We start from the raw sequence: 72,089 nt of genomic DNA, 5'->3' as shown, positions 1-72,089 counted from the left end.
CTATATCAGATCTCTCTATTACAATACTTCAGAGATTACCAAGAGCTTTCCTATGAATTGTCTCATAGAAAACTAACTCACAACCCTGACTATAATTAAATATAAGCATTATAAGCAACTGGTATCCTATTCTATGAACTTTGTTTAAGAGATTTATTTGCTTTCAGGTCAGATTTAGCCACTTACTAAGAGAAAATATTAAATTTAAACTTGTATTCAAAATTCTCTCTCATCTTATAAGGCCACAAACCTAAACGATGGCAAAATTTAACAAACTGGTGAAAGGAACATTTAGAGGCAAGAGGCTGTGCCTGAGAATTTCAGTATTCCAGCCATGAAGCTCCGGTCACGAGCATTCTTTCACAGTGAAAGACCCAGCTGGGCTGAGAATGAAGAATCGCAGCCTCTAATCTCGGCTTTGCTGAGAACTTGCAATGTGACTTTGAGTCAATCACTTGACCTTTCTGAGTTTCCGATTCCCTGTAGGTAATAATCCTGGCCTTATCTGCCTCATTGTTTCAAAAATAAGATGAGATGGATGATTTATGTGAAAGCACTTTGAATAGTAAAATGTGCTATATTATTATTCAAACAAGGCATTATCCTCTCAAACCTACTTAGAAGGCGGGTTGTCAATGAAATACTGCATATTAATGGGATTCTCTGGGCACCATTAGTGTGTCTGCTGGGTTTTCAGCACAGCATAAATTATGGGCTCCAAACAAGTCTTCAATACCCTTTGGAAGCCTGAGAGGCAAGCATGAGGCTGCTGAGTGCTCCCAAAATAGGTACTACTGAAGAGAAAGGAAGAGCATTTAAGAAAACAGTGGCTAGGCTCTGCCTGCCAAGTCTGTGCTCAGGCTGCACAGTTCCTTGTGTGCACGGGTGTTGAGAATAAAGGGAGCATGTCTAAAAACCCCGTCCAGGCAGGAATTTTTCATACCCTCTGGGTATTTTACCAAGTTGTCGTAATAGATGCATGTTCATGCATAAGTGTGAATATACACAAACATGACATTATAACAGCAGATGGCTTTGCCAGGTTATACACCCGATTCACAAAATGGCATCAGTTCCACAAACTTTCTTTGCTACTGTTATTGAGTCTTTTTGCAAGCATCTTTTGTATGGTTTGGGATCCTAGAGTTATTTACCCATTTTTTAGCCTTCTAGGTATTTGCAAAGGGCACTTTTCCCCCCTCATAATTGAATCTGTATACTGTATCTCAGAAATAATTATTTTTCTACTTAACAAGTCTCAGAAATCAGTTTTCGTAGTGTAGCGCTTATCACGTTCATCTCACAAATCTCAGAAATGCCTGAATGGTTTGTTATTGTCGTTGTTGTTTTTAAAATATTAGAACTTTGGAATGAGGCAATACTTGGAAAAATGTGGTCATGGATTTTCTCAATCTGGGGACCCTGATGCAATCTGGGAATTCTCACTGGCATTTTATTAGAACCACCAAGTCCATTTCATTACCTGTGAGGTTTCAGAGGAAGTAAATCCTTAGAACAAGGTTCCCCTTGTGTGTCCACGTGCACCTTGGACCTTATTCTCCCCACAAGTCCATAAAGGTAATAGCAACACACTCTGCTGGGCACACAGTAAAAAAAAAAAAAATCATTGCTGGTTGCCCGTGCCCCAGAGGCTGTCACTCTTCACTCCCAGTGGCTCCTGGTAGTCCTTATCATTGCAAAGAAAGTGTTTTCCCCCCCCCCCCATGCAATGTAGCTCAGTGGTGTAGGGTCAGCATTACAGAGATTGGAATTGACATCCCTGCTCAACCACTTAAGCAATGTTGGGGAAAATTTATTAACCTCTTTGATCCTAGTTCTTCATCTGGCAAAGGGACATACACGTTTCTAACAGAAAGAATCATGGTGAGGATTAAATGAAACAGTGCATAGAAAGGGCTTAGGATAGTACCAGGTATGTAATAAGCACTCAACCAATGACAGGTGGAAGCCACAGTAAAGTAGCAGCCATAGCAGGCATAGCTCACTACTGCCGCAGCAGGAACAGATTTTGCTATCATCAGGTCTAAGTCCATTAAAAGAGAAAACAACTTGTATTCTCTAAATTTGAAGGGAAGTGCCGAGACCGGTTTGGCTCAATGGATAGAGCGTCGGCTTGGGGACTGAAGGGTCCCGGGTTCGATTCCAGTGAGGGGCATGTACCTTGGTTGCAGGCATATCCCCAGTAGGGGGTGTGCAAAAGGCAGCTGATCAATGACTCTCTCATCGATGTTTCTAACTCTCTATCTCTCTCCCTTCCTCTCTGTACAAATCAATAAAATATATTTAAAAAAATAAATAAAATAAATTTGAAGGGAAGCAAGCTATACACATCAATTACTAAGAGTGCAACTACACAGAGAGCTTTGTTATCCATAAATCATGGGCCAAGCTACATAAAAATTGCTCAAGGAAATCATGAGGCAGGCCGAAGCCATTTGGCTCAGTGAATAGAGCATCGGTCTGCAGACTGAAAGGTCCCAGGTTCGATTCCAGTCAAGGGCATGTACCTTGGTTGCAGGCACATCCCCAGTAGGGGGTGTGCAAGAGGCAGCTGGTCGATGTTTCTAGCTCATCAATGTTTCTAGCTCTCTATCCCTCTCCTTTCCTCTCTTTAAAAAATCAATATAAAAATATATTTTATAAAAAATCATGAGGCAGGAGTCTCCAGTCTTGGATGACTCCTGAACTTCTCCACAGTCAAGCAAGAAAGGAAAAATAAACCTAAAATAATTGATGAATTTGAAGCACTTGCATAGGTAGCTTAATATGCACATGACATTACAAAACACTGTTGATCCCTATGTACACTGAGAATGATAAACTCTTGTTTGGAAGAACCAGTCTCTGCCCTTAGTATGACTGCATAGGCACAATCATTGTCTTTAGTTCCTACTTTCATCTTTTAAAGAAGGAATCATGCTTGTCTATGTGGTTCCTGTGGGCAGAGTGGTGACAGAGTTCTGTGGGCACAGCCTGATGTATAGCATTTGCCAATTTCTGTGACATAAATACTCCCACCATGAGGCTTCACGGGAAGCAAAGTTGTGAAGGGATGCATGTAGACAGCACCAGCCTGCTCCACTGCACCACTGTGTACGTGAAACAAGCACTGAGGCTGGGGTTGGATGTTATTAGGATGAAAATTTCAGCTTTATTGCCCAACCAGCATGTCTCAGTGGTTGAGCTTTAACCTATGAACCTGGAGGTCATGGTTAAATTCTGGTCAGGGCACATGGCCAGGTTGCAGGCTCAATCCCCAGTAGGGGACGTGCAGGAGACAGCCGATCAATGAATCTCATCACTGATGTTTCTATCTCTCTTTCCCTCTTCCTTCCTCTCTGAAATAAAAATACATTTAAAAGGAAAAGAAAAAGATTTCAGCTCTTTTAATCTCTCAACTCACTTCCATGCTAAAATATAATAGTTAGATTCTATTTCTGTTTTCAGGCTACATTATTTTTAATCCTTAAATTTTTCCCACTGATCTTACCTTCTTGTCCTTGGTTCCTCCTGTTACTTTGCTATGAATGATAAGCAATCTGCATCCTTCTGACTAAATATAATGAAGGAGAGATGTAATATGTCAGTCATTTGGGGATATAGGAAGACCTCGATTCCTGATAATGCTGTTACAAAATAAGCTTATTTTAAGTAAGGTTCATTAGAGCATGTGTCTAGAATAAATTGCTTACAATTGTAATTTTAGCCTATCTCATGTTAATATGCTTTATCAGTTTCTCTCTCCATCCAATCCAGCCAGCACACTTTTGCCAGAAACATCTTTCTGAAATAATGCTTGGATCACATTTCCTACTCGAAAATTCAAATGGTTTCTCAACTCCTTCAGAGAAAAGTGTAAACTCTTAGCCTTCAAGGCCTTTCCAAGACAGAACGCCAAAGGTTGGAGGCGCCCATGTCTGTCTTTCAGATCTCTTTACCCAGCCTACTTGCAGTCCTTTCTGCCCCTGAATTCCCATCTTCCTTTGTGTAGAGAATATTCAATGAATATTTGATTGCTAAATGCCTACCCCTTCTTCAGTTCCATGACTATTCTAACCACTCTGTGATTTGATCTTCTCTCTTCTGAACTAATTCAGCCATCTTTACCTCCCAAATTGCTCATATTCCCACTGTTTGGTGTTGAAGCTATTTGTTTACAGAACGTCCTCAAGTGAATTCCAGCAGGGAAAGCACCAGGACCACATCTTCAACTGCTCTGTCAGCTCTCTCCACCAGAACTCTCTGTGATGATCTAAAAGTTTTTAACCCACGCTGACTAGTATGGTAACAACTAGCTACAGGTGGCTAGCAAGCACATGAAATGTGGCCAGTGCAACTGAGAAACTGAACTTTAATGTTATTTCAATTCATTACAGTTTCGATGTAAACAGTCATGGGTGACTCTTAATTGTATACTGGACAGCACAGAAAGACCCACCATAGGACACAGCACAGTGTCACCTGTTCTGTAGCTACTCAACAACTATTTGTTAAGGAATCAGTGGAATTTTCTAATGTCACAATACAACCTCAAAACTGCCTTCTACTTCTAGCTCATCCCTCATTTCTAACTCCCTCTTACTATAGTCTCTGGACATGTTCTAATCCTCCAAAACCTTTCCGGTGACCTTACTGAAACAATCACCAGATGGAATTTAAATGGTCACAAGTACACAATCTGTTTTTATCACCCTAAGACACAGAGGTGACCACCAAACATGCCAAGAATGGAGCATTAGAGAACTAGCACACTAGTTCTTCCCACAGGCTCTTCTCCACCCTTACGGATAAATGTGCCCAAACCTGCATGGCTACTATATGGAGACTTTCTAGAATTTGTCCTGCCCCTTTGGGTCATTTTGCCATACTACTTAAATTTAGTAAGTCTAGATTTCAGCTTTTCATAACTGAAACATGATTAATTCTCATTTCAATTTACAACAAATAAGCTCATATGTTTTTGTGCCTTCGGTTGCACAGGTGGGATGACAGTTATTTTGCACTATTTTAAAATAATGTAAGCACCCTGTTTCAGCAATGTTTAAGAAAAAACTAGAAGATCATTTATCTCCATTTAAAAAATGCTAAAATTCATTGAGGAATAACTCCAAATAGAATTTTAAAGTGAAATGGACCTTAAACATCAATGAACTCAACACACTCACTTTACCATGAAATATGATTAAGTTCATATAGCATTGTTTTCATAAAACTATTAATAAATCTTTGCCTACAGCAGAGATAACCAGAAGTATATCTGATTTCTGTAGCACTTTCCACTAATTGACAGAATCCTAGTTTATAGAAATACTAAAATAGTTTTTATTTAAAATGAGCAAATTAAATTAGATAACTTCACTTTATAAACATCTATATATATAAAAGGCTAAGTGACTGGCCAATCAGCCAACTAGTCTACATGCCAGTAAGTATGACACACACTGATCACCAGGGGCAGATGCTCAATGCAGGAGCTGCTGAGTGACAGCAACTTTGCAGAGTGCCCTTTCTCACTCAGGGACTCCTCAGAGGATGTCAGACTGCTGGTTTCAGCTGGTTCCCCACAGGCCAGGCTGAGGGACCCCACTTGCTGGAGCAATCCCACTTACTCCCTCACTCAGCAGATGCCCTTCCAGCCCCAGCATTGCCCCAGGTGCGACTGGCCAGGGAGGGGCCTCAGAAGGTTGGCTCCAGGGTGTGTACGACCCCTCTCACCCAGTCCTGCCTCTCAGGACCCTTTCTAATTAATTTCCTTTTAATGTGCACAAATCCATGCACAGGGCCTCTAGTAAAAGATAAAACACTATTTTAGTCTTCACTCCATAGTATTTAGTAAAAGGTAATGTAATAACATCTGTCTCACACAAAAATTAATCTCTGTAAGAAAAAGAAACGTTTACTTATTTACTTTCTGTTTTTTATTACTTACTGAGATCTACAGATGTCACTTTTCATGAATAATTCACTCCAGAATTTGACCAAACTCCTTATGAGCTTCTCAGAAGATATCTAGAATTGCATACATTGCGACTTAGGACATTCTTACAAACAAACACATGCACACACAAAGGACTTAGTGCCAAATGCAATTAAGTATTTTGTAGTACAATATAAATCACAGAAGGTATTTTTATGAAGTTTATATCGCCCTATAAATACTCTTTAGAAGAATTAAAAAACATTTCTAGGCAGCTAGTCATTTTTGTACTTTGTTTTTTATTCCTAAAGGATCTTTGACTTCTAATTATACTGAATTATGGGACTTGTTGTGCTACACAATGGTTATATTGTTTTACTGAAAATTCTCAATTTTAATATCAAAAGGCGTACAATATAGGGATTCTAAAATGTATTCACTGTCATCTGGTGCGGCTCAGTGGTTGAGCATAAATCTATGAACCAAGAGGTTATGGCTAGATTCCCTGTCAGGACACATGCATGGGTTGTGAGCTTAATCCCCAGTATGGGGCAAGCAGAAGACAGCCAATCAATGATTCTTATCACTGATGTTTCTATCTCTCTCCCTCTCTGAAATCAATTTCATATATATATATATATATATATATATATATATATATATTTAAAATGTATTCATTATAATTGGCAATTTCTCTGACTCCAAATGTAAGAATTAGACTGTAAAAAGAGTAATGCATTTTTTCTGTCATTTCTGAAAACCCTGATTAATTATATAATATACTTAGTGAATGCAATGTTATCTTTGAATTCACCTAGTACTCAAACTAAGCCAAAAGATGTTACTAGAATATTTGATTAAATGGAGGTTATGTAGCACTTTATGATATAGAGAATAATGTTATATAATGTTATTAAATTAATATACATTGCATGTGGAGTGTCCTGATGAAGAGCTTATTAAGTTGCTTGTCTCAAAATTTCCCTACACTGATCCACACATTAATTTTCCTTACAAACATGTTTACAAGCCTACTTCTACACTTCTACATGACACAAAATGCTCCTTTTATTTTTTGTCTCAGCTTTATATTTATCTATATATATATGCCTAAGTGACTAAACAACCAAATGGACTGGAATGACCAGTTGCTATGATGTGCACTGACCACCAAGGGGCAGACACTCAACACAGAAGCTGCCCTCTGGTAGTCAATGAGCTCCCATAGTGGGAGTGCCACTCAGCTGAGACCCACCCCAGTGGCCCACGAGCCCAGCAGCAGCCACTCACTCCCTCAGTAGTCCCACAGGTCCAATCTCCAGAGAACAGGCCTTGGAGACCATGGCTGCTTCCTCTCGTTAGACACTCCACAAGGAAGAAACAATATAAAGGTGACTGCCAGGTGGCTCCCAACAACCAGCACAAATGTCAGTGGGAGAGATCCAGATCTCATTCTGGTAAGGGCATTCCACTGCCTGCCCAGAGGGCCAATCGTGTCCCAGCCCCCTACCCTCCCACCTCCTTCGAGATCCCACAGTGCATAAATTAGTGCACCAGGCCTCTAGTTATAAATAAGTGGCAACTATTTTCTTAGGATGTTGCATGTACTAGAAATATTTTGTTGTTGTTGTTTTTAAGTCTCACTTTTGTTTCTAGAAAAATCAATTTGGTCTGAGACATACAGATATTTCCCATTTGAGAAATGCCTTGTGTAACTTGTAACCTGTGAGACAGATGGGCTGAAGATTCTCTAAGGTTCCTGTACTGAGCACAACCTGTTCTACACACTCCAGGGACACTCACACTTCCAGACAGCATGTTCACAGTCCAAAAACTTTCTTCACTTCCAAGCACCCAGCATGAGATTTGTCCATATTATAAACAAATTAGCTTACATTATATTCAAGACGGCAGACATTAGAGTTGGTTAGTGTTTCCCAACAGTATTGAAACAATCTGAAGACAGATGTAAGTCTCTTTAGACACAGTCACAGCTGAGCTTAAGATTCAAAGCCAGGCTCAGGAATAATTCATTACTCAATTACATAGCCCAATAAAAACCATTTCTGGCGTTTAAAAAAGAGGAATTCCTAAAAACACTAAAGGTTGTTTTGGATATAATGAAAGAACATTCTGCTAAAAGAAGCCAAATGCTTTCTTCCCCATGAGGAATAAAAATTCTAATGCTTCATAAATTGAAAGATGTATTTAAAAAGTCAGTACAACTTAGCATTTAGAATAGAGAAAGAAAAATATTAAAAAGATGTCAACAATATTATTGTTCTTGAGTCAAAACAAAAAGAATCTGAAGAGTTAATAAAACATGATGTAATGTTGTTTTTTGTTTGTTTGTTTGTTTGTTTGTTTAAAGTATTACATATGCCTCCTTTTTCCCTGATTGACCCTCCCTCCAGGACAAGTCTCCACCGCCCCAGTGTCAGTGTCCATTGGTTGTCCTAATATGCATACATACAAGTCCTTTGGTTGATCTCTTATCCTGATGAACTCCTCCCTGCCTTCTCTCTGAGGTTGGACTATATGTTCAGTGTTTCTTTATCTCTGGATCTATTTTTGTTCATCAGTTTATGTTGTTCATTATATCCCACATATTAGTGAGATCATGTTATATTTATCTTTCTCTGAATGGCTTATTTCTCTTAGCATAATGCTCTCCAGCCCTACCCATGCTATTGCAAATGGTAAGAGTTCCTTCTTTTTTATAGAATAGTATTCCATTGTGTAGATGTACCACATTTTTTAATCCATTCATCTGCTGATGGGCACTTAGACTGTTTCCAATTCTTAGCTACTATAAATTGTTCTGCTATGAATATAGGGATGCATATGTCCTTTCTGATAGGTATTTCTGATTTCTTGATATATATTCCTAGAAGTGCAATTACTAGGTCCAATGGGAGATCCACTTTTAATTATGATATAATGTTTTTGAGAAACATAAATATACAGACCAAATTATATAAGGTGATTATCTTTAAGTAGTATAGTGATTATTTTTTTAAACTACCAGTGCTTTATAGCTTTTTCTGTAGTAAGTAGGTATTCATTTTGAAATTTAAAATAATTTATATTTTAATAAAAATAACAATTGCCTGGAGCTAATGTACACTCAGTAGTAATATCAACAATAGCAATAACCATAATGATAGCAAACATGTAATGTGTATTATGTGTCCAGATGTTAGATGCTTGTTTTAATTATGTGTGTTTTGTCATCTATAATAATAAAAGCATAATATGCAAATTGACCAAATGACCAAACAGCAGAATGACTGTCCAGATGACCTTCCAGACAACCATGCTATGACACCCACTGGCACCAGGCCAGCCAAGGTTGGTGCCATGGGATTGGTCGGGGGGGAGGGGGGAGAGGGGGGAGAAGATGCCAGTCCTAGGCTACTGGCTGGTGGGGCAATCTAATGGGGGGCTTCACAATCACCCCAAAGAGGGAGGCCCAGGCAACCCTCTACTGAGCAATCAATCTGGGGGGCTCCGTGGAACCGGGGAACTGGGATTGTGTGGCAGTAGATGCGGGCAGCGCCAAGCCAAGGCTGGTGCCAGCAGGGGATGGGGCCAGGGCTGCAAAGCCAGCAGCTGGGGGAAAGAAAGCCTACCTTTGCACGAATTTCATGCATCAGGCCTCCAGTAAATATATATTGCTCTAGAGCCCTATTCAATACTCACATTGGTTGAATATTTCATATTTACACAATCTGCATTGTCAAATTTAATATAAATGTCTCATTTTTGAAAGTAAGGTTTCGTACCACATTCGCTCCTATGGATAAATCAAATTAATATACACAAGTATTAGGCATAACACTCAATGGGATTTTCTTAAATTCTCAAGCGATGTCATAATGGAGTTCAAGGGAAAGAGAGTATCTCTATACCTTCGTTAACGCAATTCTATTGGTACACAGGCAGTCCTCAGTTACTTCGGACTCCATGTACATCATTCTGTGGTTACATCACCATCTTCCATTTATTTATATAAAAATATTCCGTCATTTTGATGTATGTACATAAGTGCATTATGTTTTTATTATTTATTTAACACAAGTAAAGGTTGAAAATTGTTATCTTTCTTTCTTTCTTTCTTTCTTTTTTTTTTTTTTTTTTTTTACTGTTTCACTTCATTACTGCTGTGTATGTACTCCATGTAGGTGAGTTCCGACTTACTGTGAAAATTGCTTTATATTGCACCGTAGGAATGGATCTCCAATGTAACCTGAGGACCTACTATAATTGGAACAGCCAGGATATTAAATCAATATATTTCCAGCGTAGGGAATTCTTACCTCCTAGTTATTCCATGATTCCTTATATAGAAAACCAAGCCTGGCCATCTCACATTTTAGAGTTTTTCCCCTGATACAGAGAGGATATCTCTGCCACCAAAAAAGACTAAGCCATGACTCCTATTGAAATAGATGTGGCCTAAGAAGTGCTTCAATCAGAAAGGAGGTGCAATGCAAAAATCTCTTTTTGAGCACGGTGCAGTGTAAAAAGAAGGGGCAGGCAATAGTGACAGAATCAGATTCGTAAGTGTCTAATTCCCCAAGGCCCCCTAACATCTTGTGAGATCCAATAACACTACAGCTAGTGACCTATTTTCTCTGGGCTAATTTGAGGGATAGAGAAGTTTTGTGTTTGTCCCTGTATCTCATCCAGCATGCCACCAGCATGATAATGCAGCAGCAAGAGTGACGCTCCTTAATAACCGACGTAGCACTTGCCAGTATGGAATGGGCCTAGATCCTGTCAGGCCCTGTGAGAAGGCACACAGAAGTGTTGGAAGTTGAAAGTTGGTGTTGGAAACAAGGGCCGCACAGCATGGAGCCTGAAGACGGAAGGCAAAAGGCTGGGCCCACAACCATCAGGTGTGGATACCAGCATGATCTCTCTAGAGGCCACATGGAGCCAGCCACATGTCAGCAGACCCCAGTGAGCCAAACAGATGAACTTCCTCACCACAGAGCTGGAGAACAGTGTACAGAACAAGGACCTGCATTCATAAAAGCCCCACTTGCCCACTGCCACAGGATTACATGATCTCCCCTGGCCCCCAACCCCGGGACATATGACACCATCCAGGGAAGGAGCAGGGAAACGGTTGAGAAAACTGAAAGACTGAACATTTACTCTAAAGAGACTGAGTCATCCAAGAGAAATGATCCAAACAGGAAGAGACAGAAATGCATTTAATTAGCAAGATTAAAGCGCCCCACCCCCCACCCCGATGCCACTAATAAGCAGAGTTAACAAGCTCAGGAGAAAAATTAAATCATTATCAAAAGAGTCCCCCCAAGCTTCTGAAAAGCCTGTGAGAGAGAATTATATGAAGGAGTAGTCACAGGGCAAATGTCATTTATCCTATTACCCTAACACCCAGCACGCATAAGCTGGTTCTTTGAAGCAAGGTGACCCTCACTCAGTTGACAACTTGGGCTGATTATGGTAAAAGAGAAGAGATCCTTCGTCAGTAGGTCTTTGATGTCAATATAACTTTTTTTTTTTTTAATCAGGTGCTTGCTGCTACTTGCCTTGCCCGGCAAAGTGAGTAGTCAGTGATGAGAGCTAGCACACATACTGGTTTCTCCTATGTTATTATTACCCCTGGACTCATATTCCCCAATTATTATGAGATGGATAATAGAAGAATATATATATATATATATATTCACAAATATATATATATTCACAAATATATATATATATTCACAAATATATATATATTCACAAATATATATATATTCACAAATATATATATATTCACAAATTTATATATATTCACAAATATATATATATATTCACAAATATATATATTCACAAATATATATATTCACAAATATATATATTCACAAATATATATATATTCACAAATATTATAAATATATTCACAAATATTATAAATATATTCACAAATATATTCACAAATTGGGAGAATGTCTTGGTAGAGTGTAAAAAAGCCAGGCTGGGAGACAGTAGATGGAGTGGCTGATAGTATTTTGTTGCTGTCTTTCCCCATTTCCACATAAGGTATATCATATAGGGGAAAAGAATGTTGTCAAATAAGTGTGCAGAATTAAGCAGACTTTTTCTCTGAAGACCTGCCTGTAACAAATCTGATGTGCACAGTGAAATTCTCAAAGGGCCAAGTATACACTTTCCCGATGTATTCCAGTGGCGTGCTGCAGCTGCCTGGTATCGGCTCCTGAGAGACTGTGGACTTCTCTTCACAGTTCTGAGATCCATGATGTAGGTATGAAATCAACCATGGTGGGAGTATTTATATCTTAGAAATTGGCAAACACTGATAGGGATTTTTTTTTTTTCCTTCTGGAAAGCTGGTTTTTAAATATTTACCAGCATACTATTGTTAATAAAATATGCCACAGCACTAGTGTATTAGCATATATTCTATTGCTGCTGCAACAGATTACTACAAAATTAGTAGTTTAATACAATACAATATTATCTTACAATGCTGTAAGTGTCTGGCACAGGTCTCACTGGGCTAAAATCAAGGTGTCAGCATTTCTGCCTAGAGGTTCTAGGACAAGTATATTTCCTTGCCTTGTTTGACTCCTAAAGCCATTTGCATTCTTTGACATAGGGCCCCCTTCCTTCATCATCAAAGCCACTGACACAGGTGGAGTCCTCACAATGCATGACTCTGACTTACTCTACCACCTCCCTCTTTTAAGTACATTTGTGGTTACAGTAGGTCCAGGATGACCTCTCTCTTTTTCTGTCAGCTGATTAGCACCCTTAATTCCAACTGCAACCATTTTACATTGCAAAGGTAACTATCCTTTGCAATGTAAAATAACACTCACAGACCCAGGGATTAGGATGTGGATATTTTTGAAGGGCCATTATGCTGGCTACCATCAAGGTGTTCTAGAATCTAAGGGACATGTTTTGGAAAGAGCCACAAAGCCCTTTAATGAAGAGTGCATTCACTACCTCTTTCCAATTTATCTCGTGGAAGTTACTTATCCTTTCGGAGCCTCAGAGAATTGCTCTATGAAATGAGGGAAATGTGTTCTTTATCTACTTTGCACAGTTGTTTGATCAATTAGGGTAACATAAGTGACAATGTCTTTAAAAGTAATGGGGTTCTCTTCCTACATGATATGTATTATTATTAAAAATAATTAATATAATACAAGGTTTTATTTAAAGTCAAAATAATTCTCATAATTTATAACTCAATCATTATCTACCTGCATGTTTTCAATTAGATAGGGCTGGCTCTGGTTCCTTGTCAGGAGGAGAATGTATAGGAATAAGAATGAAGACACATGCTCAAGCTTCAATTTCCAGCTAATTCTGGATTTTCACTTGAGCCTAGATTTAGATTTGATGTCACAGATTATTTGAAGGAGTAGAACTCCTGGGAAAATGCAAGAACTTCCAGGCCTTCAGGATTAGATATGGGCAAATTCCCCTTCATGGGCCATTATTTCCTCTCTCCTACCTCAACTTTGTCTATAGCATTTTAAACCATAACAGAAATAATTGGGTGCTGAAACCGGTTTGGCTCAGTCGATAGAGGATCGGCCTTTGGACTGAAGGGTCCCAGATTCAATTACGGTCAAGGGCTTGTACCTTGTTGTGGGCACAGTCCCAGTGGGGGGCGTGCAGGAAGCAGCTGATGGATGTTTCTCTCTCATGGATGTTTCTAACTATCTCTCTCCCTTCCTCTCTGTAAAAAAAAAAGAAAAAAAAAATCAATAAAATATATTAAAAGAAAAAAAAGAAATAAGTGGGCTTAGGTGGGGTAAAGAATGGGAATTATTTTTTCATGACTGCTCCCTTTTAGACACAACCTGAAACTCAGATCCTTTCTACAGGGTGTCATAGAATTAAATACTCTCAATCCTAGGTGTTGCTCGCTGAGCTGATGTCTCCCTTTACCTGAAATAAATAACTCAATTACTTACTGAAATGTTATTTTTAGTTTTTGCTGTCCATATATTAGGCACTTTGTTTCCTTTTGCCTATACAGTATGTGCTATTGCATTACTTAGAATCTGAATTCTGCTTGCTAATTCACCCATTTGTAGATTTTTCCACCCAACATTCCCAGTATTCTAAGAACCTTATTATTTTCTACACACTCTACCAGCCCTGACAAAGAGTAAATGCATGCCTGAAAAAGAGATTTGTAAGGAATGTATTTTTAGGTGAATTGTAGATTTTACATGGAAAATAAATCTTAATAAATGATTTGTTCATTTGACTGTGTAGAATTTAGGATCATTTTACTCTGTCTTACAAAGAAAAACAAGATATCTTCGGATGTTCTTGGCACAGACAAGTAGCTGCAAGTTGTTAGTTATCAGCAACTGATAAACCTGACACTACCCCAGGTTGGTTATACAATCCACCACTCCCTGGTCCCAGAGAGGGTTCCGCCTTTGGAATCTGTGTCACATTATGCTGCCATCAACAAAACCAGCCAGGCAGGATGGTGACCTGGGCAGAGTCAACATTATCAGAACAGGACCACTTTCTGTAATGTTTTGACTCAACTTTGAGGATTTTAAATGTCAGAGTTAGTATTCAGTGTTGGGACTTTCCTGATAATCCCAGGACCCAAACTAACCTGTCCTCCTGGGCTTTACTCCAAGACCAGCAGGGGATTGGAAACAGAGGCAACATCTTGACAAAAAGTGTGTTGGACCCACCATGGTTGCCAGTGAAGCTTCTGTGGGCTAGTACTGCCCGTAAACCATTGTGATGTGTAAGTTTTTATTCACTTTGCCTCCATGAGAATGACAGAAACCTTTGGATTAGAAATGTATCCACAAGCAAACCTAGAACTGTTTCCATGGGAAATGAGAAAAGAATAGGCTAAAAACAGAAATGTGGTAAGTGAAGAGAGGGATATAATAGGGCCTTTTTTGTAACGTCTTATGACAATTTTGAAAGTACACACACACACACACACACACACACACACACACACACACAAATGGCTTAGGCCCTGGGTTAATTCAACAAGAACTGAAATTATCAAAATATCATAAAGCAAAACAGTATAATAAGACTACTCTGTAAAAACAGCTGTGTAGTCTTCCCAAAGAACAGCGTGTTTTTATACAATGGCCTGAGATTATAAAGCGGATCTAAGAACATCTCCCCGGCAGTTCTCATAAGATGATAACTCACTGAAGGACAGAGATACTATCTTCTTCTTTCCCATGCCTTCTCATCTAACGAGGATTCTAATGTTAATATTTATCACAGAAGCATCAGTTTGAGACATTTTCCATCCTCTAGGTCCCAATTTATTGTGTTCTGAAGAAAGGGCAACTTTGAGAGAACCTCTGAGAGATTTTCTTCAGAGAGGTGCGCAGACACAGTTAGCAGGTTGCAGATATACAGTCTTTGAGGAAACTGAGGCAACTAAGTCAAGACCTCTCTAATATTTCATTGATTTCAGAAAGAATGACTGCCAAAGGGTTTTAAGAAGGTTTGGTTCCAAAATGGCTTAGGCAAGGACCATGGTGATATGAGCTGAATGGGGATAAATATGACACATATAATCAGTCAGGAATCAGCAAATATAGTTCTTCACATATAGTTCTTCTTCTCTCATTGTAGCTGAAGTGTCCATCACAGGTTGAGTTGGAAGAACTGCATGGAAATAGAGTCACTGAAGAAACAAGAAATAACCATTATGACTCTTATACACAATACCTAAGTAAGGCTGTTTCAGAAAAAGCTACACCCTGGAGCTGTTTGAAAGCATGGCCATAGTATTTGACACTCCTTCCATCAAGAGATGAGGACTGTTTTTCTCCCCTTCAATCTGGGTAAAGTTTAGGTTACAAAAGGCCATGTGGCTTCCATCTTTGTTTGTTTGTTTGTTTGTTTGTTGTGTTTTGTTTTTGTTAGCATATACATTTAAAAGCCCAGAGCCACCACCTCAGAAGTCCACCTATCCAGTGGTCACAAAGCTGTAAGTAAGCTCAAGTTCATGGAAGCCCATGTGTTAGAACTCTGGTCATTAGACCTACCTGAGCCAAGCTTTCATGTTATCTAGTTCCATGTGCCAGACATAAGTGAAGAAGTCTTCAGTTAATGTTGCCTCTAGTGACTTGATTTATACCAAATCTTCCTTAGTGATCCCAGACATGGTGAAGCAGAAATTGTGTGCCATCTGAATGCCTGACCCACAAAATACATGAACATAATAAAATGTTTGATGCTTCTCTTCTCTTTTGGGGAAGATTGAAAAGACAGGGCCATTAAGACTATGTCATTTTATTATCTAATCACCTCATTTTCATGATTCAGTAACAAATATTAAATTATATCCATCATCAGAAAAATGAAATCTAGTAAATGGCTTCAGATACCAGAAACCATAGTCTGTCTATTTTTCTAAGCACTAAAAGTGATTGTCTCTGGTTGGCAAGTTTATATTACTTGTTTCTTCTTTAACAGAACAAAAATCAGAGAGGTTCTATCTTTGGAAAACAAAGGAAATATAAGCATCCTCTCTCACAAACGCTCTGGTCTAAAGTAGAAATAAAGTACCAAACCCAGCTGTACTCAAGAGATCAGATGTCACAGTTCCTTCTCTTGAACAAATCATTATCAGAAATGAACAGCAAAGTGTTTGTTACTGAACTAGCAAAAAGTTTAGTATTGTTACTATATTAGCATAACTGATAGAGCAAAGATTATTTTTTACCTTAAGATGCCTTGGCTAGAGATTCTCAGAACATTCAGACTTTTCAAATACTGAAAGGAACGGTATTTAGAATGAGAATAGAAGAAAGGTTGAAATAGGAAAAGGGCATGGCAAGACTAAAAAAGATAACCTACCAAAGAAGAATACTGATTTAACTATTCTGAAAATGTTTATTAAATTTATTACCAGGTATTTTTTCTATTGAATAAATATGAATTAAGCTTTTATTTATGTAACATAAATATATCAAACTTAACAAAACAAACAAACAAAAACTTTTTAGGCTATAGACCAAAGTGCAATATATTTCAATATGATTACTAGTAATTCTTATTACTAAGGTTTAATAATATTTTTCACTAAGTAGCATTGCCTTTATTATTTTTATAATTATGTTAACCACATTTCAGAAATTTGAGATTCCCTCTCTTTTGATTTGGCATGATAAGAATAACCAGGTTATCTTAAGAAGCCACTTACAATACCCTTAGCATTAATATATTTGGGATTATTGAGGGGGGCAGTCACACTTGGTTAAACTTTAGTTCTTCTAAAACCCAAATCTGGTTGTTCTCCTGGACTGGACTTCTTTTCAGATTAATTCTGGAATCCAAATCAATTTTTTTGTTGGTAATTTTAAATCTGATGTATAAATTTAACAATGAGAAATGGTGGACACTTCCCTAACTTTTTCTACCAAGGGAGAAAAGATACTGAGGGATAGATTTATTACCATCAGGTACTAATGAGGTTAAGGATCCCTAGAAAGGTGTGGATTGCTGCAGGGTTCCACTCTCAGATATGACCACATGATGCCTTTCCAACATTTAGAAAAGCTAACTCATAAATCCCTATTAGCAATAGGGAAGACAGGAAGACACTGAAGGAGTGTGAATACATGCATGCAAATCCATCACTGTTCCTGGAAAAGGAATTCAAAATACATTGAGCAATGTCATGAAAAACAGGTTACTTCTCAAAAAAAAAGAACCATTTTTCCATCTCTCCTTCCCATTTTGCTCTATAGTTGACAAGATCAAAGAGCTGTGAAGTGAACCATCTACTGGAATTTACCTGGAAGCCAGTAGGTCAGAGTCCTAGAAATGCTGGAGAGAGCAGCAGTAGATGGCCACAGAGCTTTTCCTAATTCTAAGCGTTTCCATGGTGCCTGAAAATCATGTCCTCTGGAAAACGTAACTCTTAGAAATTAAGTCTCTGACATTGAAAATCCAGCCTTGTGGACAAAGTCTAGGCTGTTGACAGTCCTAGCCAATAAGCATTTACTATTTCCTGTAAATTCTGAATATCTTTTTGTGCTGGTCAGAGTACTCAATTTTATTAATGAAATAGGCTTGCCCTGATGACTCTTGAGTAGTATGTAATTAGCCATATGTCACCTAATGAATCAATCTCCTACAAACTATTTAGTGAGTAATAATTTAAATACTATTGGATTGGAGTTGGAGTACAATATGAAATATTTTAAGAATCACATTAAACAGCAAGTTGGTATAAAATATATTTTTTCCTGCTTAAATGCCAAATTATTAAATACTTCCCTACCCATTTTTCTCTCTACTTTTATTTTTTGTTCAGAGTTTATTTGATCTTAACCTGTAAGGTTAACTGCAAATTGCTGATTTTTCTTCTTCTTAAATTCATGTGATCTTAAAAATGCCTACTCTTATTAAGGCATATATTTGTAAGTATGGTCTTGCAATTTTAATTTGCTAAAACAGTACAACCATTTTTCTATAATCACTTGAATGGATGTTGATCTTGGGTGCACCTGGCAATAAAAATTCATATGGTCAGAATTATTTTATTAGGCTACCAGCCTTGGTTTTAGAAATGCCATGCTCCATGTATTTAAATTACTCCCTCTTCTCTCAAAAGAATCAAACCTTGATTGAAATAACTTCCTCCTTTTTTCAATCGGCTATAAAAAAGAAATAAGTGGCCCTGGCCAGTGTGGTTCAGTTGGGTGAGCATCTTCTCATGCACAGAGAACTCACAGGTTTGATTCCCAGTCAGGGCACATACCCAGGTTGTGGGCTTGCTCCCCAGTAGGAGGAATGCAGGAGGCAGCCTATTGATATTTATCTCTCCCTACCACCTCCCTTCCTCTCTTTCTATATTAATAAAATCTTTTTTGAAAAAGAAAAAGAAAGAAGTGGACTAAGCATAAGATTAAACTAGTGCTGAATGTAGCGGCTCATAACCACTTATCACATTTACTAGTGTTATTCAGGAAAAAAAGAAGAGAATGTACCAAGAGAAGAATCAGCTGAAGATACATAATAGGACAACTGGACCATAAGTTAATTGCCTAGGGGTCACCTAGGAACCTTGATTAAAAACATCTTGCTGTAACAAATCTACAAGACTTCTTCATCCTTCTCCCCCCAGCTTCCCCAGGCTTTTGGGGGCCAGCTGGTTGCCTTGGTCACAAAAGGTTTTCTTTCTTTAATCAAATTCCTCCTCCCCCTAGCCTCTTGCTTAAAAAAAAAAAAAATGAGCCTTTGCTCAGCAGACCAATTCTAACTTTTATTACTCTTTTCTTTTGCCTCCAGCAGCAGCACAGAGCCCATGGTTTGATGGCAGCTGATTCTGGTGTCATGCAAGGATTACCAGGAGAGCTACCTGAAACAGGAACAATGAGACAAAGGCCACTGGCTGAGACTTTACTAAGGAATCTGCTTAGAAAACTGTGACTACAGATCACAGAAATCTGATTAGTATTTGTCTCCTACTCCCAAATGTTCTGCAGGTTGAGTTCTTAGTTCTTATGTCAAAAATAAGAGGGAGGGAGTCTCCTGTGATGGACACATCAGAAGCGCAGCTTACCTTCAGGGACCAGCTTCTCTTGGCATTTTCAGATTTCTTTTTTTATCCCCCTTTTCTGTGTATTATCTTTGGTTCTGTCCTCCTCCACAAAATCGAACATTTCCAAAGCATTAGAGCTAGGTCTTCCATTCCTCTTACAACCACACTGGAGCCCATTCTTCTGTGATCCTTATGCTCCAGGAAAGCACTGCACTATCCCTCCCCTTCTACCCTCAAACCCAGTTGCGTGGGTGAAGTCTATGACCTTGACAGCTGGACCCGAGACTGAAATTCACTCTTAGAGCTTTGCTTTGTAAGTCCAGTAATTCTCTAGTAGGCAGAAGATGACTTATACCAAATCAGCTGGACAGCTTTTTTTTTTTTTTTTTTTTTTGTATTGTTTTTGTTTGAACAGAGAATTTCTTTTCCCTGAGAGATGTATCAGAATGGTTTGGGAGAGTACAAGTGATTTCTATCATTTGAAAAAACTGACCAAGAAGCTCTAATCCCCCTACCCACCCATCCCTTCACTGCACACCCCCTACTCGAAATACCTAAGACTATTTTGAGAATGACAGTTTTAAATTAAAATGTTTATTATCAAAAGAAGATTAATTATGCCAAATGTCTCTTACTGATGATGGCTTTACTTCTTTCCTTCTTATTAAAACTCAGGCAGCTTTCTGAATAGAATAGCCATCTTCTAAAATGCATATCTAATCATTACTACGTGATTTTCAACTTTTTTCATCTCATGGAACATATAAACTAATTACTAAAATTCTGTGGTACAATAAAATATATATTATAATTTTTGCCAATCTGTCAAAAAAAATAGGTATAATTTTGTTTCATTCATGCCAGCTATTGTTGTGTTGGCCAGCATCATTTTTTTATTTGACAATCTAAGGGGAAATAGGTCAGTGCCCCTGACTAAATAGTCAAGAATTACATGTTGTGTTTTTTAAAAAAATAAAATGTTTTTAAATTTCATAGAGAAGAAGGAAGAAAGTGAAAGGGATACAAACATCAATGATCAGAGAGGAAAATTGATTGGCTTCCTTCTGTACCCTCCTCCCCTCTACTGGGGATAAAGCCTGCAACCCTATGCATGTGTCCTGACTAGAATCAAGCCATGACCTCCTGATTGGTTCCTAGGTCACTGTTCCACCACTGAGCTACACCAAAAGGTAATGCATGCTTTAAAAATTCTTGTGGCACACTGGTTGAAAATCTCTGCTCCACAGTGATTCTCCTTCATCCTTAGAATGGAGCTTTAACCTCACACTCTTCAGGACTACCTACTGTTGTGTCTTTGCATGTTCCCTAACATCTAAATTAATCCAAGTTTAGGAACTATGCATTTTTACCCCTTGGTGCTTCAAGCGTGATATCCTTCTGCCTTGAATTGATCTTCATGACTAGCATTCTCTCATTCCTCTTCTCACCCTTCATAATTCACTCAAGAGCACATTTCTCCAAGTACTTTTTGAACCTTCAGCTTAACCTGGGTCAAATGCTCACCTGAGATTAGCACCCTTTGCAAACCTCCCAAAGAGCACTTCTCATCACACTGTATTTGGAATATAGAGTTTGACCTCACTTTTTTGATGTTTGACTGTGGGTAGCTTTTAACCCTCATTATTTCCTCTTAACTTGTGTCCACATGTGAACAATCTGATAAGAAAGCCTGGGTGCTCCCGCTTGGCACTGGCAGGAGATTCAAGCCAACAAGCCCCATCCATGTATGGGAATCCTCACTCTGGCCTCATCCCTATGGCAGTCTTCTTTCCTTGTCCTCTCAAGCTATTTCAGATCTGCTTGAAAGACCTGCTCTGCTTGCCTCAGAAACCTCTGTGACATAAGCAGTAAACCTCTTCATACCCTCTAAATGGGTGTTTGGTGTCATAAGTCTCAGCAACTGAACCCAACTTGGAATGGAGGGCCCATCTGCCATTGAAGATGAGCATAACAGTATTGTAATCACTGATTTTCTTGTCCATATTCTCCACCAAATGATGAGTTCTTAGAGGATAAGAACTGTGTGCGGTTTATTTGTGGAACCCGTGTCTGGCACACTAGTGAATGTACACTAATTGTTTGCTTGCTGGATAATGTACCTTTCTTTAGCTGAGGCCCTGTTTCCACTAAATAAAATGTAAATAAATTAGACTTTTAAGGTCTTAAGGGAACTTGGATATTATCAAATATAATCCAATATATAGTATCATAGCCTTTTATGGCAAAACAAACCCACAGAAGGTTTTTGTTGTTGTTGTGTGTGTGTATGTTTTAATTTCTTTATTGATTAAGATATTGCATATGTGTCCTCATCCCCCTTGTTCGATAGAAAGAAATTTCAAGGAGAGGTTACTGAGATACAAAGCTGTCCTTTGTGGACCAGGCTGAGAGGCAATGAGATCACAACCTTAGGAGGTAGTTAAATAGGCATAACTTGGAGATGTCTATTCCAGTCTCCACAGATCCAATATGGTATGTTAGGATTACCATTGATTTGGCTAGTTTGAAGAACCTGGAAGTAATCATGAACACAAAGCCAGGTAGCAAATCATACATACATTTATTACACATTTCACAATTATTTCAAAAATGCTTTCAGATGGGATGCTTGTATTTCAAAGCAACGAGCATCAAAGTCAAATATCTACCGGTCGCTGACTTTACTAGCTGCCTGTGATATACACGGATCATCGTCTGCATCAATTACAAGGATAACAGGTGAAAACTGGTGATCGGGCTCCACAGCATGGTAAAACCAGGCCATCATCCCCCACTCATCACTGATTTGCAAAGATATACCCCCAATCCTACAACCAATCCTTCCATAATCCTCTGGCATACCTTTGTTGGGAGAATGTACTATATCTGTAATATAACTTTCTATGTTCTTTTCCATCTCCTTCCACTCTTGTGTACCATGAAGGAAGGGACTGCCTCCTGCTCCCTGCTGCATCTTTAGCTCCTAGAACAGTGCTGGCCACTAGTCCTGCATTGTGACTTCTTTGGGCTCTGAGCACCATGGCCTTTATAGGCACCTGCCTCCATAAAACAAATATATATATATATATATATATATATATATTCCTATAACTGTTAGTATACAGATAGATTAATATTATAAACTAAAACACTGTCTTGGACCTAAAAGTTAATTTTTTTCTTATAGTTGTAAAAGCAATTAGAACATTTTTATAAGCCCTCAAAAGCATTGTTGACATTGGTGCCCTGCTGGTCATATCAGTCACTGTTTGACAAATGGATAATAATTGGGAGACAAAAAGAGAATGCGACTACCCATTATACTGATTATATGTGTATGCATTCATGTATTTTTAGTAGTAAAATAATGATGAATTCATTCACATATAATCAGTATAAAATCTACCTACACATACAACCTCACATATGAGGTCCTTAGATCCAACGAAGTGGGACTCCTGCTGCATTTCAGGGGCCTCTGCTCACTACTTTTCATACTCTCACTTCCTCACATAAATACAGCCTACTACAGTCTAGGCTATGAACCAAGAGGTCACAGTTGGATTCCCAGTAAGAGCATATGTCTGGGTTGAGGGCTCCATCCCCAGTGTGGGGCATGCAGGAGGCAGCTGGTCAATGATTCTCTCCCATCATTAATATTTCAACTTCCTCTCTGAAATCAATAAAAAATATATTTTAAAAAAATACAACCTATTCCATGCCAAAAGTCCTTATATTATCATCTTACATGTTGATTCTTATATCACCTTCTCTTTACTCTTACAGCAATAAATTAATAACTATCCCCCTCTTAATTTAAGGTTCTTAATTCTCTGTTTAAACCTTATCATAGAAACAACTCCAGCTTCCAATTTCTTTAAGTCTCCCTGAGAAAGTGGGCATGTTGGGGTTGCTCTTTTATAGGCATGAGAGTGTGAGGAGGAGAGGAATGATGCCAGGAGCATCTACTTCCCCTTCAGTCCAGTCTTCAGGTGGTTGCCTGCTCTTACAGAGCTCTGCCAGAAGTACGAGAATCTAGATGAAGTAAAAAAATCTCATGATGGAGATGTATTTGTTTTCTCTAAACTTTTTTTTTTACAGAAAGGATATGTGTAATAACAAAAATATAAACTGATGTTTCAGAAATATTTGTAGAGAATTGAAGACTACATGAAGAAAGGAAGTATAAATGCAAGAACGAGCCCTAGTGAAAAAGGAGTGTATTTTTCCCTCTACAGAACATTCTTGTCTCCCCCTAAACTGCTGGGGGCTCTTTCTCCAAGGCAGTAACTTCCAGCACTAGCAGTTAGCACAGTATCTGGTGAAGAAGAGGCTCATGAATATTTATTGTGGAGGATAATTATTTCATTCCTATGAAAATACAACCAGGTAAGTAGTATAATATAATCGCTCATATTCTACAAAATAGAAAACTGTAGAACAGACAGATCTGGGAACCACAATTGAGACTTTAACCCAGGCATCTGTGCAGAGAAGCCTCAGCTTCGGACTGCTCTGTGCTAGTACTTTACATGTTAGGCAGCTGGGATCTCTGGCTTGAATGGCCGAGGCACTGAGGAGCTATTCACCTCCAGGGAGCCAACCACAAAAGGAGAAATTCTCCATTCACTCTGCCTCGTTTTCTTTTAAAGAATAACTATGACAAGCCGGCAGTATATGTAGAAAATAAATTCCTCCACTATCACATGGTTTAAAATGGCAGAAGTTTTTTTTGTTGTTATTGTTTTTTCAAAACAAGTGATTTAAAACACATGCAGCCGAAACTGGTTTGGCTCAGTGGATAGAGCGTCAGTCTGCGGACTGAAAGGTCCCAGGTTCGATTCTGGTCAAGGGCATGTACATTGGTTGCGGGCACATCCCCGGTAGGGAGTGTGCAGGAGGCAGCTGGTCGATGTTTCTCTTTCATCGACGTTTCTAGCTCTCTATCTCTCTCCTTTCCTTTCTGTGGAAAATCAATAAAATATATTTAATAAATAAATAAATAAAATAAATAAAACACATGCAGTTTAAGATGTCAGACTGTTGTTGTTTTCCTGATACTTCAGGCCTGTAAGGTTTGCAAGGATTTCCCCACATAGGCAAATTCCAGGTACCTCTGAGTCATGTGAGGAAGTAACTCGAAATTTATGTTGAATTGGCAAGATCAGTTATCTGATGCATGAGCAGTGTGCCAACCTGTGCTACAAGAACAGGTTTCTTTCCTCTGTGACTCTTATTTAGATGAATGTTTTCCTAAAAAAAAATTTCACTATTTTTTTTTCTCATCAGAAATATTGCCCTTCTTCTAGGCTATAGAAACGCGATTTTAGCGTGAAATTCAGAGATTTATCCCACTGAGGGATCGCGGAGACCAAGGTCACGCAGGGGTGAGGCCGTTGGCTTGTGTGGAGGGGCTCTGTCAGGCAGGCCTGTGGAAGCACTCGTGCCATTTGTGGTGAGGATGCCACAGCGGGCGCTATCTTTTTCCCATCCAGTTATCCCCATTTTGAGAACCCTGGATACCACTCTTTGAGGTTCTGCAATTACTAAGAACATTTCTGCTTTTCGCAAACCTAAACTCTCCTGTACTATCAGGAGGACTGTGTTTGCATTTTCAAGACAAGTCACTAGTAAATCTTAAGTCATAAGGATGAGGCTGGGAAGTGGGCAGGAGAGAAATCTGGGGACCTCTCCTTTTTATCTCTGAAATAAACTTAGCTCTGTCACATAGAACGCTGTACGTCAGAAAAGTGATATGCCATTACATAACACAAAATCTCGCCAAATAACCTAGCCACATTGCACAAAGTAAGGCAGCTAACAGACATGCAACAACAATTCAGACACTTACTTTGTAAATTTTTTTCTTAAAAACAAAACAAAACACAACAGAAGATAATGGGTTTCAGGGGTTGGAATGTTCTAGTCTGTCTTAGCTCTATTCTGTAAAGCTAGCACTCAATAGCCACAAACTCACACCAAGCTGGCCAGAGTGAATGAGAATCTAAATTATTTAAACTTTCCTTGAGGAATCCATACTACTGTGTAAAATTTTAATAGAGTGGTGCTCTGGTACAGCAGGAAAATTCATATCTTGGAGTAATTTATACATGTGTATTAAAACATATGTACAGAAATATTCATTGCACTATTGATTGTTGAAAATAACCCAAATGCCCATGACTATGAAACAGTAAATCCATTGTAGTTTATCCAACAAATGGATTACTACCTATCAATCAAATGAATCATTTACAGCTACAAACATCAATATAAATAAATTTCAGAATCATAAAGGTTAATAAAAAAAAACTGTCATAAAGTATATATTATAGGATACTGTTTTTTCACATAGGCCAAAAATAACGAAAAGTCAAAGCTTGGATATAAATATATGTCAAAAATAAATAAATACATATATGTCATAAAAATAATATCCAGGAAGCACAAAAATAAAACAGTTCTTGTTCAAGAGCAATATACAAAAAGATGCAGAGATGGAGAGGCATACGGGAGGTCTCAACTCTGTAAAAAATATATTATTTCTTAAACTGTGTACCTGCGATATCATTCGTTTTCTCTTCCAATACATCTATACAGTTTATGAGAAATATTTCATAATTTTTAAAAATTGGTGGAACCAACTAGCTTGCTTTGGCAGAAACTACTTGTTCACCACCATTTCCTTTGTCTTTCTAAGCACACAGTTTGCTTCCATCTTCCAGCCTGCCTTGTGTTGCCCAGTGACACATTTTGGACCAGTGACTGTGGACAGAGCAGTATTTGCTACTTCCAGGCCTGTCCCCCAAAGACACAGCACACTGTTTGCTTCATGCACCTGAGCCCTGATGCAGCGAGCCCAGTGCAGACTCTGTGGCCTGAGTGGATAACAGAGACACCGCAACAGAACCCTTGCTTCTGTCCTGCACCAGTGTTGGAAGCCACTGAGATTTGGGATTTGCAACAGCAGCTAGCTTACCGTGTGCAATACACTGCTATGAAATGATGACCAGTCAGACTGAAATTAAGAAGGTTAATAAACTTAAAACACAAACTAAAGTTTATTACTGAGCAACTAGACCAATGTATCTAAGAAGCTGGAGCTAGAAGTTTCCTTCTTTAGAGAATAAACAACAAGATTTGAAATAAGGTCAATCCCATTTTATCAAACAAGTAAGAGCATTCACAGATCTTAATTCAAGCTTGTTCATTACTTCCAGTTTTTCTTTATTTGTGAGGCAAGGGGAGAACCATCATCCAAGTGTTTGTTATAGAGAATCCAAGTGTTCAAACAGCAAGTAATGATGGGGTCAAGGGGAACATCCACAGAGAGATTCCAAGGAAAAGATAAGTGAGAAGTATTGCACCCACATAACTACAGCTGCAGAAAGTGACATTTGGAGGAGAAAAATAGCAATGCTGCACTTTGAGTGCTTGCGCTGTGTCAGGCATTCCTATCATGGGTGTACACATATTTATTATTCATACATGGGATAGTGTTGTGGTCACTATCTGACAGATGAAGATATGGAGGCCCAGAAAGTGAAGTACAAGGTTTAGGACTCTCTCAACATCCTATTGTAAACTTTGTTAAGGAGCAAAAATTTGACTTTTCCTGAATATGGGAGAGTTATTTCCCCTAAAATATATGTTACAGAGAAGCCCGCATTCTCCTTGAATTTTCTCTTTAAAATTCAACAGGGTCAGCAATAAAATTACTAACATCACTAACGGAAAGTAGAAGTAGCAAACACTGGCACCTAGCTCTACCTCTGGAAGCCCAATAATGGGGGGCAGAGGGAGAAGATTCCGGGGGGTGGGGGCTTAGAGCCATTTCTTATCCTCCACCATCCCTTTTACTGCTGCTTTTGAAAACCACCAACATGATTTGGAGCATGCTTTAGAATCCCCCATTTTAAGACAAGAAAAACTATTATCAATAACAAAGATGTTCTGAGTTCCTGTTAAGTGTGTCATGTTTCGTTAGACATACAACAGGCTGGCATTCCTTGTGAAACAGGGTCTCCATGTCCAAGTTCCTGCAGCGCAGAATAAAACACCAGCACCCCAACTACTCAGTTAGATCAAAGAAAAAACAAATCAATATCCTGTCTGCCTGAGCCACACAACTACTAATTGCCTGTAAGTGGACAGTATATTTCAGTAAATGAGAGGAGCTAATAGCCTGCCTTCTCTTTTCAGAAGCCTATCACTGAGCAAAAATGGGAAGGAGCCACTCTGTTTATTAAGATGGCTTTAAGAAGAGAATAAAATGTCCATCCTGGAGGTATTCGATAAAATAGACATAGAGATGAGAAAAGGAAACAATGAGCAACAGAGACACTATATATATATATATATATATTAACTGGGGAAAGATCTAGCAACACTGGAAATAACAGGAGTTGAAGATCATCAGATAACTTTTCCATGGGTCCCTGCCTTCCCCAGTAACAAAGCTAACACTAGACAGTGAGTGGTTTCTCATGCATGCTATAAACATTTTACATTTATTGTCTCATTAAGCAACTAAGTTAGATGAGTACCATTAATGTTTCTATGTTTTAGATGAGGAAACAGAAGCACAGAGTTTAAGTAGTGCTACACAGTCACACAGCTTCTAAGAGACACAATTGATATTTTTAAATGGATAAGAAAAGGTAACCCACTGAATGGGAGAGGATATGATATAGCTCATAAGGGACTAACATTCAAAATATATTTTTTTAAAAACTCATCATCAAGTTTTTAAAAATCTGATTAAAAAATGGACAGAGGATGTGGATAGACATTTCTCCAAAGGAGACATCAGATGGCTAACAGATACATGAAAAGATGCTCAGCATCATTAATCATCAAAGAAATGCAAATTAAAACCCCAATGACATATTACCTCACCCTGTAAAAAAGGCTTTTATCAAAAAGACAACAAAGAATGAGTGTTGGGGAGGATATGGAGGAAAGGGAACCTCATGGATTGTTGCTGGGATTGTAAATTGGTGTGACCACAATGAAGAATTAAAAGCAGAACTGCCATTCAACCCAGCAATTCCACTCCTGAGTATTTATCTGGAGAAAACGAAAGCACTAATTTGAAAACATATATATGCAATCACTATGTATTGCAGCATTATTTACAATAGCTCAGATATGGAAGCCACTTACGTGTCCATGGCATATTACCTAGCTATAAAAAAGAATGAAATCTTGCCATTTGCAATAGCAGTGATGGCCAAAGAAAGACAAATACTGTATGATTTCACTTATATGTGGAATCTAAGGAACAAAACAAACAAATAAAGCAAAACAGAAATAGACTGATAGGTACTGAGGACAAACTGATGATTATCTAAGTGGAAGGGAGAGGGAATGGGTGGAAAAGGTGAATGGGATTAAAAAATACAAACTTCTAGTTATAAAATACTGCATGGGGATGTAATACACAGCACAGGAAATGTAGACAAGAATAGTAGAATAACTTTTTACAAAGACAGATGGGTACTAGACTTATTGTGGTGATTGATCACTTTGTAACATATATGAATTGCTATGCTGTATTACTGAAACTAATATAATATTGTATGTAAACTATAAACAAAAAATAAGATCTAAAAAATACATATGTGTTCAAACACTGGACCACCTCTAAGCAACCATCCTCTAGTCCGTTCTGGCTCTTTTGCGTAAATTGAAGTCTTCACATCTAATGGCCTTAGTGAATGCTGATGGCAAGGAACCCAGGTAAGCCTTTCCTGAAGATTCCGCAGGTGCTGACCTTGAGCATGTTCTCTGAAGTGAATCCCCCTGAACAGATCGGCAGAGAATTATAGCAACAGTGGAGTGAGCTGGAGAGGCTGCCGGAAATCCTACCAGATGGCATAATATTCTTCAAACAGTGTTGATGGATCTTTTGTGATCATACGCAGAGACAACATATGAATGAGAGAGAAATTCAGGATGTCTATGTGAGTGTGAGAGACAAGAGAAGGAACAGGATGAGAAGGGGTGGGGAAGGAAAAGCATTCCTGATGAGTTTGTAGTAGCTTCTAGAAGATTATGAGCTATATTGCAAACAGGTATATTATTATATGAATTGTATATGATTTTTACAGAATAATAACATGACAAGAGACCAAAGGTAATAGCCACTCTAACTGCTGCAGTCCTAAATGTAAAGTTAGGCAAGATTTTTAAGTTATCCAGCTGGTTTAATGTCAGGGCCAAGAAGAAAAATCAGTTTTCCTAAGTCAGCATTTATTGCTCTTTCCATAATCCTGTGCTACAGTGTCTAATAAACAATGTCAAATTTTTTATTGTCAACATCTAAATTTAATATGAGCAATAGGCGGCAAAGGCTTCTATAGCTTCTGCATTACTTTTCCTCCATCTGTGTGAAGCTGCTAATTACCTGCTGTCAGTGAAAACAACCCTTGTAGGCAGCTGAAAAAATGAATTGGAAATTCGGGTTTGAAGTCAAGTAAAAAACACAGGTGCTGCTTTGTTCAGTTAAATCCTAACAAGGAACTTAGTGGGATGAGAGGGTAGGAGGTGGGAAAAGGAAAAGGAGAGATGACATCATCGTCATCCTCAGCTGAAATTGTCCGAAAAAGGATAAAAGTTAGAAAACAGCTTTCTAAGCACTTCCTAAAAGGGAATTTGGAGAGGTCTGGATTTGCAGGACTAAATAGTGTCCACAAAACAATTGACATTTTAGAAAAATAATTTGTGAAAAGAGTTTTCATCCTCCCCTTCAAAAAGTGCAAATAGAAAAGATTACCGTATTTTTCTGGCATATAAGACGATTTTTGAAACGAAAAAAAGTCAACCGAAAATCAGGGACAAAAAGACCAAAATTGCACAAAAATTACCTGCAGATCTTGACGGCAAAGTAAGTCTTATACAGCGAATATAGTCCTAAACCTATGTTTTAACTGTAAAATGTGTTGATGGAAGCAGGCAAGATATTATAAAGTTAAAGGATGTTTTTGTTTTGTCTTTTTTGGAGGGGAACAGGGGAATCAATTGTATGTAATGTTAAAAGGTTAGTATTTGTGCACTGTAGAACAATAGACTGTAATAGGCACTTCGGCTGTGCTACTGTCGTTAGGACTAAAAACAAATTTTGGGTTGTTTTTCATAATGATAATTTACTTTTCAGAAGCCTTATAAACAGTAGGCAATGTTCCCAAATTAAAATACATTGTAGACTATTGACTCTTCACTTGAACACTTTTTTTATTCCAGTTTGGAATTCTATTTAACACAGAAAAACAGCAGCCTTTATTTTAATTACTTATTTTGCATACTCCAAGGCAAGGAATTCTCAGGCTCTGAAGAATGTATTGCAAAGCCATGGAGAGGAGGATTACTTGAAACCTCAGGAAGCTCTTTGTCCCCCCTTCTCATCTCCATCATTTTTAAATCCAGGTACATTTGTAGTAGGAATTTGTTAGGTGAAACCCTGCAGCAATATTTCTCTTCATTTCCATGACAACAGCTCCCTATCAACTTCTGAAGGAACTTGCCTGTATTGTAAACAAACCTCTCCTGGCAATTGGCCTGTTTTCTTTCTCTATCTCATCTTCCATCTGTTCAAAGGCTTTGCTTCAAAAAGAAGTAGGTTGCAGGTGTGTACTTTTTCTTCCCCCCCCCCCCCTTTGTTTCTGAAAGAGGTCGATCTTGGAGATTAAAATTCTCTCAGCTTGTGACTTTAACAACCTCACAGAGCAAAGCTGAGTACCTGTGTGTACCTGTGTGTACCTGTGAACCAATATTCGGAGCCTATCAACATACAGCTCGGTTCCATTTCAGCACAAATCCCTCGGAAATAGGAAGCTGACTAATACAATTTTTAAAAAAGAAAGAAGGAAACTATTTAGGGCCAGCCTAAAATGAATCAGAAATAAGATTATTGTTGTGTGTTCTTTTTTCCCCCCAGGATCTTTCATTAAAGACTAAAGTGCTTATTATAGAAATTGTTTTATGACAGAATTAGAACCTTACCAATAATCGAGGTGAGAAAACTTTATTTTCTTTTGAAAAAAGAAAATGTCTCTTATATGTTTAACTAGAGGTTTCATGACCTCAAAAAGGCATAAAATTTTAATCCTCAAGACTTGAAATATAGGTGAGTAATTTGTCCAATATAACAAATTTGACATTTTTATAAGTTCGTTTACTGACACTCTTAAGTCTTTTTTTAATTCAATGTCCCAGCTATTGGGTCATGTGACTACAAGAGTAAACACAATTGTCTGGCATTATGCCAGATATCAGGATTGGAAAAAAGAGTCAAGCCAGAGAAAAAAGATACATTTCCTTCACTGAAACACCAAATTTGAAGAGAGATAACTGGATAGAGAGTATCTTGGCTAGAGTTTTAGAGAGGTTTGGGGCATATGAATCATAGCCTCCATTGAAAATGTTGCTTTATTTACTTGTTTTGTTTGTTTTTAATTTTCCTTAAGGCTCCAGAGGAGACATCACTTCACTGAGGATATCAGCAGAAGGATGTTTGATATCTCAAAAAAAAACAAACAGATTTGGTAAGTCAAAGGGTCTTCTCGTAGATAAAAGTATTTTCATGTCTTTATCTCATTTTGCCATATGATATAATTTGCATGTATGTTTATTTATCATTCAACAAATAGTTATTGAGTACTTACCATGAGCCAGGTGCTGTGCTCACAGCTGGGAATGCAGTGGGATCATTTCTGTCCTCCTTCAGGTTCCTGGGGGAAAGCAGATATAAGCTTTAACCGAGTAATCACACAAACACATGTAAAATATTATGATATGAGAACTTTTAATCAAGGAATTTGATATTTAGTTTTTAAGGAAGACCTTGCAGAGGAAGAGAGACTCAAGGTAAAATCTGAAGAAATCAGAAGTGAAGAGGACAAATAGTCCAACATAATATATTTTTTTGTCTGTTCCTGTTATTGTTGTAATTAACTAGTTACTAATATTAAGAAAGAGAGGAAGAGGGAGGGCAGACATTACAAGCATGGTCATCTTGGCAGCTTCACTAAGAAGCTACAGCTTCATGCTCAACCACCTGTCGATTCCTGGCAGATCCCTGGGGGAAGGGGTCTAACAAAAGGGGCGGTGACACATGCTCAGTGAAGTCGGGGTGCCATAGAAAAGGTGCTTGGCTGTCAGTCTAGCCTGGGAAAAACTTAATTGGCTAGAAGGGTGGGGCCACTGGAAACTCACAATTCTTGGAAGGGTAAAGTCCCCAGACAAAGAATTTCCTTGCTCTTGCTTGTTCCCTCTTGCTTTCTGCCCCCTGGCTTTCACCCATGCAGGGACCTGTTCTCTCCCATAGCCATGCGGCCTTAAGTAGCTGCACAGCCCATGGCCATGCCCCACATGCAATGGACTGTAGCTGGGAGCACAAACTAACCTAGCTAGGTGCTGGACTGGACTGTCTTTTAATATGGGACAGAAATTCTGAACACTGACTTTAATCCTAAACCCTGCTGAGACACAGTTGGACTTTTTCCATGGTGAGACATACAGAGATGGGACCTTTATTTACATCATCAATAAAGCTCTGCACAAAGCCCCATCCTCCCATGGGGGCCTCAGAAAACCCCTTTCCTTCCAGCACCTCAAGAACTCCACTTCCACAGAGAGCACTCCTGCTTACTGGAGGTTAGTTCTATAAGAGCAGACTAAACTGTCTAGTTTGCCACATTATCCTTAGGGCCTAAAACTGTGCCTGGCACAAAGTTTAATTCTCAACAAATATTAATTAAATAAATGAACTAAACTGAGTTGAACTAAATAAAGAGTAAAAGGAAGACCAATTCTGACAGACTTTTGCAAAGATTCTTTCACTGGAGAAATCATAGAATATGAAAAAGGCCATAAAACTCAGAAAACTGACTATTGGTTTGGAGGCGTCCTGGGGTATTAGAGAGATCCTTTGAATCCCTCCTTGATGAGGCAGTGGGAACCACTGACTTCCTTCCTTCCTTCTCTCTTTTAGTTTTTAGTGAGCAGCCAAGGTCCTAGGACTTACCTGAACTGTAACGCTTTCAAAGAAACAACTCATGTGTAAACCATACTCCCTTCTCAATGTAGACTTAGGATATCACCTAGGGAAATTGTGACCAGTATTATTTTCATATTAAAATAAAAGCTGGTCTAGCATACTCACAGGACAGTGCGGGGACAAATATATAAAGATAAAATCTCTTCCTCCTCCTCCTTTTCTTCTTGTCCTTCTCTTTCTGTTTTCCTCTCTCTTGAGCCCTTTCCTTCTCTCTCCCTCTCTCCTTCTTCTCTCTCTCACATCTTCAATGACTATGAAGAGCATGCTTTACTCTGAAATATCTTAGGTACACATGTATAAATGCTAAGAAGAAGGTAGAAAGCACAATATATATTGGCCTTGAGTTGAGCCATTCAACATGCATCGGGTATTCCCTGTGTGCCCAGGCCTATTCTGGTCCCAATTTTGGGGAAGGACTCTCTGCATCCTGAGCAAGCATCTGTTTAATTGGAGAAACTGAAACAATATCCCCAAAAGAAGTTACCAACAGATTTCCATCATATGAATAAATTCTGTGTGGCGTTGTATATGAGTGCCCAGTGCATGAGTTAAATGAAGGAGGCTTCCTGGGATATTTAAGTTTGATTTTGAAAGAGGAGTACTGTGATCATTGGAAAAGAGTAGAGAGGTAAAATAGAGAAATAATTTTCTTTGCATAATGTAAATGTTTTCAACACCTAGGGCCATTTGGGAGAAAAACCAATCACCTCCAAAGCAGAATCCTAAAATATTACCATGACTCAGGGGAAATGACAGAAAACAAGTACATATTCAGCCAAAAGAATGATTTCCCTTATTCTCTTAAAAATTATATTTATTTTATTTTAAATTTACTTTATTGTTGAAAGTATTACAGATGCCCCCTCTTCTCCTTGACTTCCTTATTCCTTTTTAAGGTCAAACAAGAGCCTGGTACACCAAAAATATGGAAACACTTTCATTCAAAGTGTTTAGTTCAACTTCTTTAGTTCATTGTCTTCTTGGGTTCAATAAGAGAAGACCACCTTGTTTATGAACCACACAGCAGCATATCTCTTTAAAACTAAAACTATCTCAACCTAAACTACTCATTATTAATTTTGGTAGACCTTTACGTCATCCTTCCTCTGCTGTAAGAAAGAATGTAGTATTGTTTCTTCTAGCACACACACCTTAGCAATTTAAAACATATCCCATGGGACTAAAAATGTAGATGATGTTCCATGTGTAAGGCATTTCCTACCCGAAGGCACAAAAATAAATTCATACTGGCTGTGAGTTTGTGCTGTGAGTGTTTTCACCTCGTTTTGGATCAACACCTGCTAGTCTGGTCTTGTGTCTCTTTCACTCTCTCAGATACTGTTTCACTGCTTAGAGGCTTTTGAAAGGCAACAGATAACAAACACTCTTTGGTCCCTTGCATTTCAATAGAATAACCTGAAACTTCTTATCATGAAGGCCCAGCCAGACCATGATATGAGGGAGGGGTTGGAGGGGGTTCCCAGGTCCTAGTTCCATGTATAATTTGATTTCTTTTAAACAAATAATGGGTTAAGTTGAACTCACACTCATGCCAAAAACAACTTTTTACAGCAACACCAATCACCTGCCTAGGTCCTCCCATTTTCCTCATTTTAAAACTTAGCTCTCTGTTTACATCACATCTTACGCCTGCACATGAGTGACACAAACAGAAGAGGACTGGCTAGACATCAAGGCATCAAGGGCCCGGTTTCAGTGGGAGACGACAGTAAGGTTATATAAATGCACATTGACAGAGCTGCTGATGAAGAGGCCTTACACAGCCCTGAATTGACTGGTCCAATAGCCAACTCAGGCCAGAGAGGACATGACATTAACTCACCATGTGCACTCAGAACATGTTAAGACATTTGTAAAGCCATTTTAGAATTAAATCACTAGTCCAGATAAAAGAGCTTTGATTTTTAAATATTAATGAATGTGTGTGTGTGTGTGTGTGTGTGTGTGTGTGTGTGTGTGTGTGTTTAAATGATTCCTAAGAACAGAATATTTACTTAGTATGATTTGCAAGAAACTAGTGCTTGGAAAATTAGCTGTGTTGGGAACTGTGACTTACAAAGCACACAGCAATCATTCACAATGCATCATAGTTCAGGAACTGTAGACACTCATTCTAGGTTGCATGAATGAATGAATGAACAAACATTATCTTCCATCCTATTCAAGCAGAGTAACTCAACAGCACAATTCTGAGATTGGCTAGTGTGACTGAAGAAATAAATGCTAACCTGTAGTTTTCTCCCTTCTGAACACACATGCAATTTGTCATGGTCAATTATATTTCTGGTACAACGGGCCAATGCCTCTCTGACTGGCCAGTGGAAAGCCAATTAACTTCTCTTCAATTCTATTTCTATTTTTACAGCTTGGAAATGAAAGTACAAACTGATCATCTCCCTTAGAACCACTGTGGAGCCAAAGGGAATATTGCCAGATAGAACAGTATAAGCCAATAAAATTGGATCATCAGGTAAATCCTTAGAGTCAGAAAGGGGATTGGTGGTTTCCAGGGGCTGGGGCAGGGGGTGGGGAGGGATGATTGAGGAATGACTGCCTAATGGGCATAGAGTTCCTTTTGGGGTGATCAAATGCTTTGGAACTACAAAGAACTAATGGTTGCATAATATTGTAAAGGTACTAAATGCCACTGAATTGCACACATTAAAATGGCTAATTTTATATTGTGAATTTCAACTCAATAAAATAATTGTATTATAACATTTACAGTTATAAAGCATGTTTTTCTAAGTCTATGAAAAGAATGGTGTGGTGAATGCTGTCTATTTATGTGTTTCAAAAGGATAGCAATTGTTCCATAGTTTTTTAATAAACGTCTAGTGAGTTTATAAAGACCAAGAATGGATACCAATGATGAATGTGGTGATATCCTGATAAAGTTACACTGATCTGAGTCAGAACCTGAAACCAGGACACATTTTGTGACTTGGTAAGACAGAATATTTCCTGCTAAGCAAGAAATCATTTACCTCCTTGAATATTAAAAAACAACAACCCTATGTAATTACCATTGTATAAAAACCATTAATGAGCAATATTAATTATGGACTGTGATCTATTTACACATATTCTCTGAAAGTAAAATTTCTTTAAAATAAGTTCTGTTGTCACAAGTATATTTAAATTTCACAAATCTTGCTCTTCAATAAATCAGCCAGTATTTAGTGAGTTCTATTGTGCATAGTATGAGTCCAGCACTACTGTCAGACTCTAAGGGTCAAAGAAAATGACAAAATAGGTTTTCCTCTCTACTATTGTTATTTACAAAGTTGAGTTTTATTAAACAGATAGTATCAAATTAAGCAAACAAATGCAACATAATCCTGCACTTATATTTATACTTTGGCATATAGTACTTTTATAGTTGACCGGAGAAGCAAGCAGAATAAAGTCATTTATTGCCATACTATAGGGTTAAAAAGCTGCAAGAGCACACAGTAAATAGTTCAGCCAGGACTTGAATCCAAGCCTCATACACCTAGGCTGGCACTCATTTCATAATATATAAACTAGAGGTCAGGCCCTGACCGGTTTGGCTCAGTGGATAGAGCATCGGCCTGCAGATTGAAGGGTGCCAGATTCGATTCCGGTCAAGGCCTGAAAAATGTTTCACTCTCATTGATGTTTCTAATTCTCTATTCCTCTCCCTTCTTCTCTGTAAAAAAATTAATAAAAAAATATTTTAAACTAGGGGTCAGAAGGTCTGAGTTCTAATTGTGGTTCTACCATTACTTGCTAGGTGGCATTAAGCAAGGCCCTCAGCATCTTGGATTTCGATATTCTCCTCTCAAATGAGATGGTTGGGGAACATTTTGTTAAATGTGCTCTTTTTGCAGCCTGCATATTCTGTTAGCAAGTGCAAAAATTCACATGCAATAGCTAACTATCCTTTCCTATCATTTTTTTTAAATGCAGGGGCACCTTTTATCCTATATAATAAAGAGCTAATATGCTAAATGGATTGAACAGCAGAACGACCATCTGGACTATCTTCTGGACAAAACCAGGGCTATGAGGGCCAGCTGAGGCAATCAGAGCTGTGAGGGATGAGTCCCTTGCATGAATTTCATGCATTAGGCCTCTAGTCTTAATATAACTTTGTTTTCAGATGCAGTAACCCACACTTTTTAAATGCTCACTTATGTATAGCTTGTGTTTGTGAAGCGACTTTAATTAAAGTAGCCTGACAAAGAATTTATTCCAATTCCTTAGCCTCTCAAGGTCACACTGCTCCTATCTGTAGGTAGCATTATTTTATTTTATTTTTTTTTGTCTGCTATATCCTTCACTGTATATAACACTTTGGTCTGTGCAAAGTGCTTTTCCATCTCTTGTCTCACTTGGCATCAGTGGTACCAGGCAAAGGCTCAGACTAAAACACACTATCTCTCCCTAACTAACACGGCCCTACACCCAGTCCTGTTGTTAGCCTACAAGGATGTGACAGAGATAAGACAGTGTAGGAAACTTGACCCAGTGACAACCAATCAGAAGAGCTTTTGTCTGAGAATCTGACTAGGAGTGATTCATCAGCCACCAATCCCCGAGGCTTTCAATAAAAGAACAAAAGTCCACTATTGCCCCAAAGGCTGTGCTTGACTTTACTCCCTTGTGGGGGGGGGGGGGGGGGAAAGTAAGGTTAACTGTCAAGAGCAACTTCAGAATTCCCACAAAACAAAACTCAAGGGAGAAGAGTCCAAAAGGACAAGCTAAGTATATTCCTTCTATGTCGCTACAGTTTGAGAAAGAGCATAGTCAAGTGACTGCATAATGCAGGATAAGATGTTCCTAATGAATACCCCAATAAGCTGATTTTCTTAAATATCCACAAAATCATTGTAAAAATATAAATTGTTGAATGGCTTCAACTTCCATTTGCAGATGGAGGTTTACCTATGTGTCACTTCTTATCACTATACATGAGCGTACAAATTTTTTTAATTTGCCGAATCCAAAGTACATTTAAAATATAAAATCAGGTAAATGCTTCTCTTCCCTTATTTAAGCTCTATTTAAATTATTACCATGGCATATAGTGTTATTATGCTCATAAGTTTTAGAATCCAGAAAAACTCCATCCATAATTTGCACCAGGGGAACCAAGAGCCCAGAAACTATGGCCAAGTGATGTGGGCAGGCAGGTGTTCCAGAAAAAAGTACATGGTGGAGAAATTCTATAACACACCCTTATTTATAAGGGACTTCCCAAGTTAGAAGGGAGAATGCTAAACAAGGGAAAGAAGGAAACAAAGCAAAAAGAAAACCAACTATTTAAAAAAAAAGTCTTCTACAATATGTTAACACTGTATTTGGAGTCTGCTTTCGCTACTTGCCAACCTTGTATTATTTCATTATTTTATCATTAGATGCAAAATGATGTAGTCAAAAAAGTTCTGAAAAGGTGATCAGACGATAGAGCCCAAGTTTTTACATTATTATTTAGATACCCCTCAACCCAGTCATTGTTCAATGATTACTTATTACATGTGTAATATTTTCCAAATGCCGTGATGGGTGCTGGCTCTGAATGCCTGCCATGTGGAAGACTTCTTTCAACAAAGACGGTACAGGCAACTGCTTACATATAGATTTCAGTGATTTGTACTCCATGACCCTTGTTACCTTGACCATACCTGTTTGGATCAGAAATTGGCAGCTGACTGAAGCAAGGCCACTTACTGGCCTTCCAGAAGCTTGCAAAATAGTTTGTAAGAAATTCTCCAGTCCTGGCTGGTTTGGCTCAGTGGATAGAGCATTGGCCTATGGATTTAAGGGTCCTGGGTTCAATTCAGGTCAAGAACACATGCCCGGGTTGCAGGCTCAGTCCCTAGTAGGAGTTGTGCAGGAGGCAGCCGATCAATGATTCTCTCATCATTGATGTTTTTCCTTCTCTCTTCCTCTCTAAAATCAATAAAAAATATATTTTTTAAACTGCCTCAAATGCTTCTCTATACTAGATAATAACCAATTGAACCATTCGAAGAATATCTAAGGTGTTTAAATGCCAAATATACAGAGAGAAGAGCAGACAGTAGAGTTTAGTAGATATAAGATCAGAGATACAACCATATGTTCAAGCCATGAGGCAATAGAAGCCATACCTAAATATACACAGTGAGTGAAGGAGAGACTGCAGAATCAGTAGCAAAAGAAGTAGGGATCTTTTCCAAGAAGAGAAGATTCATCAATATAATCAATAAGTGTTTATTGTGCACTTCCTATATATGAAAATACAAATGATAGTAAAGCAGAGTACCTGTCTTAATGGAGTCTACTGTAAGAACCAGATGTTAATCAAATAATCATACTAACTGTGATAAGTGCTTGGAAGGTAAAATCACAGGGAGCTACAAGATGCAATGGGGAGGGAAAGATGATTTGGTACGTAGGAGGGGTGCTCAGTGAAGACAGCCTGAGGAAAGGATATCTAAAAAAAAAAAAATAGAAATTAAATGGGCAAAAGTAATGTGGGAAGAACCATGGAGACATCGTTAAAGGGCAGAGAAGAGCAGGGTTAATCTAGAGTTAGAGTGAGGCCAGATCATATCAGGCCTTGTAGGCCCTTTTAATGATGTGGGTCTTAATCCTGAGAGCTGCAGGAAGCCAGCAAAGGATTCCAAAAGGGAGAGACAGGTGAAGATGTGCATTTAAACTGACAGCTGTGGGAATTAATGAAGGGCTTAGAGTGGAAGTTCAGAAGATCTGCAGGAGTCAGGGGAGAGATGGTAACAGCCTGGACCAGGAGACTGGACAGTATCCTGAACTTGCAGTGCTTCAGGGTGGAAAACACATTTAATTTATCTCTGCATGGCACCATTCTGGCACCTCAGTAAATACTCAGAAAATGGTTGTTGAATAAATGGAGATCGATTCTCCAAAGTCACTGGTCAGTAATAATTAAACTTTCCTCTTTCACAATAAATCTACCCTAAATGACAGATGTCTAATGATGGAGTTATATGTACTATGTGTTACTCAGAAGAGATATTTGAGGGTAACAGAAACGTTAAGCACCCTAAAATGACCCTATTAAATGTACCTATGCCCAAGATGCAGACTAGAATAGAAGTTAAGATCATAGATTCTGGAGTCAAATTGCCCAAATTCATCTCCCAATTCATCCATTTCTCATTGTGTTAAACCAGATTCTCTTTCTCCATTTGTATAAAGGAAATATTAATAATATTAACACTCATACTCAAGAATTCTTGTGACTATCAAATATGCTAATAATTTATCATGAGGCTTGACAAATAGAAAGCACTCTATAAGAATTCATTATTATTATTATTACTATTAATTAAACTCATCTGAGCTTCTCAGAAAAAAAAGTACTACCCTTTATTGGAAGATAGGGCCTACAACATGTTAGGTACTCAATAAATGAACGTCTGCTGTTGACTTTACATCCTAATCCATCATCCTAAATTTGAAGATTCCATTTCAGCATGTTTGTTTCAGAGACATCTTCCTTGCCCCTCCTCCCCACCAGGTCTCCTAAAATATTTTGTATCCTGAAAGAAAACATTCTTCTCACTCTATAATTATCGGCCTTTCCATCACCTTCCTCTTTTCCTGTTCCAAAATAAATTATTCAATCTGCTTACTTCCCCCTCGCCCCCAAATCCTGCCATTTCAAAGTTAATTGCTTCTCTTTCCATTACACACCTGCCTTGCTTTAGTTTGTCTATTAACTTCACTTTCTTGTAAGTAGATTATATCTATTCCACTTGCCTCCTTTCCCTTATTAGTGAACTTCCTAGCCCTGGCACCAGTTGAGAGTTATCCTTCTTCCATCCAGGCTTCTTAAATCAGTCTCCAAATTCTTTGCTGCTTAGGTGATCACTTTTGGCATCTTCCTCCCTAATTCACCTTTGTTAAGCAACTCTTGCCTCTGAAAACATCCCTTTCTTACAGAATGCAGGAGGCAATTATTGCTCCAAACAAATTTTAACTGATCTTTCTTTTGAATCAGTTTTATTTTCTCCTCCCTTTGAATGGCTAGTAATATGCATCTTCCCAGATAGAATTGCATATTGTCTCTATCTCTGGCAGGTAAAGGGAGTGAGAGAATAGCCACACCTCTAGGCACTCTTCCAAAAGGAATCAAATGAAAGTCCACTCAGCTCTATCCCTCTCGGTACCGCTGAGCATAGGCCAATTTCCTTCAGGAAGATTAATTCTGCCTTTTCCAATTTTTATGCTCCACCAGCATTCCTCGCCTTCCATAAGTTACTACTGTATAAGTTGATTGTTCTTCTCCTTATTTGTATTGTTAGCACTGATTCTATCTACTTACTCTGGACCTAGCTTCATGGCTCATTGAAAACTATTCATCTCACTACCCACCCTCTTCACCACTCCCCCATCTCTTGGATTTCTTTGCACAATTCTTAAACAAGATCTTTGGGGATTTTGTTTGTTCTGAGTGTGTTTTTCTGTGGGAACCCCTTGTTTTGTTTTATTTTTAACTCTTATCTGTACTTCTCTAGGGGAGGTTACTGTGGAGGGCAGCATTTCCAGGGCTCTGTGTTTTGTTTGGCTGCATTTCTGCCTTCATTCCTAAGGGATCGGCTCAGTTAGTCACTCAATTTAGCATCATATCCGTCTCCTTATTCACAGCTGATTCAGTAGAGAAGAAGGGCTACTGAGTTGAGAATTAAAGAATTTTAGGACAGAGACAATCTTAATCTGGCCCAATCTCCTCTCTAACAATGATGTCTTTTTTACTGCATTTGAATATTTCAAGTGACAAGAAGCTCACTACTCGATAGGTAATCCCCTTATTACTTTTAGACATTTCTGTGTTGAACAAAGTACTTTAAATCATTAAATGCAATCCACCTTACTGTGATTTTGACACATATGTACTACTTTTGTTCTTTGAGGTTCAATACAATACATTTACCCACTGTTTCCCATTAAGTTATTCAAGTATTCAACAGGTCTCCTAAATTCTCGACTTCTGCTATTTTCCAGGTCAGTTATCCCAAACTTCTTCAACCATTAATCAAGTTTCTTGACTTCCATCTCCCTTATACTCTCCTGTAGAGTTCTTACATGCCAATGCCTCTTCTAATCTCTTCTGACCTGAAATCAAGTTTAGTGCTCCCCAAGGATCTGACCAGCTTGGAGCACAGTGCAAAAATGACCATTTTGTTATATTAATTAATTTAACATGGTATTAGCTTTTGAACACCCTTATGTTATAGTGACTCATAAAGTGTTTTATTCCTAATTTTTATATGAATTATCCCTGAATCCAATGTTCTTACTCTAGAATGGCACAGCTAATTTTTGGAACCTCAGTGTAAGGCTTTGCTTTTAGGATTTTAAACTACATTTTGTGAATTTGGGGTCATCTTTTTTAACTCTCTTATTTCTTTTTAAATTTCAGCTCTAGTATTCAATATTCTGCCTTCACTTTATTTCAGCTATAAGTTTGGTTATACTGTATAATAATGAAAATCACTGCTCCTGTATTATAATGAAAATCACTAGCAAAATGTCCACAGAGTTGGAGTCAAGAATACAGATCAGAGAGCCCCATTGATATTTCAGTTAATATCAATGAAACAAGCAACTCTCTTTAGGCCCACCACTATTCAGGAGCTACATGGAACACATACTACTGCCCATATTTCTTCAAGTGATTCCATCCACATTATGATGATGAGAGCAGCTAACATGTATTGTGAGTCTATTTTTGCTAGGTGTTTTTTCTAAGAGGTTCATATGCATTAATTCATTTAGTCTTTGTAATAACTATGAAGTAAGTCATGTAGTGATTAAGATGCTTGGTCAGACAGTGGTAACATGGGGATTTCAACATAGCTCTCTTTCAAAGACTCTAGAGCCTGTACTTCTAAGCCTTCATTGAGATTGTCAAATGACATTGAGGAATACACAATTTTTGTGCATCTCCTGATCAACCAACCTAGTGCTTTCCAAAATAAGAAATGCAGCTGGTGTAGTGTAGATTGTAAGTGAAAGTGTGTGTGGCTTTTAGTGATCACAACTTCTAAGTCCTCACAAACCATGTCCTCAGTAATCCAGAGTTATCATTTTACCAGGAGTAGAACCCAAGTTCATATTATAACCTCAGGATATATATTTTTTTGTGCAGTCCAGCTATCTTCACCATGATTGACCATGATTCAGACACCATATTTTCTTGGATACCCTCAGAAATAATAGATGAATTTGAATACTTAACCTATTACTCTTATAACCAGCCCATCTTTCCTGAGCTTTAGTTCTCTCTTAACTTTGACAGCTGTGATCATCAGCTGAAAATATACCCAAGTTGTTTTTGGTTTTATTGGTTTTTGGTTTTTGGTTGTTTTTCTTTAAAAAAAAATAAAAAATAGAAGTTGAATATTTCTAGTCTCCTGCTTTTATCTAAAAAAAAACTTAAAGCATCTGTTTTCTCATAGAGCCTTTCTCTATTTTCCTGGGGGTTACACTGAAGAACACCAGTGTCACAGGATATTAACCTTTTTGCTCAAAAATGTGACTCAAGGGAAGACTGTATCAAGACATGTAGCATGCTAAGATGTTTCAGGAACAGAATATAGCTCTACCCAAATATCTGCTTTCACAAGCCCTATGAAGAAAAACAATGATGTGTGTAGCCCAGCTGCACTGACACAGTTCACACCAAACAGGCTGACTAGAGTGGGCGTGGCCAGAGCAATCAGAACCAATGGACAGTGATACAGAGCCCCAGGGAGTCAGGGAAGTTGAGGGTTCATAGTCACTGGCAAAGGAAACAACGGAACTAAAGAAAGGAGGACATATGAGAAGATAAGGACCAAAGAAAAGAGAAGAATTGGGGAGAAAGGGATCTCTGTGGGCTGGGGTAATTAGCATGGGTCATGGGTATCTTTTAACGGTCAGCTAGCTTACCTTTCCAGCTTCAGAATCTCACATTTTCCTCCCATGACCCAAGTGAACATCATACCTAAATGTTGCCCCCAGCTGAGCATCCTGGGCAGCAGCACATCATGATGGCATCATGACCCCTTGCCCTTGTTCACAATGAAAAAAGATTAAACAAGTAGAGTGCTTGGTGCTGTGCCTAGAATATAGAATTTGCATGGCCTTTAGTATTAGATGTTCTTTGTGGTTCAGTGACACTCAACAGAAAGAAAAACTCACTTTTGAGACTCAGACTAGCTTTCAGAGCCTTGCAGAAAAATGGCTGGGATGTAAAAATCCAAGATTGACCTTGGAATGACCCTAAGCAGTGGTCTGAGTACACAGACAAAGCTTAATTACACAGCCTGGCTAAAACTCTTTGACGTTATTTCATGTTACTATGTATATTCTCTATGAACCATTAGCTATAAACATAAATTCATTTTAAAAACCATACATTTGATTCAGAATAAGTGCAAAGACACCTTCCATTACCATGATCCCCAACACATTTCCAGAGAAAATTTATAAAAACATATATATTTTTTAAAAAAATCAAAATCTTTTGGGAAAAGAACTGGAGTGGTGGGAATACATTGGACTTGACCTCTTGAACAGCTGTCAATGGGAGAATATATTGCTCATGTTTTAGGGAAAAGTATTGAGCAGAGAGTTGTTCACATACTGCTACTAAAACAACCGAAGTAGTTTTTGTCTCTAGATGTTTTAGGACAAGTTGAATCCAAAATAAATAAATAAATAAAAAAAAAGGTGGGGGCAGGGGGAGGGAATGTTTTTCTTGGCTACTTTTCTCGTGGCTCTGAACATCCTGGCTTGGTGGGGGTAGAATCACGTGACGATCTTTTTGAGAAGGAGAACATGGGAATAGCCCTTTCTCAGACTGTGCTTGCAATCTATAAATTCCAGCCAAGCCAGAATCTATTCTCCCTCTCCAAAACTGTTGCCAGGCATTAACACCAAAAGAATTATACTGCACCATAGACTTTTTAAAGAAATCAATTACAAACCTTTTTCATTAGCCATAAAAGTTCAGCCACTAGAAATATTTTTTTGTGAAACATATATTAATACCAGAGTTGCTCTGCGTGGTGTTTATAGGTCAAGCTTCTTTATGCACCAAGGTAGAATATGATGAATGAAACACAAGTTTCCACAATACGCCACATTTTTTCTCATGCTTCCTCTGTGAGGGATTGTGAATGCTAAAGATCAGCAATGGGGACCAGCAGCCAAAACAGAATTCAGGGCCATTCTTACTGACAGCATTGTGGAGTTACTAAGGGAACCACAAGATGAAGCTCTCAGCTTTTTTTCAGGGTCTAGAAGAAAATATTTAGAAGTAGATTTTGCTTGGCAAAAGTTTTGTTAGCTTCAAAATCAAGAGCGTCATGATGCAATTAGGCTACAGGAAAGAAATTGCATCTGAGATCCCTAAAGGGTGAAGCTGGATTTTCAAATTCACTAATCAGAAAGGGAAACTGCTTTAGAGACATCAGGTTTGTGAAGAATTGTACTATGTACAAGGTTAACCCACATTCTTTTAACTTATGAAGTTCCTGACAACTACTGGTACCTAGAAAATTTGGCCAAACTGGTAAAAATGACTAGCTATAACAGGTTTCCATATATGGGAATTCCAGTTCATATGCAATATTGGATCAATGTTAGTAGAACAGTTCTTAGATCTTCTGTGTGAAATCACTTTATGTCTCAAGAGAAGGAAAAACAGAGATGACATCCTTTGATTAGAAATAAAGAACTCACATTTTCTTTTCTCTTCATATGCTAAGGAGTTTGTATACAAAAACATAACACCCAAACTTTCCCCAAGATTCTTTTCAAGAAAAACTAATAAGCAAGCACCTAAAACTGAACATGTCTGAAGCTAACTTCATCACCTTTCCTGCCTATCCTGTTCCCCTTCTTTTGACCTCAGTCTATCCAAGATAGACAACTCTTTCTTCCTGAACTCAATGTATCCAGTTCTTACCAAGTCCACGGGCTCTCACCATTGAGCAAAACTGGCTAGGGCAGAAAAATCCTTATTTTTTGTGAAAAAAGGACTTAAAAGATTTTGGAGACAGTTAAACTAGATTGGAATGTTCAACATACTTTTTTACCAGTCCCTCAACAAGGGAAAAAAAATAGGGAAAGAAACAATCCAGTCTTTAAAATGTGCTTTATAACTGGGTTTAGTAGCCTGGAACTGTTGATTGTAGAGAATTCAATTGAAATGGAGAAGAGAGGGAGTGAGAAGAAATGTGGGTATAATCACAATAATAGGCAGAGTGCCTAGTTTGGATATCAGATCTCAGAAAAATCCTCTGACCTATAGGGATATAGGTATTGGGCTGATGGCCTTATGTGATAAGCAGAACCTCCAGTTGTGACAGAGGCCTGACCAAGCGCCTTAGGAGAATCGTGGCATCTACTGTATCAAGCATCAGACTCAAGTCCGTTCTCAGGCCCAGAGCAGCGTGAATAAACCCTGACCAGTTTGACTCAATGGAAAGAGTGTCAGCCTACAGACTGAAGGGTCCCGGGTTTGATTCCAGTCAAGGACATGTACCTTGGCTTAAAATAAGAAAAAGAAAATCTGGGTGGATCTTAGGAATAGCTCTCATTTTACCACTAGCAGTTATACTGTGTCCTTTACCTAGGTAGAAAGGAAATCCTGGGACTTTTGGATACTCAAACCTATAATCTCAGAATGAAACTTGTCATGGGTTCACTTGGCAGTCTTTCTTTTGACCAGTTATCAATTCTCTGATCTCCTTGCAGTGGGTATAATGAGACTGAAACAGATCCTATAATTATTCCCCGTGTTTCTCAGTATGAAGATGAAATGGACATCCTCAATAACTGCCAGAATCCCCATAATGGCCTTTAGCTCTTGAAGTAATCGGTTAGTGGAATTCATTGGTTCAACTCCTCTCTACCTTGGGGGGAAACTGGAGAGACTGGTGCAATTAGAAAGCCTCTAAATGTTGCTTCTTATTAGCTTATCACTGAATTGCCCATTCCGACCTGGCCTAGAGGTGATATAGGCAGACATTAGGTGAAAGGGGAGTGCTGTGGAATACAAGTTAGACATTTTATTCTCTGCTTTGCCTAGAAGAGCAAGTCCAAGGGCATGAACTCGTTTAATTCTTGAAAATGGCTATTGATCTGTCTCCATAGTCAAGAACTTGGATAGAAGAATATTGGGAGTTGGTGATGAGAAACTTTGAGAAAGGGGCATGTATGTGAATGCACATCTCAGAATGGGTCCAGGCCTGAAAATATGGTACATCATGACAAGTGTCTACTCTCAATGCGGAAGGAGGTCTGGCTAATATAGAATAGCCAGGTATTAATGTACTGATCTCCTTTTACCTTACAGTGGATGTATTGAGACTCTGACCAGTTTCTCCATGTGGACAGGACAGTCCATTTAGTGGATATTAATCATACTCCTTTCCCAGGCAGCCAATGACTTAACAGAGTCATAAAGGAAGAAGCCATACATGGCTCTACCACATATAACCCCATCACTGAGGCTGTCCAAGGTACTTCTATAGCCAAGTCCAAATTTGACACCAATAAAGTGACTGAGATCCTCTGCCATAGTTCAAGGAAACCAGTCAGAAATCAACCAGTGGCAGGTTCATTTCTCTGAACCCCTAAATTGCAACTATTTGTCCTTGTTGAGACAGAGACTGATTTTCCATGTTAGGACATTGGAAAACCTTTTTCTTTCTCTTTACTCCTTCCTAGTGGATCTAGAGAATGTAATCAGTGGTTAAATTTAACTGTCATTCTATATGATGAAAAAATAATGAAATTCCATGATAGAAGCAGAATGAACATGATCTTTGCTTCAATGAGCATCTGATGGTGTTAGAGAGATAAAACTAACACAAGAAAAAAAGAACATTACAATAAATATGTCTAAAGCTGCAAGAAGGACTCTGGTAAATAATTGCTCCCAAAAGGAGAGCTTATTGAAGACCTGAGAACTCTAGAAAAGAATGACAGGCAAAGGCATCAACATGAGCTCAATGGAGTTGGATAGAATGGGCAAAATGAATGTGCAAGCGTGCCATGGTGGGGGAAGTTGCAAAAAGGTATTTACAGGAAGAAGTGGGGAGAACCTCTCAGAAAGTGTGCATAGAACCAAGTGTCGGGGTGTCAATTTTCTATCTGGAGACTCAACTCTAAGACCCAGAAATGCCCTGTTCTTTCTTTGTGCAAGAAGTATGTTTCCAAAATTATCATGTCTGAAACATCTATTTAATACACTTCAAAAGAGCACTATTTTATGCATTTTAATACCATATAATCTATTTTTAAGTCCTCTAGATTTCTAAGAAAAATCCTTGTCACTCTTAGCTGCTAATACTCTTTCATGAAGAGGAGTTTTTTTAAATTTTATTTAAACATGTAAAATATGCAAAAGAATAGAGAACAGTGTTCCATTGCATTTCCTTTCATCCAAAGTTCTTCAAACACTTAGAAAATGTCAACTGTATCTCTTAATGGCTGTAATATAATATTTGACTCTACCATCGTGTTTTGTTTTGTTTCACCAATGAGAATAAAGTAGAGAGCAATATAACCATTGACCCAAATAAATGAGGTTCCAGGATCCAGGCCAAGAGCCAGTACATCACTCATAAACCAGGACATGCAAAGAAAAAGAAGCTAGGAATATAGGCCTTGTAGATCAAAAGAAGCAGATTCTAGTCTCCTTCTGAGAACATAAAAGATTCATTTAATATTTTTGTCATCTGTGAAATAGGGATAATATATTTGAATGACTGTGGGATACATGTTCCTCACTTAGACACCTTGAGCAAGGGCAGAAAAGGAATCTTTCCTATATTTCCAAATTATTTTTCTTTTGCTAATAAGACGATTTTGGCAAGATATATTTTCCCCAAATAAAAATGAGCTGCGCCAAAGCCTGTTTGGCTCAGTGGTAGAGCGGACTGAAAGGTCCCAGGTTCGATTCCAGTCAAGGGCATGTACATTGGTTGCGGGCACATCCCTGGTGGGGGGTGTGCAGGAGGCAGCTGGTCGATGTTTCTCTCTCATCAACGTTTCTAGCTCTCTATCTCTCTCCCTTCCTCTCTGTAAAAAATCAATAAAATATATATTTTTTAAAATGAGCTGCATTTGCCTGAACTAGAAATACAAATTGTCTCTTTTGTTATGTCTATGTATTATTTTTTTAATATATTTTTATTGATTTCAAAGAGGCAGGGAGAGGGAGAGAGAGAGAGAGAAACATCAATGATGAGACAATCATTGATTGGCTGCCTCCTGCATGCCCCACACTGAGAATAGAGCCCTCAACCCAGACATATGCCCTAAAGAGGAATTGAATCATGACCTCCTGGTTCATAGGTCGATGCTCAACCACTGAGTCACACAGGCTGGGCTATCTATCTATAATTCTAAGTCCGCTCCCACCCTCTAACTTCCAGGAGTATTGATAGGGGACTTACAGCCCCAGCTTTTTCACAAAAAATCTTCCCTGAGCATTGGAATCCAGCTTTGTTTACTGAGCTTCCTTTAATTTGCTGAGCAGCATTTTACACTTGGCACTAGCCAGTAGGGTAGATAGACTTTAATCTATAGCAGCATTTCCTCCAAGCAATTACAGTGTTAAATTATGAGAAAACAAGGTCTTTTTAAATAAAGAGCTCTGCAAAAGTGACCACTTAATTAAGGGCCGTCAAATCCCTTGATGCCTTGGCTAATTAACCGACCACCTTTTGTGACCTAAAATAAGCCATCTAATCCAAAACATGAGATTTTTTTCCTAGGCCAATGAAGACACAATTTGTCACTCAGGTCATTTAGTGACACTTCTTGCCATAAATCTCTCTGATGTAGTCAAAGTCATGGATATGACATTCAGGGTTCCTGAGTAGCCAATTGTAATGAGGAACAAATAATTTTTCCTGGTCAGCTAATATGTGTTGGTGTAGAAAGGTAATCCAAATGTCACTGCTTCGTCTCTTTAATGCAGAAAAAGAATAATGGGCAACATCTGCTTTGAATATGTTTTTTGAGGAGAAAGGCTCGAGGTCTCCTCTAATCATAGAGTGATCTGTGAGAGTTGAGCACTCAGAGGCCTATATACCTCTGAGAGTCACAGTGTTCCTGGAGGGGAAAAAACCACAACAGGAAGCTCTGGGTATAAAAGACTGCCATCATTACTGGATGCATGTGTACACACTTCTGCTCCAAATGATAGGAGAGCATCCAGAGCAGGAAGCAACACACAACAAATGTGTTCATTGCTGCTCTTTAACAGCTGGTGACAGTCAGAGAAGTTTTCAGGGACAGATTCATTCCTTCCGTTGACTGTGACCACAGAGCTGGTGGGAGCCCGGGCTGGATGGTCATAAATGGACAAATTGACAACCTAGCCTCCATAAACTGCCCCAAACTGCACCTCATCCAAATTGCCTTTGGGCTGCACTCATCGGCCGTGATGCCCGGGGGAGGAGTCAGAGCTTGATGCTCCCCCAACCCCTACCCCCGACTAGCCACTTCTGGTGGGGATCAGCCTGTTACCATTTATCAGAAAGCTGAAGGCTTGTTTTGATTTCTTGGACTTTTGCTTTGCCGAGATGTCTGGATATTTATTTTTCCTCCTTTTGGGAGCATATGCTCACACTTCTCTAAATTCAGAAACAGAAAAATAAACTCAGCTGAAAAATGAAGAAACATAACATGCCACTCTCTGGGCCCTTGACACCTGCTTTTTCCTGTTGTATTTTCAAATTGGTCATTTCTCTGTACAAATTTGTGACAGACTAATGCTTAAGTAAACAAATAAAAATAGGGCCTTCTTTTAAATCCTAACTCACCTACTGAAATATACACTGAATGGCCAGATTATTATGCATTCAGAGATTAGTGTATATCCTATATAATAAAAAGCTAATATGCAAATTGTCCCCTCAACCAGGAGTTCAAACAGCAGGCAGGCTAGCCAACCACCCATGTCCCCTTCCCCTAGCCAGGCTGGCCAGACCCCACCCATACACGAATTCATGCACTGGGCCTCTCGCTCAATCTCTCTCTCTCTCTCTCAATCTCTCTCTCTCTCTCTCTCTCTCTCACTCTCTAGATAGATAGATAGATAGATAGATAGATAGATAGATAGATAGATACACACAGATACACACACTGAGTGGCCAGATTATTATGCATTCAGAGATCATAATAATCTGGCCACTCAGTGTATATTAATATGCAAAGGATATAAATCCAAGACTTTAGGTTTTAATAAAAGTAGAGAAGCAATGTGTTGTTTAAACTGATAGGAGGTTATCAAGAAAAAAAAATTTTTAAAGCTTTATTCTCTCATCTTTACTTTGGATTCGATTGTTAATTATGGACCTGTATTAGTTAGGGTTATCTAGATGAGGTAACAGTACAAACATTTAAAGAAAAACAACTCTAAATTTCAGTGGCTTAGAACATTGTTTACTTATTTTTCTTTTGTGGGCTTTTTGTATTATTATTATTATTATTATTATCATTATCATTATCATTATTATTATAATTATTACAACATGATTGTGGTTCTGATGGCTGTCCTGGGTGACTTCCCAGGATACCGAGCTAACTTTCTTACCCTTGTACTCTAAGGAAATCCCTGGTGGTGTAACACTAGATCTCAATGCCACTGGGTCCATACTGAACCTTTTCTCGGGAAGTAATAGTCAAATGAAGAACTTACCTTTTAAAGCCACCAATTAAAAGTCTTTCAGAAAAATTTAATTTCAAAAGTAAATGGGGAAGGGATGGCAGAGGAGGTTACTAATTCCCTCATAAAAATACTGTTTATTCTCTGAATTTATCACGAGATCTTTTATTTGTGTGCTGACTATGTAAAATACTAACCACTCCCTTAGAGGCCAGAGTCCCATGTCCCCCCACCGCCTGGATCCTGCTGGGTTTTATATTTTTTCTGACGGTGTTTTTCATATATATACACACACATAAATGTACAAAAATATATGTATATGTATAGTTGTACATTATATATATATATTTACTAGAGGCCAGTTTTAGGAAGATTCCTGCAAGAATAGAGCTTCTGCAGCTGGAGGAAGAGGGTTTCTCCGCCGCCCCACCTGCTTCCACCTGCTTCCCTCCCGTCTCTGCCACCCTGCTTGCTTTCTTCTCCGCACCTTTGTTCCTTTCTGCAGTGCTTGGCTTCCTTTTATGCTGCCTTCAGTCTTCACTCCATACCTGCTATGAAAATTAACTTCCATCTTTGTTGGGTTAATTTGCATACACATTCTGATTGGGTGTAGAAGAGGGATGGCCAATTTTCATGTTTCTCTTTTATTAGTGTAGATCGGTATATTTTATGTTATATATAATTACATTTAATTATATATACTTACATATGTAATTATATATTTATTAGTGTAGTTCATTATATATGATGTTATATATAATTATATGTTTATATATATGTTTCTAACATGAGGAAAATATAGAATTTATATATCCTAGCTTCCCAATGTTTCTCTTAACTTTTATGTGTTCCTAATTAACAAACAAACAAAATCACATTTTGCTTAAACAGTCTCAAATCCCATAAGTAAATGTAGATATTTCTTGTGGGGGAAAAAAGTATCTGATAAAGTAAAAATTAATAGCATGGAGCCGAAACCGGTTTGGCTCAGTGGATAGAGCGTCGCTTGGGGACTGAAAGGTCCCGGGTTCGATTTCGGTCAAGGGCATGTACCTTGGTTGCAGGCATATCCCCAGTAGGGGGTGTGCAAGAGGCAGCTGATCGATGACTCTCTCTCATCGATGTTTTTAACTCTCTATCTCTCTTCCTTCCTCTCTGTACAAATATATTTTTATTAAAAAATATATTTTAATAAAAAAAATTAACAGCATGGGGAAAATGCAAATAGGATACCCCTATAGCCCATCTTTAGTTGGGCTGCATGTCTTTGAGAAGCCCATGGAGAATGCCAAAACTCTGTTTTAGAGACATATTTTACATTTTTAAATTCTGTGCTTGTTCTGTGAAAGATCTGTGAACAAGCATAGGGATTTTTTTTCCTCTTTACCATCATCTGGGCATTGTGCCAGCTTCCTTAAAGTTAATCCGCAGGTGTTTCCGGGCTTTTTGTTTTATGTTCTTTTTGGTTGGCTTTTGTTTTTTCTCCTTGTAAAAGGTAATATGCTGTAATGTACAGAAGATGAGCTCTGGGTAAAAGCAGGTGAGATTTCAAAACTCTGCTCCACTTCTAAGGTGTTCACAGTTAATCATCCCCTCGGATTGTTTCTTCATCCACAACATAGGAGTAACCATTGTGATTCAAAGGCACATCCACAGATATTATAATTCTTGCCCTGGCCAGATGGCTCAGTTCATTAAAATTTCCGCCTGTACATCAAAAAGTTGCAGGTTCAATCCCCAGTTGGTTGGGCTGTATATGGGAGGCAACTGATCAAGGTTTCTCTCTCACATCGATGTTTCAGTCTGTCTCTCACTCCTGTCTTCTCTCTCTAACAAATCAAAAAAACATATCCTTGCGTAAAGATTTAAAAAAGAAAAAAAAAAAAAGAAAAGCTTAAGTCGTACTATTTAATTTTGAGAACATCCTACTTTTGGAGCTCAAGTCCAGGCATTTTTACACCAACTGATGCTATGCTCTCTCTACAACAATTTGTAAAAATTTGGGAGCCTAAGTATGGTAACCATAGGCATATTGGAATCAACTACAAGATTCTGGACAAATTGTGGGAAACTTACTTGAGAGACACTAAGGACAATAAAGGAGGCACAGAGACTGACACATTTCTCTCTATGTTTATTTCTTTTTAATTAGCAACCAACTTCCTTATAAAGAGGAAGATGTTTGACTGATTTCCAAGTAGAGATAGAATCATTCCATCTACCAGATCCTACTCTATTCCAACTAACTTGGCCCTACACTATTAACACTGACATCTTTATACCTAAATAGGATCCAACCTGAAAGAAGACCCCAATGTGAGAGATAGTGGAACTTCTGTGCTTAAAGCTACTTTTCTAGAAAGTCTCCAGAATGAAGTGAGCTATCCTATCATAGAATGCTACTCAAAGCTGCAGTGGGTGGATGGAGGAACCATGAATAAATACAGAATGGAGCACTCTTCTGTTTATTGGAGAGCTGATATAAAAGTGAATGGCCACAGGTCCTTTCAGGGAAGGACTAAATTAAATTACTATGTACAATTGCCTTGTTTATGCAAGGTCCTTTTCACTGGGACTACATCTTTTCTTCAGTCAATGGTTTTGAGTATAAATCTTAGAGATTAGAAGCCCTGTGCATGAAATTCATTCACAGGGGGCAAGGGGTGTTCCTCAGCTAAGCCTGCACCCTCTCCAATCTGGGACCCCTCGAGGAATCTCCAACTGCCCATTTAGCCCAATCCCTGCTGGCTCACAACCACTTACCAGCCTACCTTCCTGATTCCTCCTAACCGCTTTTGCCTGCCAGCCTGATCACCCCCTAACCATTCCCCTGTCAGCCTGACTGATGTCTAACTGCTCCCCTGCCAGACTGTTTGCGCCCAACTTCCCTCCGCTGCCATCCTGGTAACCCCTTAACTGCACTCCCTGTAGTCTTGATCATCCCCAACTGCCCTCCCTTGCAGGCCTGATCCCTCCCAACTGCCCTCACCTGCTGGCCTGATCACCCACAACTGCCCTCTCTTGCAGGCCTGGTCCCTCCCAACTGCCCTCCCCTGCTGGCCATTTTGTGGTGGCCATCTTGTGTCCACATGGGGGCAGGATCTTTGACCACATGGGGACAGCCATCTTGTGTGTTGGAGTGATGGTCAATCTGCATATTACTCTTTTATTGGATAGGATAGAGGCCTGGTAAATGGGCAGGGGCCAGCTGGTTTGCCCTGAATCAGGGTTCCCTTGGGTTATGAGGCGGCTTGGGTGAGGGGCCTGTGGTGGTTTGCAGGCCAGCCACGCCCTTCGGCAACCAAAGCAGATGCCCTGGTATCTGGAATTTATTTATCTTCTACAATTGAAACTTTGTAGCCTGGAGCAAAGGCCTGGGCCAGCCAGAGTTGCAGAATCTTGGCTTCCTCCATCACCAGGGGAAACCCTAGCCTCCTCTTCTCTCCAGCTCTGTAGCTGCCACCATTTCTGTTAGTATTTATCTTCTATAATTGATACTTTGTAGTCTTAAGTGGAGGCCTGTGCCTGCCACGGTGTGTGGAAAGCTTGGCTTCCTCCATCACCAGGGAAACCCAAGCCGCCCTCCTGCTCTCTCTGTGGCTACAGCCATCTTGGTTGGGTTAGTTTGCATACTTGCTTCTGATTGGCTGGTAGGTGAGGCTTGTGGGTGTAGCAGAGTGATGGTTAATTTGCATGTTACTTTTTATTAGATAGGATAATTGCTCCCAGCCTCCTGGTCTCCCATACTCTTTTTTTTTTTTTTTTTTTTTTTTTTTGGCATGAATTGAGTAATATTCTTAATGTCTTCCCATCTATCCTGCTCCTAGAAAAACATAGTTCTCTGCCTCTTGGTGCCACTTTGACCTTGATGCTCATTTTAAAAATTGTTTTTACTTTGAGACAGGGTAGGTGGCAAAATAGCTGCAATCTATAAAAGCTACAGGAACTATCAATAAGGAAGTAAGACCACCTCCCTCCCGCCCCCCATGAGATTTATGGCTTAAAACCAACAGAGAACAGCTCTATCTAACATGGCATTTAATTTTACTTTATGGTAAACCTAGCCTCATTATGTCCTCATTGTAATACATTAGCATACTAAACAATACACATCCTGGACACCATGATCTGAAATAGAAAGCTCATATAAGGTTACAAAATGGCCTTCCAAACTCTTCCAAGAAATCTCTGCCCCTTTCCTAGAATAATCCTGAATATTCTTCCCCTTATTGAATACCCTACCTGCTGATTAAATGAACCTTAATAAAGAAAACAAATTCTGCTAAAGAGGGGCTGCTCTGCCAGTGAAGTAACCTAATCTCTTTCTTGCTGCTTCACTAATTAACTCACTTTCATTTTAAACTCTATGCTGGCTTGTATTGGAATTATTTCCTGCATAAAGCCAAGAACCCATAGTGGATAATGGACCTGCAGATCCCTGGAACCCCAGAACTCAACTTTAATGATGACAGTTAAGCACAGCCATTTGGCTTTTATTATATTGGGGACCCTTCTATCCCAATTGCTATTCAAAAGTCCTGTTCTCCAACAACGCCTCCTACCATCATTTGGCTCATAGAGGACAGGCATTTTAGACTTTTTCAACAATACTGGTGCCCCTCTTTCCAGCATCCTCTGGGGCCTCCCATGGAATATAATAAGATTGTGGGTTTTCTGTTCTTATATAGTATATTTACTCTTTCATGTCCAGCTCTCAACCACTGTCTGCCATGATGGCAGTTCTGGCATTTCTACTTGACTTTGTTTGTGCCATTGCTTTTTCAGGGCTTTCAAGAGTCATTCTTCTAGTGATTTGATACTGACTCTCAGAGACTTTGCTAGGATATTTTAATCCATTTGATGAAAAAGTACTCCTTCATCTCCCTTATCTATCTTTATGTCCACCCCCTCTTCTTTGATTCATGTCCCTAAGGCCCACTTGGCTTTTGATTAGCAGGCCCAACTCCTTTCTTGTTACTGTTCCAGGATGGGCTACAGGTTGAATGCTCTCTTGAAGAACAGTAGCCTCTGCATTTTTTTTTCAAACAATGAGGGGAGTGTTAGCCTTTAACAAGGATGAGTGAACCAGTTCTTCAACTCCAGAAAGCTCAGGGGAATCTTGGGATCAAGGTTCTTTGAGTGATTCACCCAGATTGCCCCTATCCCAGGTATCAGGACTTCCTTTCTTCCCAAGAAGAGCGCTGACCTTGGCGTAGCAGACTTGGCCCAACTTCTCTAGAGCTGTACTACTCTTCTAATTAAGCTTGATCTTTAGTTCTATTTTTTTATTTTTATTTTTTTATACCTTGTGTCACAAAAGATAAGAGTCTCTTTGTAACCTGCCAAGGAAGCCCTCTGGCTTTTAGGCTTCACCTTAAATGCATGGTTTATCACCTGTATTTGTTGATTGTCTTTCTTCAGTTTATCAACAGCAACTGGCAAGAGCCATTTGATTCTATCATCTTTCTAATTATTTCTTTCTCCCAAACCTCATATACTTTCAAGAGCTATAACCCCCACCAATTACTTCATATTCCCTTCCTTGGCTCTCTTGAGTTCACAAAAAAAGGGAGTTTTAAAAATTATACTACCACCACATGCCAGTGTATATCATTGCTCTAAATACCACCAGTGATGAGGTTCTCATTGCCAGCCAGCACCCAACAATGACTCCATTTCCAAAACCTCCCTTTAGAATTTACTCCTACGATTATTTTGTCTTGTTTTTCTAGAAGTAGGCAATGATGCAGAGATTTCATGCAGGGAGTTTATTGGAAGCCCTTGGGAATAACATCTCTAAGGGAGGGAGAAAGGAATGTAGCTTTGGGAAGAAGGGGAAGTTAAACTAGGATGGTTTCGGCAAAGGTCTCATTCAATTCTATGAGTAGCCTGGGAAGTGGGCATTTCAAAAACAATCCTCCTTAGTTGGAGACTTCATTTCTAGAGAATAATGGGTGGAACAGCTGGGCAAATCAACAAGGAAATAGAAGATTTGAACACACTGTAAAACAACTAGACCTAACGGACATCATTTGAGCTATAAAACCTCTATAGAACATCTCCTCAAGTGCCCATAGGACATTCCCCAGGATAAACCATGATGGGCTATAAAACAAGCCTCAATAAATTTGAAAGGATAGAAATAATGCAAAATATGCTCTCCAATCACAAAGAAATGAAATTAGAGATCAGTAACAAAAAGAAATTATTAAGACACACAAATATGTGGAACTTAAACAACACATTTCTAAATAAACAATGTGTCAAAGAAGAAAAGCAAAAGAAAAATTAGAAGATAAATTTGAAATTAATTAAAATGAAGAAAGAGCATACCAAAAACTTATGAGATGCCACTAACTCAGTGGCTAGAGAGAAATTTACACGCATAAATGCTTAGGTTAAAAAAAAACAAAACAAAAAAACCTTAAATAAATTACCGAAATTTACATTTTAAGACACTGGAAAAAAGAAGAGCAAACTAAAGTTAAAACAAGCAGAGGAAGGAAACCATAAAGATTATAGTAGAAATTAATTAAACAAGGAATAAAAGTACAATAAGGGGGAAAAGCAGTTAAATTAAAACCTGTTTCTTTGAAAATGTCAATACAATTAAACCTTTAAACTGATCAAGTTAAAAAAAAGAGTACACTCAAATCACTAGAATCAGGGGGGGAAAAAAAGAATGCTGGTATTGATCATAGAGAAATGCAAAAGATTACAGAGGAATATTATGAACAATTGTATACAACCAAATTAGAAAAAGTTTATGATGTGGAACAGAAAGACACAAACTACCAAAACTGACTCAAGAAGAAATAGACAGCCCAACCTGTTTTGGCTCAGTGGATAGAGCATCAGCCTGTGGACTGAAGGGTCCCAGTGGATAGAGCATCGGCCTGCAGATTGAAGGGTCCCAGATTCTATTCTGGTCAAGGGCACATGCCTGAGTTGCAGGCTCAATCCCCTGTAGGGGGTGTGTAGGAGGCAACCAATCAATGATTCTCTCTCATCATTGATGTTTCTATCTCCCTCTTCCTCTCCCTTCCTCTCTGAAATCAATAAAAACACATTAAAAAGAAGAAAAAGAAGAAACAGACAATCTGAATAGGTCGACAACAAGAAGAGAGATTGGTTTGTTAATCAGAAAATTACCCACAAAGAAGAGGCTAGGAACAGACGATGTCATTGGTTAATTCTACCATACATTTAAAGAAGAATTAATATCAGTTATTTTCAAATTCTTCCAAAAAAAATAATAAAAGAGGAAGAAACACATTCCAACTCAACTTATAAGGCAAGTATAGCCCCGATGCAGAAACCGAAGATACTATAGACACATACCTTTTATGAATATGGACTCAGAAATCCTTAGCAAAATACTAGCAAGCCAAATCCAACAACATATAAAAAATTTCTATTCAGTAACCAGGTGGGATTTATACCAGGAATGCAAGATTAGTTCAACATCTGAAATCAATTAATTTAATACATCATATTAAAAGAATGAAAAACAAAATGACATAATCATTTCATAAAAAAAAAGCATTTGACAAAATACAACACCCTTTCAAGGCAGAAACATTCAACAAACTAGAAAAAATAGAATGGAACTGCTTGAATCTGATAAAGGTTATATACAAAAAATAATAATAAAAAAATACATAAAAAAAAGAATTAACACCATACATAATGGTGAAAGACGGGATGCTTTCCCCTAAATCATGAAGATAAGGATGTGCACTCTTGCTACTTTTATTCAACTTTGTACGTGTGCTTCCAGCCAGGGCAATTTAGCAAGGGGGAAAAAATAAAAGCATCAATTTTGGAAAAGAAGTAAAGCTATCTGTTTGTAGATGACACGATCTTGCACATAGAAAGTTCTAAAGAATCCAGTAAAAAAAAAAATAAATAAAATAAATAAAACACTAGTAGAATTTACAACTGAGTTTAATAAATTTGCAGGATACAATTGTATTTCTACATACTAGCACTAAAAAATCCAAAAATGAAATTTAAAAAAGCCAATTCCATTTATAATAATATAAAAAAAGAATAAAATACTTAGGAATAGGAGTTCAAAACTTATACTCTGAAAATAATAAAATATTGCTGAAAATATTTAAATAAATGGAAAACATCTCATGTTCATGGATGGGAGATGCAATACAGTTATGATGACAGAACTGCCCACGTTTATCTGCAGATTCAATGTAGTCTCTGTCAGAAACCCAGCTGGATTTTTTGTAGAAATTGGAAAACTAAATTGTTTATGTAATTGCAAGGGATGCAGAACAACTAAAAGAGTTCTAAAATACAAGAATAAAGTGGGAGGACACACACTTGTTAAAATGCAGTCAAAATATACTGCAAAGCAACAAGAATCAAGATAGTATGATATTGACACAAGGACAGACATACATCGATGGAATGGCCTTGAGAGTTCAGGTCAACTAAATGGTGCCAAGATCAAGTAAAAAAATAAAAAAGGAAAATAACAAATCTGGACTCTGTGATGTAAAATAGGCCACGGAAAGCCTGACAATAGGAAACAATAGGATGTTTCACAGTTGTGACCAGCTCTGCACTCAACTTCATCTGTTTGGAATTCCAACAGGACATTCCAAGATGACATAGTCGCAGCTGTGACTAGAATTGGGATACTCTTTCTACATGGCCAGCACCCATGTCTTAGCACCAGCAAGAAATATAATAACTAGTTATTTTTATTTTGCAACAGCAAAGAATAAATACTTCCACCTGGTTTTCTGGGTGTCAAAAAATAAATTCTCCCCACTTTGGCATTAGTATATGTGAAGTGTAGACTCCCTGAAGAAAGGAGTAGAAGATAGAAGGTATATATACCTTCTCTTCCTAAGGTTAAAGAAAGAACCATGCTGATTATTTCCCCAATAAAGTTCATTAAGTCCTGATCAACAATAAGAACACATTCTCTCATTCAGTGTTGTGGCCCTGGCTCCATTCTGGCCTCAGGAAAACTTTATCTTTCTAGAAACAGAGGACAGAGTAAGTAGTCATTTGTACTGTCTTGCAGCCCTTCAGCTGAGGCTCTATATCAGAAAAGTCACTCGTTTTAATCAGAAGAAGAGCTTCCCTCTACTGATAACTGTGATTATTTAGCACTATATTTATACCCAATATAGTGTTTAACACATGATATTTAAGAAATAAGATAAAATAAGAATCAAATATGCAGAGAGATAGAAAAGTACTTTGTACTTATAACTTACAATATTCATACCACTCTCCCTAGGAGAGTTTAATTCTAAGTGCCACTTAGTTATTTTCCAAGGTAGAAAATCACAGCAGCCTATCTGAGGAGGAAAAAGAGAACAAATTACATTTATACAGCAACCCTCCTCCCCAAACTTCTGCTTGTCTTCCTTTCATAAGTGTGTCTTTGCCTGAAAGTTAATAGCAGAAATGCATTTGTGACTAAAAGGTCCTCTTTCAGATCTCCATAAATATTCTGCACAATCTTTACACTTTAAATACACTTTAAATAATAGAATTTTAAATACATTAGATTCAGGGGAAAACTGAAGAAAGAGCTGCCCTTTTATTATGTGGGATGAATAAAAATGGAAAATGTGGAAAAACAAAAAGGTTTTCCATGTCAATTTTGGCCTCACTTCTCCAAGGAGCAGTCAATTCCTGTCTTATGGCGAATGCTTGGACCATCTGCAATGGGGTGGAAGTCATCAGAGAAAGAATAAAAATGAAGCCAGGACTACTGCAATTTTAAATGCTCTCAAATCAATAGGCAAGCTTTGTATTAATGGAAGTTGTTAAAGCTCTGCCAGTTAGTATTTTAGAAAACTCAGGAAGGCTATGTGAAATTCTTAGATTGATACTATCAATAACTAACAAAACAATGAGGCTTCTATAAAATGTAATCAGTGATCCATGTGTAAAGATGTAAAGAGATCACTGAAGTGTGCAGCCGGTGTGGCTCAGTGGTTGAATGTCTACTGATGATCCAGGAGGTCAAGGTTTGATTCCCAGTCAGCATACATGCCCAGGTTGCAGGTTCAATCAGGAGAGGGTATGCAGGAGGCAGCTTATCAATGATTCTCTCTCATCATTGATATTTCTATTTTTCTCTCCCTCTCTGAAATCAATAAAAATATATATTCCTTAAAAAGAGATCACAGGAGCAAAATAATAGGCAGGCTGAGAGAATGCTATTTACCCTGAAGAATATGCACTCAGCAACTATCTCCCTCCCTTTATGCCAAAACAGGGTGATACTGTGAGAGACACTAGGATAGCAGGCTCATTCATAAGCTCCCAAAAAAATCACCTGGTGCGCACAATGTCTTTCCAGAAATTGGTTCCTTGCTCATTACCCCAAAGCCCAGCTACACTGGGCCATCAGCCCAGGTGAGTGCGCTGCCACCAATGCCAGGGGGCCAAATGCATATTGTGTGAGGCCTTTGCAGACTCTATGCATACACTGACCCAGGCCTTTGAGAACTGAGTGAGAAGCAGAGAAGTAGATCCGTCTTGGATCATAAAACACCGTAAGTTCCTAGAGAATGGAATAAAGAAGAATGCTTGAGTTTACTTAATGTGAAGCATCCATCTTATATAAAAACTGCTGTTTAAAATTTTAACCCTGCTATTTTGGCTTCTGTAAACACTTGCTTGCTTAAATAATAAGGAAAAAAGACTACTCCCACTCCAGAGAAGCCATAAACCTTCCCCAAACGAAGTTATCAGTGCTGGAGCCAGGCCAGGTCTTTGGTTGAGGTCTCAAAGCCCCAGCATATAGGGCTCTTTAAGAACTTGCAAAGGGGCTGAAACCAGTTTGGATCAGTGGATAGAGCATTGGTCTGCGGACTGAAGGGTCCCAGGTTCGATTCCGGTCAAGGGCATGTACTTTGGTTGCGGGCACATCCCCAATAGGGGGTGTGCAGGAGGCAGCTGATTGATATTTCTCTCTCATCGATGTTTCTAGCTCTCTATCCCTCTCTTTCTCTCTGTAAAAAATCAATAAAATATATTAAAAAAAAAAAAAAAAACTTGCAAAGGAGACCAAAAAAGCCCATATTTGGGGGACAGAGAGGGCAAAAATATATAAATAGGGAAACTTCCTCCATGTTTTTTGCCCAGAATTTGAGAGACATTTTTCTCTGGGCCCATGCATAATAATAATAATGATAATGATAATAATAATAAATGTAACTCCATCTCTAAGCGTTGCTTGGTTCTTCTCCAGTTTTTCTGTAATAAAGACAGTATCACCATAGACTCTCAGATACAAGATTGTGGATGGGAGTAGGTGAGGAGAGTAATAGAATCTACCTCTCAAAGTTTTTCTGAGAACTAAACAAGACATTATATGTGAACAGAACAGCACATTGCATGGACTTTAGTAGATGTGCAAATCTTGCTATTATCATAATGACATGGGTGACATTATTTTTAATTTTTTAAAATATTTTTTATTTATTTCAGAGAGAGAAAGGGAGAAAAAAGAGAGAGATAGAAACATCCATGTGAGAGAGAAACATCTATCAGCCCTCCCATACACCCCCTACTGAGGACTGAGCCCACAACACCAGGCATGTGCCCTGACCTGAATTGAACAGGTGATTCCCAGTGCATGGGACGCTGCTCAACCAACTGAGTCACACCAGTTGGGAAAATTTAAAAAACTCTCCTAATCCTTCCTATTGTAAATCCTTTCTCCCAGAGCAATTCTATTTTGAGTAGTTTTAATGTCCACAGTGTAGAGCCAAAGTCTCCTTTCTGTGCACTCTTGCTTCAACCATCCACTCAAAACTGAGTTTCTGGCCCGAAATTCCCAGTTCAGATTTGAAGAAAAGAATAAAAAGGGATTTTCTTTCTCTTTTTCAGACTCAGGAAGGTGAATTGCTAACCCCTTCTCAGAGGGAATAAGGCAAAGTATGTTCAGGAACTACTCAGAGGACGAAGAGCATGCTTGTTGAATTAGGAGACATGGATATTCTCTTGGAGAAGTGGCAAAGAAAATTGGGGAGGGAGGAATGAGACAGGCAATAGCAAGACTGTCAGTTGGAGAGAATGCATGGTAGTGTGAATCGGTATCAGTGCTCTTTCAGCAAGGAGACACCTTCCAGAATACAGACGGGCATTAGACATGGGTTTCACTCCCCAGACTGCCTCTCTGTCTAGCTCAGGACTCTGCCTCTGTATGGGAGCTCTTGAAATCCTACCCATGGGGAAAGTCACTACTAAGGGCCCGAAGAAATCTGGGCTCAAAGCATTAAACAGCTATGCACTGTATTTGGGCCTTAACTCCAGATACTTGGCTTGACCAAGCTACAAGATCCAAGTCTCACTAATGACTTGGAATTGGACCCTGAAGTGAACACATTGGGTATTATTTTTATCATGTGGAGAAACTGTATAGCTGCAATGGGAGAGAAGATGAAAGGCAAAAATTTTAAGAAGTGCCAATAATATCTCATGTACTTGGCATATTTAATCTTCATAGTACTCATTGGTATTATTTTCTACATTGTTAAAAATCATTTATTTTCTTTATTGATTAAGGTATTACATGTGTATCCTTATCCTCCCATTGCTCCCCACCCCTCTGCTCATGTCCTCACCCCCATAGTGTCTGTGTTCATTGGTTATGCTTATATGCATGCATACAAGTCTTTGGTTGATACCTCCCTCTTACTATCTCCCTCCCTTGCCTTCCCTCAGAGGTTTGATGGTCCTGTCTGATCAGTGCTTCTCTGTTTTCTATGTTTTACAGGCAAGAAAGAGGCTCAGTGAGAGGCATAGCCCAGCTTCAAATGAGGAGCTCCAATTCCTATCTGATGCTTTTCACCACACCATTTGCTTCCCAGTGGCATTACTGCAAAAGGTGGGTATTCTCTTTCTAGCATTTTTATGAACTTTTCCCCACTTAACAAGTTTGGAGAGTGGAATAAATCACCTCAAAGTTACTTCCTTGTTCTGTCATTTATTAAAAGGATGGGCCTTCCTTCAATGATAAGACCTGAGGATAACAGGATTCTATTAACGTTTGTCTCACTTTAAGATGGAGACAAAGCTGGGATCCATGGGGGGCTGGTGGTGGGCTGAGAAATCAGGCAAGTGTGAATTCTAATCCTGGTGCTGACATTGACTTCCTCCTAATCCTCACACTCACTTTGTTTCTATCGCCACAAGGTTAATAGGACTCATCCATCTCCCAGGAGGGTGTTCATGGCTGCTCAGCATTTGCAAGGAACTGAAGCCTCATTTCTGTGGGCTTGCCGTGGCTATACATGGAGCACCCTCAGAAACAAAAACTGCATTAAAAAAAAAAAAAAGCATGTGGGAACCTGCTTGATTATCTCTACTATAAAACCCATTTTGGAAAGCAGTTCATTACCTATTCAGGGGAAAAATCATGCAGCTAAAGTCCAACCTAGGAGAAGGCACATGGTAGAGAGGTTATAAAATAATCCCAGACACGTTGGAATTTAAAGACCACCAAAACAAAACAAAACAAAACAAAAACAACAAAAAAACAAGAATGCAATGTAATCATTTTCTTCTCTTTTTAGTATTATCTTTATCTATAGAATGATAGACAGAGTTGAAACACATCGTAGTCTTTTGCTTCCTCATTTAAATGATCAATTTTTTACTCTGAAGAAACATTCTGGAAAGAAACAGAATCATCCAGAACTTGTAAATGTGCTCAGAGTTGGAATGGGTGAAAATAGCCAAGCACAGTGGGAAATCTCTAGTTTCTGTACCTGTCTGAGGTTAAATAATTTGCCAGGTGAGCTTCATGCTGCCATGTCTTTGATAGATAGATAGATAGATAGATAGATAGATAGATAGATAGATAGATAAGTAGATAGATGACAGATAATTAGATAGATATGTGCGTGAATATATATGTGTTTATTCATGTATTGTTATTGAATGTACAGCTTTTAGCATTAAAAAGTTTTTCCTAACTGGCTGTGATGGGGGTGCCTGCCAAGGAGGAAAGAGAGTGGGTCAGCCAGCTGTGCTTCTGCATCTGTATTTCTTGAATCCTGCCATTATGAGAAAAGAAAATGTTTGGTGTTGCTCTCCATCCCTTCTTATTATCACCAGAGACTGATCAAGTCTGCTCTCCCTCTTAAGTGCAGTGAGACTCCCCTCTTTTTTATGTAGGTCTCCCACATCTTTCTTTTCCAATCCTTAACTGAATTTCCAACTGCCTTTCTTTAAACTGGTAAATCGGGGACTTCTTTTTCCCACTCTGGACTCCATTCTGGCATCACAGTAGCTATACAAACCACAGAGTTAAGCAAACAAAAGAATTTTTCATTTTCTCTTTCACTCAATAAGGCTCCATTTTCTGTCCCCCTGCAACCTTTTGACCTGCGTCCTAATGGCAGTGGTCACTCAAGGGCAGGAGTTCAGCTGTAGGTTAAGTCTGTGTGTGTTTATGTTGAGGAGGGGGCCTGTTTGCACTCATTTCCTGTTGTCTGTGCCCACACCATGCAATTGCTCTCCCAGATCCCTGAGATCCCACCTGCTGAGTGAGCTCCCTCCTCTGAAAGATAAGTTGAAAGAAAGAAAAAAAGGAGGAAAGAAGGAAAGAAAGGAAGGAAGGAAGGAAGGAAGGAAGGAAGGAAGGAAGGAAGGAAGGAAGGAAGGAAGGAAGGAAGAAAGAAAGAAAGAAAGAAAGAAAGAAAGAAAGAAAGAAAGAAAGAAAGAAAGAAAGAAACCCTTTGTCTTTACTGCAAATGAGCCCAGTTTTACCTTGAGAAGTGGAGGGACTGTGTGCTCTATTATTGGTTATAACAATTCCCCAGTTTGCATTTCCTAACATCTATGAGTCCATGAATCCTGAAAGCTGCATTAAAACGTACTTTTTGTTGCTGTTTTAAAATGTTTGAAACTAATGGGTATTGGAATTGGTTTCCAGCTAAACAGCTAATGGGAAACCATGTATGAATAACTGAAGCACCATGGAAGCAGACTACACGGGAAAAATTCTAATTTCAATAAGAAAGTCTTACAATTTCTCCCATAGGATCTTTTCTCTCTTCTCCATGTCTACTCTCACCTGCTACTACTCTACTCTGCCACCCTACAGTGTTGTTTCCAGGAAGGAAACACTCTAACTACGACTAGTATTTGTGTTCAATAGCTGACTCATTGTGTGCAGACATTCATTCATTCATTCATTCGTTCATCCAACCCACCCAAATATCCATTCAACTATGCATTCATCTCTTCCTCTTCCAGGTGGGCCCAAACTCTAGAGAGTGCACAAATGTGAACTGTGAGTAGCTCAGTATGGTTTCGGCATAGGATGGGACAAAGGAGAGGTAAAAACTGGGACTGCAAAAGAACATAGTGCCCATCAGCCACTCCCAATACAGAACGTTGGGAAACACACCATGGCTTACAGCTCCTATCACCACAAACCTTCTCTGTATAACCCACGTGAACAGGCCTTGTGTATACAGCACAGCAGGGCCCTCCGGGACCACACTCTGTCACATTCAACTGTCCCCTGAAAGATACCACAGAAAGGATATTTAATTTGGTACTTCTCCAAAACCACCGATCCACTCTCCCTGCTGGCTCTCTCTTTCCCCTTCATGTCTGTATGACAGACTCTAAGACCAACAATGGGCATGTAATTAACTACTTGACCTCTGTTTGGCTGTGTGGACAGATGATATGTAAAGCTTCCTGCCTTCTTTTCCGTTTTTGCCAGGATTCCATGTTATGTGTGTCCCCTCTGTTGCTCAATCTCTTGTTTCCTCTTCCCCCATATGGTGTGACAGATCACTACAACAGACCATTATGGATAGGCTCCCGTGAGGGAAGACTGCCCTACTGAGGCAGATTAATGATCATCCTGGAGTGGTGCCACATTCTGTTTTCCAGGAGCCAAACCCGGATGCTACTGAGGAAGATATTAAAAAAAAAAACCATAGGCATTTAATTGTGCAGTGTTATACTTCCCAGTGCCAGCTGGTATTCAGATTATGGGATGAAACAAGAGGATTTATAATCCTTGAAATTTCATCTGAGCCTGTGTTGTCACAGAGGCAGTCCTTACTTACCATATGGCCCATTCTTTTTGCAAGGTTCCAAGAGACTCACCAGGGCATTGAGTCCCAGGGGTTAATTTCATTTTGTCCATTTACTTCCTATTATGGCCAGAGATAAGATGCAATGCAATACTCCTATTCCGTTTCTTTTTTTTTTTTTCTTTGAATCTATGTCCTTTTCAAAATTAAGTGGTTTTCTCCTTAAAATATAGAATTCTTCTTCACAAAATGGCTTAGCATTTCTTACTATAAATCCTCCTTCATTCAGCTGTTCCTTATTCTTTATCTGAACTGTCATCATACTTTCCTCGCCTAGGATTTCTATCATTGTCCAAATTCTAGTTTACTATAAACACTTCCAGAATTTTCATGGTGACTGGGGGTTTTTCTCATCTCTAACTCAAGGATTTTTGCCAAAATATAAATATCTGGGATGTGGTTCTCTTTATATGGTTTTTCCCCTCTCCCAAGGCTCTTCCATATCTGTGTACAAAACTAAGGAGACAAAAATTCTTATTCAAGATGTAAATGGTGACTGATCAAAACAGGAAAAAAGAGACAGAGAACACAAGGGCATAGACAACAGTGTGGTGACTGCAGTGGGGGGTGGGGGGTGTGGAGGTGGTAGAGGGCATAGTGAGAATAAATGGTGATGGAAATAATAAAATTAAATTAAAAAATTTTTAAGATGTAAATGGTAAACCTCAATTATTTAGGAGTTGTTATAAAAATCAATGAATTAAATTTTAGATAATTTCTGGAAAGAGATCATGAAAAGGAAGCTAATGACCAGTCTGGAAAAGAGTAAGATGCCTTCCATTGAATCACATGGGTGGGTGTGGTCCAAAGGTAGAGTTTGCAGAATTGCCAAAACTCTTAGTAATCAAAGAAGCTAGAAAAAGATGGGAAGTGTAAGGTAAAAGTCATGGACAATAATCTGAATAATTCACAAAATTGAAAGTAAAAGAGGAAACTGAATTAAAAAAAATTAATGCAGTTTGAATAACTGTTTATTTAATTAGTTGAACACTAAGTTTATCAGAAAAGGGACTATAGTCAGGCCAGAAAGGACATAAGAAAAGAGCAAGCAAAACAAACAAAAAAAAAGTTTATGTGTTCAGAAATCTGAATAGGGAATCCAATCAAAATAGATAGTTAGAAATATAATTAACTAGTTATGCCCATTAACCATACACTAATGGTCAGGTGTTAGAGGAAGGAAGGTTGGATATACTATGCCACTGTTAAAAGTATAATGACTAAAGCCAGACTGATTGAATTCAAATCCTGGATCTGCCATTAACTAGCTGAGCAATTTGGACACATCACTTAACCTTCCCATGCCTCAGTTTCCCTAACTATAAAAATAATAGTATTTACCCCAAAAACTGATCATAGAACTAAAGGAATATATACATATGCACATTCTAAAACAGTTTTTGACGCATAGTAAGCACCACACAAGGACTTGTTGTTGTTGTGTTACTATTGGACAAAAATAAGAAACAAGAAGGAACTATTTAGGTGTTGACTTTTGTAAAGCCAAATTCCTTAGAAATAGCAATAGAACTCAAGACAACTTTAACCGAATTTTCGGGATAGAAAAGTGGGGGAAAGAGCCAAAGGGAGAAGGAAAAGGATGGGGATGTCTTAGAAATAATTTCTGCACAGTTCACATTTTTTCAGGGTTGGGTCCAACCAGATCCTTTATCTTCACATTTTCTGCACTTCAACTCCTGTAATGTGAACTGAAAATGCAACTCATACCTACCACCCTCTGGAAGTCACATTGGATATTTGCTGTTTGTAATCAACCTTTTTTTAACCAAATAAAGTTCCAGTTTTCTACTCTTTGTCTGAGTTTACCCCCAATCTCCCTAAGAGACAGCTGAGATTTTGAAAAGTAGAGATGGGTAGAAAATGTTATCAGTAGGAAGGGAACAGCCTGAGCAAAGGCAGCAAAACCTCGAAACATGAGGGTAAACCAGAGCTTATATGGACTTGAATACATGTACATCTAAGGAATGTAAAGGAGAAAGGGTAGAAAGGATGGATACCAAGGCAAGAACACAGTGCTTCACCTGGGAGACAATGCAGGAGGGTATGGGGGCATGTTCAAGAGATTGCTGGGTAGTATTCATAGTGTAGAAGCAAAAGGTCTAGGAGTCAGAAGACCTGTTCAATAACAAGATAACCTCTCTCATATCACTTCATTTCTTAAATCTTCAGCTTCCTTATTGTTTTAATTTTTAAAAACTTCTGCTATGTGCCAAACATCATGCAAGGCTCTCTAATGGATTAAAAATTGAATGGCGGCATCTGTGCAATTAAAAAGTCAGATCAAGAGACCTGTTTTCCATGTTCCAAGTCTAACATGTCATGATAACTATAATCAGGAGCCAGCCAGTTGGACTCCCAATCCTGTTAATGAAGGACAAAATATTCAACAAATGTTATATGTAGTCTGTAGACATTGAACTCTGAAAATTTTTGTTACAACCTACTATCTTACTGGCCTGGCAATCTTTTTACTTTCTCCAGGTAACTAAGCAGGTGAAGAAAACTTGATAAAGAGTTATTGATTCCTTGTGCTGCCTAAGAAATTAATGACATATGAGAATGAAAAACAAAACAAAACACAAAACAAAAGGGAAGTGCAATATATAATGATAATCAGGAGGTGCTTTCTCTTGTCCAATTTTAATCAACTTTTGAAATACATAAGTAGAGATTTAACTGGTTGGTTGATTAATTATTTGTCAGTTTGTGTGTTTTCAAGAGATTTGTGATTTTTAAAAAAATGTTTTTCTCCTTTCATTTTAAGAATCCCTGGCAAGTTGACATACATATGGTGAACATATGGCCTTCTCCTAATTGATTTAATTCAAAAGAGGACCCAGGGGAAAGCTCTAAGCACTATCTGTTTGAGAGCTTTGGGGAATGTTTATTTCAGAGTGAAGAGTGTTAAGTGCAATCCCATCAGAGCAGTGCAATTGAAACAGGTTGGGCAGTACCTGCACACGGCCGGAAGCATCGCTGGTATAAATCATTAGGATAATTTTAATTCAAGGTTTCTGATTGGGCAGAATAACATAAAATACATTTTTTAAATATAAGTAGTAGTCATTGATTATAACGTTTATTTCATGTGATGTTTATTTTAAAAACTGTACGAAATTTCTTCCACTTGTAAAACTGTCACTTCCCAGGTGAAACAGCATTCATTGCCTAATGAACCAGCACCACCCATTTAGAGATCAACTTGATTACATTCCACAATGAGCTTGTGTTTGCCTAATGCATCCTCCACCTGATAGAAATAATGCTGTAGCTAACCTACTACGGAAGAGATGGTGCAATTGACTGCATTCCTTCCCTGCAGCCTGCTATAAATAAAGCCATGTGTCTACCCTCTGTTTGCTAAATGGCTCCTAGATGATAGTAATCCAGCTGCAACAAAACTAAAAGCAAATTGAGTTCACTCTCTTAATTGTCCTCCCTGGTTTGGCTCTAACAATAAAGTCAAAATACCTGGCATCAGCTAATGATGGCCTTATTGATTTGGAGCCTATTTAAATTCTAAATATTGGATTACTGGACTCAATTTTTAAAATATGACATCTGCCCATAGCCCTATCAATGTCTTTGTGTCAGTTATGCCCTATAATCAAAGTCTATTTTATCATGTGACAAAAATAAAGAACATATCAGATATAGCAGTCCTTCTGAGTCAGGCATGGTATTTATATTAAATATATATTTTATACAGTGTG

At 38.5% G+C, this 72,089-nt stretch overlaps 1 long non-coding RNA gene across 1 annotated transcript; it reads left to right on the top strand.

Annotated features, from left to right (window-relative positions):
- Nucleotides 1-31,218: 31,218 nt before the first annotated feature.
- On the top strand, nucleotides 31,219-65,104 carry LOC118730078. Its single transcript, XR_004991365.2, has 4 exons — nucleotides 31,219-31,510; nucleotides 31,964-32,041; nucleotides 35,942-36,046; nucleotides 65,013-65,104. It is a non-coding gene; the product is annotated as an uncharacterized LOC118730078 (long non-coding RNA).
- Nucleotides 65,105-72,089: the final 6,985 nt, after the last annotated feature.

The sequence above is a fragment of the Pipistrellus kuhlii genome, unplaced genomic scaffold (assembly GCF_014108245.1).
Source record: "Pipistrellus kuhlii isolate mPipKuh1 unplaced genomic scaffold, mPipKuh1.p scaffold_m20_p_3, whole genome shotgun sequence".
Lineage (NCBI taxonomy): Eukaryota > Metazoa > Chordata > Mammalia > Chiroptera > Vespertilionidae > Pipistrellus > Pipistrellus kuhlii.
This window is presented reverse-complemented; position numbering and strand designations above follow the sequence as displayed.